The sequence below is a fragment of the Vicia villosa genome, linkage group LG7 (assembly GCF_029867415.1).
Source record: "Vicia villosa cultivar HV-30 ecotype Madison, WI linkage group LG7, Vvil1.0, whole genome shotgun sequence".
NCBI lineage: Eukaryota > Viridiplantae > Streptophyta > Magnoliopsida > Fabales > Fabaceae > Vicia > Vicia villosa.
In genome coordinates, this window is record NC_081186.1 from 78,092,112 (window position 1) to 78,164,200 (window position 72,089).

Consider the following 72,089-nt stretch of genomic DNA (forward strand, 5'->3'; position numbering starts at 1 on the left):
GAAATGCTGAGTTAAAATAATGACTGTTGGAGTTAGTTAGAAAAGAAGTTTGAGTTTATTTCGTGAAGATTTTGACTGACAGAATGGGTAGTTCAATTTTGCTAAGTGTTGGCGAAAAGTCTTATTTTGGTAAGTAGATGACACTTAAGATATGTGCAGCTTCGAAGAGAAATACTTCGACAAGTCATAATGGTTGATTTGGCGCTTCACAAAGAAAGAGTTTTCAAATTTAAAAGATTGGTCTTATCTAAAAGGATGCGTGGAAGTCTGAAAATTCGAAGGACATGCAAACAGTGAACATGGCATTTTGTTAGGAAAAGACCGTTATGGTTGAATTAGAATAAATTAGAATCATAGCGTTAGGATTTAGAGTCTGTTCAAATTGCATACAAACACTCAATATCACTCGAAGTACCAACGTTTACCGAGAAAAGAGTTTACGAGAATGTACGTATGATTCACCAAGTTTTATTCAATTGTTCATTCACCATTACAAAAGCTTTGGCGTCAACAATTTGGGCTGAAATACCCAACCACCAGGACTTGTTGCCCAATTGCCTACACTTGGAACAAATTCTAAAGCAGTTTGGAGGCAAAAAATAGATGTGAGAAATCACGAAATGGTAGGGGTACTTGCTCAACAAGTGAGTGCATTCTTCAACCCTTTGATCCAAAATTCTACCTAGACGAACTTACAAAATGCCCAGGCAAATCAGCAAATGGCAGCGTAGATGGGACGGATTGGAGATTTCTTTAGGGCTCTTAGAGAACAAATTCAACCACCTCGTCGCGAATTTATGAGAGAAAACCAGGGTGTAGCATTCAAAGAGGATCCAACAATCAACCAAGCCTAGCCAGTCATATAAAATGCTAGCAAAAACAATCATGGAATAAGGGCCGAACCACCCATAAATCAACAGGTTGTCCCTAGGGAAGAAGAACCATTAAGAGTTGTGTTGGTTAATTGAAACCAAAATGCTGACAAATTTGTCTAAAGCATTCGACAAGATGATGTTAGGAGAAAATAACCTGGATGCCATGATTGAAAGAATTATGGCACGAAATGGGGTAAATGTTGGCCTTCGAAGGCCAAATTATGCTTCTCCTATATCTGAATATATTTTACAAACTGAACTACCCAGGGGCTGGAAAGTCCCAAAGTTCACAAAATTCTCCTATCTCTGAATATATTTTACAAACAAAATTAACCAGAGTCGAAATACGAGGCGATTCTGAACTGGTGATTAAGCAAATAGCGAAGGAGTACAAGTGCATAAAATAAAATTTGATAATGTACTTCATTGTAGCAGACAGGTTGCTTTGAAAATTTGAGTATGTAAACATCAAGCACATCCCTAGACTGAAGAATGAAGAAGCCAATAACCAGGTCCAAATTTCCTTAGGATACAAAGTATCAAAGGAAAAGTTGAAAGATTTGATAGAAATGCGAGGAAAGGTATTGACTACCAAATTATCTCCATTAAATCTACAGAACTCAAGATTGGGGTATGCAAACAAAGAAAGCTTAAAAGTATTGGCCATCAATAGTCTGGAAGATACAGATTTGAGGAATCCAATGATAGATTATTTAAAAAATCCAACAGTATATGCAGAAAGGAAAATCAAGTATCGTGCACTAAGCTACATGCTAATGTGCAATTAACTATTTAAGAAAAAACCAGAAGGATTCCTACTCAAGTATTTAAGAGAAAGTGAAGCTTACTGGACATTGTTGAATGTACATGATAGGGCATGTGAAACACATCAAGCAGGCCACAGGATGAAGTGGCTCTTGTTTCGATATGGTATCTATTGGCCCACCATATTGAGGGATTGTATAGAATTATCCAAGGGATGCCAAGAGTGACAAATTCTTGCAGGCATTCAACATGTTCCTACAAGTGAACTGCATTCTATAATCAAACCATGGCTCTTAAAATGTTGGATATTGTACTTGGTTGGAGAAATCCGACCAGTCTCATCTAAAGGCCAGAGGTACATCTTGGTGGGAATCAACTATTTTACAAAATGGATTAAGGAAATACCTCTGGTGAATGTTGATCAGGAAGCCATTATCGAATTCATCCAAAGGCATATAATCTATAGGTTTGGAATCCTAGAAACATTTACAGCTGACGAGAGATCAGTCTTCACTAGTCAAAGTATGCAAGAATTTTCTAAAGAAACGGGGTTTAAGTTATTAACTTCTACAACTTATTATGCCCAAGCAAATTGACAAGTCGAGGTTGTGAACAAAGTAATTATTGGCTTAATAAAAAGGAATGTGGGGAGAAAGCCAAATAATTGACATAAGACCTTGGATCAAGCCTTGTGGGCTTGTGGAACATCTCTGAAAGAAGCAGCTAATGCCACGCCATTTCGATTGACCTTTGGGCATGATGTTGTTCTACCAGTAGAAATATATTTGCAATAAGTGAGAATCCAGAGGCAGAACAAAATCCCCTCTAACTATTATTGGGAAATGATGTTGAATGAACTGGTTGAATTGGATGTAAAAAGATCACATGCTTTGGAAGTCCTAAGGAGACAAAAAGAAAGAATAGATTCCTTAATCCTGAGAAATAATCAAACCTTGATGTGATATTTTTATGTATCTGCTGAACAATATATCATTTGCTTCTAGCATTCCTTCCTTTGAGGAATTTTTTCATATGAAGACTTTGAGGAAGTTTTTCATATGAAGCCTTTGATAATAATGAAATCACTATTTGCAGCATTGCATTTAGTATGAATGATGACAATTTGGTATGATTCGATTTTCTGTAGTTAGGTCACTCGATGAACCTGTGACTGTGAACTTTTGTTGTTTGAATATGGATGGTCTTTGTATAGACTATACCTTAATTTTGTCTCAACTTACACATGTTATGGAGGATTTCTAATACTTTTTGGAACACCCTGAATATCTTCTACAACTTCCATGTTTTATGTTTCCTCAATTTCTTCTTGCATCTTAGTGAAAATTGCCCATAAAGTTGGAAGAAAATTAGGTTAAAAACACTTTGAAAATTTTTCTAAGTGTTGAAAGAAACTTCATGAGCCCATATCTCGCCAATGGATCATTTTTAGGGAAAGAGTTGTCATTAGCAATGTTGAAGTTTGGATCAAGATCTACAACTTTCAGGTTGGAAGTTTTTTCTAATTCAGCTTGGATCTTGGTGTAACTAATGCATGAAGTTTGAACCTTTTTTAGCATAAAACACTTAAAATTTCTAAGTGTTTTTGGAATTCTCCAACTTTGACTTTTGTTGACTTTCTTGATTTCCTTGATTTTCTTTGATCAAATGAATTTAATAAACATATATTAATGATCTTGATCTTCAAAAATCTATGGTTGACCAAATTTCTCAAAAGTCAAAGGTGATCTTGAACAATTAACTTTTTCTAGATGAGTTGCATTCTTGTAAGTACCAGTTGAATCATGCTCTTCCAATCAAATGAATAATGTGAGTGGATTATAATGAGGAATTTGAGATCCTTGAATCATGATTTGAGTCATGGAATTCTGCTTTTATTAAAAGTCAAATTTTCAGATGAATTAGGTCAAAAACCATAATTGTGGACCAAATGAATTTGAAAGTTGTTGATATTGAATTGAGCCACACTTGAGCTTGAAATTGATGAGAATCACTTGAGCATATGAGAATGCTTGAGCTCATTTTTGTGCCTCAAAACCTTAATTCCTTGAGCTTCTTGACCATTCACCTATCTTGTAAAACAAGCAACAAGCAAACAACAATATCTTTGTATATTTTGGTTAGAAAATGATGCATGAATACTTATGAATAATGATAATGATGATGATAATCACATTTTTTACAAAATGAGGTGGGATCTCAGGGTGAAAAATTGGGGTACAACTGATGCCCTTATTTAAGTTTTTTCTGCCCAAGGAGGGAAGATTGGAATTTTTGTCTCAGCGTAGTAGGAGGGTCTTAAATATAAAATAGCACCATTTGGACTCTTAGAGCCCACGTATGATATGATATGAATGCGAGACTCCGATTTCTTTGGGGATTAAACAAACGATATTCTTAATCTAGAATAGGAAAAAAGGACCAAATTTACTGGGATAAGTATCAAATTTCATGATGAACTGTCTCTGACGCTGGAGAAACAAATAATTCATCAGAACACATTCTATCATTATGAATTGTCTCTGACGCTGGAAGGGCGAACCATTCATAAGGGGATATTCTTTACCATGAGTTGTCTCTGACGCTAGAGAGACTCACCATTCATGGGAAAAAAAATTATTACGGACTATCTCTGTTGCTGGAGAAACACACCATCCATAAGGAAAATAAACATCGGGCTCTACAACGAATTGCCTTTATCACCTTGAGAAAACAACCCGCTCATTGGGAAAGAAAAAACTTCATTATGAATTGTCTATGTCGCTGGAGAGACAAACCATTCATAAGAGATAAACATCAAATTTCTCAACGAACTGTCTTCATCATCTTGAGAATGCTAACCATCCACTAGAAAGGAGTGAGCTTTATCATGAACTGTCTCTGACACTAGAGAGACAAATTGTTCACATGTTTCTTCACCGGAAATTGGTTGCACCGTAGAGACTGCCATCTTCTTTCAAGAAGGAATTCTGGGACATACAAGTTTCTTAAATGAAGAGATAATCACTTGTTGTCAAGTAGAAAATCTGAAAGTATTTGCAATAAAAAATGTCAGGGATATATCCAACTTTCTGAGGGACCACAAATAAGTTCTTGTTGAGGAGACAAACTCTTCGACTGTACAAAATAAATGCACTTTCAATCCAAGATTCGCTAATATAAATATTCATATCTGATGTAGACAAAGTGTTAGAACATAGTTTGGTTCTAATCATATCTTAGTGTTTTGATGATAACAATTAAATAAATTTTGTATAAGTAAATGTGGTACTCTAATTATATGTTTCTCATTTCAGAAGATGTTCTAATACAAGTACCATCAGAACATGAACATTATGTAAAGCTGAACAAACGCTGAAAGGAAAAACCGCTGAAGTTCTAATGAAGTAACTTCTTAATGCACCAACCACTGTAGATAAGTTCTATTATAAGTTATATTCACAAGTCAGAACATAAGTTATGACTAGATGCAAAGTTCTGAATCAAGATAAGATGCCGTTAAAAAATGATTAAAAGACAGCTGAAGCACTCAAATGGAATATTTCCCAAGGTTGATTGAAGAAGCAACACACATGCAGTTCGTTGAGAGAAACAAAAACAAAAAGCAAACACGCAAGGATTTAATGATCTCTCCAAAGATCAAGACAACAGAAAAATTATTGAAACTATAAATAGAATATCACTTGAAAAAGAAGGAGGGCGTATGAATGGAAATTTATCAAAGCCAACGTGAACTCTTACGCTGAAGAAAAATATTTTCATACTCAGTTCACATTCATTGTACTAAAAACTTAGTGAAAAATCACAGTTGTGATTAAAGCTTATTAGAACCAATCTGAAACACTATTATTTAAAGTCATTTTATAATTGTTCCTTGAGAGACCAGTTGGGTCAAATTTATCAAGAGGGCTAGGACTAGTCTGTCTTAGAGGTGTTAGTCACTTGTTGTTGGCTTGTGCATTGTATCATTAGTCACAACAGTTGGTTGTGCATTTGTAATCAGTTTTGATTATAGTGGATTAAGTCATCGATTGAGAGAGGAAAAATCACCTTGGCGGGTGGACTGAAGTAGTTTGAGTTGCATACTAACCAGGATAAAAATAACTGTGCTTTGTCTATTGTTGTTGCGAACGAAAAAGGAAACACTTATTCAACCCCCCCTTATAAGTGTTTTCTAAACCTTCACAAAGTTCAAACCAAGACAGGGTTAGAGAGAGACAACCAATAAAGACACTTCCCACTGAGGACTGAGCTCAAAATAGGGGTTCACCTTATATGAGATAAGTGAATAAGCTAAAACAAGATCTTCCCACGAGGAACAAACTCATTGGGGAAACACGAGGATATGTGTCTTTCTGCCTAAAGTTGATGCTTAAATGGAAGGAATAAAGACATCACTTGGGGAATAATCACAATATTTCTCATATCAAAGGGGAAATTAATATGCATGTAGAGAAATATGAATGTATGAATGAATGCTATGCATATGCTAATAAAATAAACATATAATAGAGATGACCACATAGGGGATGACAACATCGGGGTATAACCGGGTACTCGGCCAATCGTCATTATCATCTTTTATAGAAGGTGAAAACCTCACTAGGGAGAAAGAACTCTCAAATCAATCTTCAAAATCAAAAGGATTCATTCCGAGAAGAAAACCTATTGAAAAGAAACACATTCCCAGAAGAAAACTTGCACTTAGTCGGAGACACTCATATCAAGACTCAATTGCTTCACGGGGAATATTCATAAATTATTAATTTCACACTTCGAGGATTAACTTCCTTGGGGACAACAGTCAACATTTATTTTCGTATTCACGAGTTTTAAGAAAACGTTTTTTCTTTTTATTATTTGAAAGTGTGATATTAACTTTGTTTCAAATCATTTTAATTTTAAAAGCAATTTTGCAAGTAGAATAAAAGATAAGAATTCCAACAAATTGAGATAAGACTCAAATTTTATTATTGGAATGGTAGTCTGCGAACGACATGACTCCATGGAGTATTAAAAAGTTTAGAAATATGGTAACTTAAAGGAACAGTTACATCAAAATACAATGATCACTATTCTCCTTAACAACTTTGAATATCGAGCCCACGCTGAGATTGGTTAAAAGTCTACAGTAGGCATCTTTAGGACGGTTAGGTCACATCAAATGTGACTACTTGCTGTTGCACCCCAAAATTTGCCCTCTTTATATGTGCCATAAGTTATGATCGACGTTTATTTCGTCGTTCAAAAATCTAGAAAAAAATAATAAAGAGTTTTCGTTGTTCCTAAGACAATTTCGGTGCAAAGGTTTCCTCCATTTTCTTGTCATGCAAGTCAAGATATTAGCCATGGTACAAGATATGGTTCGGTGATTCATTGGGATTAAGGTGTTGTTATGAGTTCAAATATTTGTTGCTCGTATTGCAAGTTGCCTGTGATTTGAGAATTTAACGTGGGGTTTCCGTTAAGAATGTGAATTGGATTTCATTTGAGAATTGAAGATTGATTCGAAAGAATTCCTTTAACTATTTACTTAATCTCATGAATTCAAATACGTGTTCAAATTAATCGATTGAATCGGGATTTAAGTGTGCTTAATGTGAAAAGAAGATTCATGTGGATTGTTGAAATGCAAGAGTAATTGGAATTCAAAATGCCCACATTCAAGTTACATTCAAAAGCCCATTACAAAATATACTATCCATATATTCATTTCAAATCCCTTTATCATGTATCAAATTATAAAAAATCCAAGTCCAATCTTACATATTCAAACTTATCATTCAGACAAAATCAAAAAAGAAATGGGCTTTGTTTCTGATATACCAATTCTGCTCCAATTAACCCAATACAAGATCTTGTATCCAGGAAAAAGCCAAATAAGACCGAAGGAATTTCCCTGCATTTAAAAAACGTCCAAATCGTGAACTTCCAAACTGGCTTCAATGTAAAAATGTGCAGCGCCAATTTGTTCAAAGAACCGAGCTGCACATGCGTAATCGAATAAACCGCAGCACAAAATTTTCTCACAACCGAATCACCAAGCTCCCTTCATGTACAATAAAAGTCGGCATCATCAAGATAACAAGAAAAACGATAACATAAAATTGGGAGAGGAACTCAGTATCAGTGGTAATTAGAGATTGAGAACAGGGAAATTGATAACAAAAAACGTAACAAACTTTTTCTCAGGACCTTCACTCTCTCAATTCCCATTGAATCTTCCCCAAAACTTCATTGCTCATCTTCATCTTCATCAAGAAATCACCAGAAGAAAATTCACACGGAAATCTTTATCACCTTGACCTTCATCCACCACCAAACGCTATCCTCAATCTTCAACAAAAAACCTGCAACAAAACCGCAAATATCAATAACTTCAATCTGCCATAGCTTTAATACCAGCGATTCATCAACCTTCTCTCTCGATTCTTCAACCGTGAATCACCACCATAATCATCTTCAATATCTCTCTCGAATTCACTCTTCAATTTCACCAGAAAAATTCTCAAAAACAAACTTCAAAACAAATCTGTAACAAAGACTCTTCTTTATCCTTATTTTCCATCATCAACATCAATCTTCACCGCGTCTCAACTTCAATCAACATCATCATCAACGCAACAACGTTGTGTAGCAACCTGCCCTAAAAATTAAAGGTTTAGAGTCGCCACATATTCTACCAAGGCGAATAGGAAACCTACGCAGTTAAGAGATCAGGGTAAGATACAATATTCAGGTCGAGGGAAGGTGTTAGGCACCCTCAACCCTTTCCTATGGCTTTGAATCTAAGGTTAACAGTTTTATGGCTAAGAGTATTAAGGTAAGGTTTATGCTTTCGAGGGTTAGTAATTAAGGGAAAACAAATCGGGAAAAAATGAGATTTATGGGGAAGAGGACTCGCCTTGTTGCCAAGTGCCTACGTATCTCCTTATGGAGAATCAGAGTCAACGTAGTTCGGGGCACAGGGTTGTACGCCTTTGAATTTGATATGATATGGTTGGAAGGCTTTTTGAATGGCCTATCGTAGTTTTGAATAAGGATGAAAATTCGTAGTTTGATTTGAAGTGTTTTGAATGTTTTAGATTTGGGCGTACAACCCTGATTTTAATTTGTTACCATTAGTTACGATAATCAATAGGTTTGATTACCACGGCTAACGGATTGAAGGGAGGATTGCTAACCACTATAATCGATAGATTCGATTACCACGAATAGAAAATGTGCGTATTTTAAATTATCGTTACTCCTCATAATCGATAGATTCGATTACAAATAATAACGAATTTGATAAAGAGAAAATGCTAATCATCGTAACCAATAGCTTTGGTTAAAACCATTTAGCAAAATAATGTTATTTTAAATATATTAATTTAATTGATAATTAAATGATCGATTATTACCCATCGCGATCGATTAATACGGTCGAAACGAATAATAAATTAAATCCTAAGATTTCGGCTGAAAAACTAATGGGATTCGGCAAACCCTAATATCTTATATAGCCATTCTAGGGTTTTTGTGATTTATAATTAAGAATTAAAATTAATTAAATAATTTAGTCGAATAATCGGGGGAATAGTCGGAAAATCCTAAATAATCTTAATATGATTATATTAATCTTAATTAAAATAATTTTGTTTAATTAAACCAAAATTAATTCCTATTAAATATAAATAGATAAACAAATAAAATACAAGAATATATATATATATATATATATATATATATATATATATATATATATATATATATATATATATATATATATATATATATATATATATATATATATATATATATATATATATATATATATATATATATATATATATATATATATATATATATATATAACCTGGTTTCGCTTCTATGTGGTGAGCCCTTGAAGTTCCATGGTGTGCCTCCAGTCATGTATGCATTGGATTATCTCTTGCTGAGATCTGATGGCTATGATGATGAAGGTGTATCGTGCCCACGCATATGCTAGACACACTGGATCTGCAGGCTCTGTTAGTGCAAAACAAATAAAGAAAAATAAGGAGTTGTACGCAGGGACCGAACCCCCGTTTGGATTGTCATAGATATATGCCCCTTCCCATTTGCTCCATCTTCGCTTGGTGATAATGAATTGGAGCACGTAATATATAACCCCTTATATGACGCAAATGCTTTTCAAAATAAAAATCAGCGCCATTACTATTCTCCTACTTCGTGAATTTTGGAAACAGCACAGGTTTTTTAGCAACGGTTCCTTTAGGGTGTGTTTGGTTGAGAGAAGAAGTTGAGAAGAGAGAAAGAGGAGAGAGAGAGTGTGAGAAGAGAGAAATAAGTGAGAAATATAGAAGATTTGATGTATTGTTTGGAATAAGAGAAAGAAGTGAGAAATAGAGAAGAGAGATTTACAATAATTTTGTGAAATGACAAAAATGTCCATATTTAAAAACATTTTATATTAATAATAAAATATAAAAATATACTTTTTAATTTTATAATTAATTATATTACTTATATACGGTTGTAGATTTATTTAATTTTAATTATGGAAAATGCTAATTGTTAAGAAAACATAAAACAAGAAAGGCAAGAATAAATCTAAACCATTCATTATCACTACCACCCCATGATTCCTACTAAAAAATAAATTAAATCAAAAATAAATTAAAATTTTTCCTATAATATAGTGACATGTGTCCATTCTTGCATTTCTTCTCCAATTTCATTCGTACTAAATAGCATTACTCTTTAATTATTGTTGTTATTATTACGTCACTTTTTGTTTTAATTTTTAAATAAATTTTTTTATCAACAACATGCTGTTACGTTAGAATCTGGTCTTAACATATTTGAAGTAATTTTATTCTTAAAAAAAATTATTCTTATAAATACTATATATTGGTGTAAAAATCATTGCAATTGGTTTTTAAAAGGTTAACAGGGCTATAATTGGAAAAATAATTAAAGAGCAAGTTTCTATCACATTTCTTCTCATATGAGAGAAGAGTATAAAAAGGTGTGGGTCCCATTAAAATTTAGTCTCTCTATTCTATTTCTCTGCATACCAAACAAGAGAAGTTGGACATCTCTCTCCTATTTCTCTCTTTGCTAACTTTCTCTTCATGATTTCTCTTAAAACAAACACAGCATTAGTGTAGCTATAGCAAGGCCATGATCCAAACTACAAATTAGTGTCAATAAATACACAAAAATAACCCAGATTAACTCTCTTTGTCTCTCTTTTTCTTTGCAGGATTGTCTGCATGTTGTTTCATATTGTTGTTTTGTGTGTACGCATTTTTGGCACATATCTATGGCGTATTCTCTCACGTTAAAGAATCAAGTTATATGAAAATTATGTATCCTATTTTCAGGTGCAAAATCATTTTCAACATTTATATATTTATTTATTAAGTAAAAAATTTCTATTGAACTCTTGGCAAATTATTACAAATTAATTGTTTTTTTGTTAATTGATCAAATTTTACAATTTTAAATCATAAAACTAATTAGTAAACACACTTAATAAACAATAAATATTTCATAATTTTCTTTAAAATTAATTTTTGACATTTTTAATATAAAAGTATTTATATATTAATGTACTCATAGTTTCATTGATTTTGTGTAGTGTGTTCACATTGTTAAGTCTACATCTATTTTTGCATGGATGTAACTTATACATGTGGGAGAGAACGAGAATCAACTTCAAAAATAATAAACAATCAAAAGAATTATATATATATATATATATAGGTCTGTGTGTGTGTCTGTGTCTTTACGCGTGCGCGCGCATTTTTCTTACTAAATACTTTAAATGTTATGATATTTTGCGACCAAATAGTTTGATCCGTTTTCCACTATTTATTTCTGAAAGCTGATATGTTGCAAAGCATTCAATCATGTTTATATGTAGTAGAGATACTTAGTGGTGATGATGTAATGTACATTTTTAATCTCTAAGCTTATCTACCTTCTAAAGTATTCTAGTAACTATTTAACTAAAGAGTGGAATATTTTTGTTAGCAAGCCAAATAAAGAAAAAGAATATTTTTTATTCTTTTTCTCTTTCCCATTCTTTTCTTCAATTTCACTAAAATCAAACATAGCAGCTAAGTAGGCCCCAGGTTAAAAGTAGTTTTTTTTTAAATGCCAAAGGAAGAATCTATATTAAATATGCAAAAGTACAAAATCTGCTAACAAAAAGCAGATTATACACCAATTTCTAGCTGCTAACAAAAAGCTGATTATACACCAATTTTTAGCTGCATACAATCCCACTCCTACTGTTATAAAAAACTAACGTACACCAAAACCAGTATTACTACACATAATTATGCACTGCTCATAACACAACTTTTTAGAAAATAGCACGTTCTCCATTTCTACATTGTCGCAACTCAACGTCTCATTTTTACTACTGTAATAATGGTTAAATCTAGAAATGAGTTAAATGCAACAATGATACAAGAATGGAAGAAGGAGTATATGGATTATTGTAGATTGAAGAGGCTGGTAAAGATGATGAAGAATTCATGTTGTTGTTATTATTGTTTCTTTGATCAACAATTTATTGTTTCTATTGTTAGTTGAAAAAATTGCTATATTCCGAGAAAAAAAATGGTTTGATCTCAAACAAACCACCAAGATATTAAACAATGGGTTTGATCTCAAATAAACCATCAAGATATTAAACAATGTTGCTTAGCTAATAAAAACTAATAAGAGTCAATTGTTATTTTTCTGAATAATTTTATCTATGTTTCATACCTAGTAAAATCCACCATAAGAATCAATTAGTGAAAAAATAGAGAACTATAATATGATACTGTTATAGTATTTGTAGACGGATAATTAGTAGAAACTATTTGAAACCATAGTCAAACATTATGTATGGATGATTAACTGAAACAAGTTTTAAATCTGATTGGATGTGTTTTACTCATATCATCTTGCAATGTGTTTGAAATTGGGGATATAAACTTACATGACAATTGCATTAATGGATTAATATTGAACAACAATTAAAAGTAGTTTATAAATCAGCTTTAGAACAGATTTAAAAGCTAATAGGGAAATGGAATACTTCAATTCATTGTTCAAAAGGTAATTTTCACAATGTTATGTACAAAATGTCTAAGTTGAAAAGGAAGTTAATTTTTTAATTAGTAATAGTAGAGTGCGAGAGAACTGTATTGTCTACTGTTATGACGGAGGCGGAGCTCGGTATACTTGAGGGGTTCAGTTGTACCCCTAAATTTATTAAATCACACTCAATTATTTTATTATATTCATCTTTGAACTTCCTTAATATTTAAGTCTACACCTCTAATCTAGCTTGTGCACCGCTTACTTTTTTTTTTTTGATAAACTAGATTGCGGACCCGTGCTTCGCACGGATATAGTAGAAATAAAATTATAATTTTTAAATTATATAGTTGATATTTAATTTTTATTTGTATATAAAATTATTTTTTTACCATTTAGATTATGCTTTAAAAAATTATAATTTTGAAATTAAAAATATTAAAGAATATCCAAAAAAATATATAAATTAAATAAAATAATAATAACATTATAATGTATTGCATAAATGAGTTAATACATATATGATTAAATATGTCTAAAATTATTAATACATATTTAATATTATGATTAAATATGTGTTAGATGTGATCATGTTTTGGCCAAGGGTGAGGCAACATGCTTTTTAATGTACTTAATTTTTCTTGAGGCCAAGTACTGGTGGCAGGTATTGGTGTGCCTACTTTCACCCAAGACAGTGTGAATAACTTTGTTGTGCCAATGTTTTCTGTACATTAAAACTTTCTGATACAACTATGTAATCTTTTGAAAAACGTTGTTGACTAGTCATATATTGTAAAGCTATAGAGCAACATACCATGAATTACAGAGGTTACAATTGATGACAATAAATAGTTTTGTCGATTCATGAATGGTAGTTATCAACTTCTAAAACCAATAATTGAAGCCCCTTTTTAGCAGGATCCTGATTAAGAATTGTCTATCTAATTTGACAAATGATTTCTTAGTACCAATCTCCAAATCCTTGTTTCCTTCAAAATATTGTCAAATATGTTAATGTCTTCTAAGGTGATCCATATGCATTAAGAGACGTATTTATGTCTAATGAAGCCTATTTGATGTTTGTATATTATTTGAAGAACTCTGGGGGCTATTAATATTATGTCAGTTTGAATTTGTAGTAATTTTAAATCAAAACTTGGTAAGTGCTGAAGGTATGTAGTTTTCTATGGAATCAACACCAGGTTGTTTAGGTTTCTATGGAATTATCTACTATAGATTTTAATCTTCACATATTCTTAATAATATATGATTCTAATATGTTGCTATAATTATATATAAGGCTGTTAAGCTAATGGCATGGATGAAATGGAGTCCAAATTCTCAAAGCACTTCACCAAAATTGACAAGAAAAAAGACAATGAAGTTTTTACAACCGAAGTAACCTAAAGATTCAAATATGATCAATTTTTTTGTTGGTAATATATTGATTCTCTCTTTATCTCTCCTTATTTATAAGCTTATATCTATGTATCATGTGAGACAGTATGTTTGATTTAATGTGTTCAATTTCAAGTAGTCACTATTAAAAATAAATTTGGAACCTAATGAGTCAAATTTGAAATTAATATTTTGTTAAGTTAAAAATTTTATTTGCAAAATAAAGATTATCTTTCACATTTATATCTTATAATTAACTCTCTTTGTCTGTCTTTTTCTTTGCAGGATTGTCTGCATGTTGTTTCATATCGTTGTTTTGTGTGTACGCATTTTTGGCACATATCTATGGCGTATTCTCTCACGTTAAAGAATCAAGTTATATGAAAATTATGTATCCTATTTTCAGGTACAAAATCATTTTCAACATTTATATATTTATTTATTAAGTAAAAAATTTCTATTGAACTCTTGGCAAATTATTACAAATTAATTGGTTTTTTGTTAATTGATCAAATTTTACAATTTTAAATCATAAAACTAATTAGTAAACACTCTTAATAAACAATAAATATTTCATAATTTTCTTTAAAATTAAATTTTGACATTTTTAGTATAAAAGTATTTATATATTAATGTACTCATAGTTTCATTGATTTTGTGTTGTGTGTTCACATTGTTAAGTCTACATCTATTTTTGTATGGATGTAACTTATACATGTGGGAGAGAACGAGAATCAACTACAATTTAATTTTTGATTTCTCTCCAAGAAAATCACTTCATTATAAAGATGTATTTTTGGTATGCTCTACATTGATGACCATTGTGTTTGGAGCAATGGTTATACATCTTATTTTAGGTGCTGCAGGATTCTCTATCTTCAAAAGTGCTGTATTTCCGGGGATTTTACTTCTGGTTAGGATAATGATATATTTCTTCAATTAAGTTAGCTTATTTTTTCTTAGAAATTAATAAAACTTATTTATTATATCACTATATTAAACTTGACATCTTTAGGCTAACAATGAATTTTTTCAGTTTTTGATAGGTCTACTCATTTTTCCCTTGAACATTTTCTATCGCCCTACACGTTACTTCTTCATCTGTGCCATTTGCAAGATTATATGTTCTTTATTTGTTAAGGTGACTTTCAACTTCAAGAAACAAATGAGAACAATTATATTCTTATAATAACAAACATCTAGAAAGCTAAACTTAGTGTTATTAAGTTCATTTTAATTTATGATTTCAACAGGTTACGTTTATTGATGTGTTTATGGCAGATCAACTAACTAGCCAGGTAATTAATTTTTTCTTCTTCTTTTTCATCTCTTCTTATTATGCATCTTAATTATTAACATTAAATAAATTTTATGTTACGTTTATAACACAGATTCCACTGATAAGGTATTTGGGAGCTACTGTTTATAATTTTTTGTTGAAGTTTTGAACATACATCACCGCGAGACCCGCAATTCAAGAATAGTTTATACGGAAATTACCTATTTTTCATCTCATTATTTCCATATTTGTGTCGTGCTTTTCAAGTAAGCTTATATTGATTGCTATTTTTTTATAAGTTATTGACAAATAACATACAAGTTGTTGAATTTTGTTTTCAATGTATTAGACGATGGTACAATGATGGTGATTCGAATAATTTGGTTAATACGGGAAAGTATGTCTCTACCATAGTGGCCGCAGGGTTAGAGTTGCATACAAGAGACAACATGGCCCCCTATGGCTTGCAATTTGTGTGATAACTTCGTTTGTGACATGGATTTTTAATACTTATTGGGACATCGTCAAAAATGGTGATTTTTGTAATTTTCATCCACAAATCGAGGGCTTAGAGATCATTTGATTATAAAGAGTAAAAAGATATACTTTGTGTCAATTGTAAGTTTTTTTTAGCTTTTTGTTAAAGAACATAAAAAGAGTAAAAAAAAATTTGTGAATGATTTTTAATATTAGAAATTGATATTTCATTGCAGGCCTTAAATATCATTTTGAGAATGGCATGGGTGCAGAGTACCATACTTTTTGAAGTCGAGCCTGCTAAAGTGGGATTGTTAGAGTTTTCGATGGCTGCACTAGAAGTTATTCGAAGAGGGCATTGGAATTTTTACCGGTGCATTTTATTATCTTTTAGTTTTTGAAAATTGTTAAATATTGAATTTAAACGAATAAATCAAAAAATTCTTTTCTTTTTAACAGGATCAAAGTTGAACAAGCAAAAATCAATGCCCGACGGTGAAGAAAGATCTAATCATTGAATCATCCTTGGCTTGCTGGTAAATGTCATTAAAATAATGAAGAATATCCGTATTTGTGTTGATTGTCATAACTTCATGAAATTGGTCAAAACTGTTTCATAAGGAGATTGTTGTAAGAGATTCAAATAACTTTCACCATCTGTTTCATAAGGATATTGTTGTAAGAGATTCAAATCACTTTCACCATTTCAAACATGCAACATGCTCTTGTAATGACTATTGGTAACATACCACCTGCATTCCCACATCTTGGAACTTGAGATGGAATTTTTATTCTTATTTCACCATAAAATAGAATCAATGAAATGATAGTTTTACTATTGTGTATTTTTCATCTTATTTCATTTCACTCCATTCCAATTTTAGTTGAGTGTATTAACATGCCTTGGATCAAGTTGCCTTAGTTGAGGAAGCACACAGACTCTTAAATGGCAGATCAAAGACAGATTCAGATTCTCTCACTTTCCATTCTCTAAAGTTTGATGATTTTAAACATATTTTGTGGAGAAAGTGAAGAAAAAAAGAGAGAGAAATCTGATATGAGAGAGTTAATTACTAGAGAGAGATAGGTACAAAGTGGATATAATTTGTATGATTATCTATAATTTTTAGTGAGTAATACCCATTTTTTTAATAAGGATAATGAATTCAAAACATCCATAAATTTAATCTATTATAAATATAATTTTGAGAATCAAACAAAAATAATAAACAATCAAAAGAATTATATATATATATATATATATATATATATATATATATATATATATATATATATATATATATATATATATATATATATGTGTGTGTGTGTGTGTGTGTGTGTGTGTGTGTGTGTGTGTGTGTGTGTGTGTCTGTATCTTTACGCGTGCGCGCACATTTTTCTTACTAAATACTTTAAATGTTATGATATTTTGCGACCATATAGTTTGATCCGTTTTCCATTCTTTATTTCTGAAAGCTGATATGTTGCAAAGCATTCAATCATGTTTATATGTAGTAGAGATACTTAGTGGCGGTGATGTAATGTACATTTTTAATCTCTAAGCTTATCTACCTTCTAAAGTATTCTAGTAACTATTTAACTAAAGAGTGGAATATTTTTGTTAGCAAGCAAAATAAAGAAAAAGAATATTTTTTATTCTTTTTCTCTTTCCCATTCTTTTCTTCAATTTAACTAAAATCAAACATAGCAGCGTAAGTAGGCCCCTGGTTAAAAGTAGTTTTTTTTTTAAATGCCAAAGGAAGAATCTATATTAAATATGCAAAAGTTTAACAAAAAGCAGATTATACACCAATTTCTAACTGCTAACAAAAAGCTGATTATACCCCAATTTCTAGCTGCATACAATCCCACTCCTACTGTTATAAAAAACTAACATACACCAAAACCAGTATTACTACACATAATTATGCAGTGCTCATAACACAACTTTTTAGAAAATAGCAAGTTCTCCATTTCTACATTGTCACAACTCAACGTCTCATTTTTACTACTGTAATAATGGTTAAATCTATAAATGAGTTAAATGTCAACATGATACAAGAATGAAAGAAGGAGTATATGGATTATCGTAGATTGAAGAAGTTGGTAAAGATGATGAAGAAGTCAAGGAAACCTACTAAGGATATTATTCAGGTATATTTTATTCATGTTGTTATTATTGTTTCTTTTATCAACAATTTATTGTTTCTATTGTTAGTTGACAAAATTGCTATATTCAGAGAAAAAAAAAGGGTTTGATCTCAAAAAAACCACCAAGATATTAAACAATGGGTTTGATCTCAAACAAACCATCAAGATATTAAACAATGGTGCTTAGCTAATAAAAACTAATAAGAGTCAATAGTTATTTTTTTGAATAATTGTATCTATGCTTCATACCTAATAAAATCCACCATAAGAATCAATAGGTGAAAAAATAGAGAACTATAATATGATACTGTTATAGTATTTGTAAACTGATAATTAATAGAAACTATTTGAAACCATAGTCAAACATTATGTATGGATGAATAACTGAAACAAGTTTTAAATCTTACTGGATGTGTTTTGCTCATATCATCTTGCAATGTGTTTGAAATTGGGGATATAAACTTACATGACAAATGCATTAATGGATTAATATTGAACAACAATTAAAAGTAGTTTATAAATCAGCTTTAGAACATATTTAAAAGCTGATAGGGAAATGGAATACTTCAATTCATTGTTCAAAAGGTAATTTTCACAAAGTTATGTACAAAATGTCTAAGTTGAAAAGGAAGTTAATTTTTTTATTAGTAATAGTAGAGTGCGAGTGAACTATATTGTCTACTGCTATGACAGAGGCGGAGCTAGGTATACTTGAGGGGTTCAGTTGTACCCCTGAATTTATTAAATCACACTCAATTTTTTTATTATATTCATCTTTGAACCTCCTCATTATTTAAGACCGCACCTCTAATCTAGCTTGTGCACCGCTTACTTTTTTTTTGATAAACTAGATTGCGGACCCGTGCTTCGCACGGATATATTAGAAATAAAATTATAATTTTTAAATTATATAGTAGATATTTAATTTTTATTTGTATATAAAATTATTTTTTTACCATTTAGATTATGCTTTAAAAAATTATAATTTTGAAATTAAAAATATTAAAGAATATCCAAAAAAAATATATAAATTAAATAAAATAATAATAACATTATAATGTATTGCATAGATGAGTTAATACATATGTGTTCAATTACAAAAAGAAAAAGATTAACACTATTAATATTTTTTTGAGAATTTTACATATGATAAGAAATTACAGTATGAAAACAAACTGTAAGAAATTATAGATATGAAAACAAACTATTTAAATAAACAATATAATAAAGTAATTTGAGTCTTTAGTCGAAAGTATAAACCATATAAGAGCTAATATAAAATTAAAAAAAAAAAAGTATATATGTATCATATAAGAGGTGTTAGGAATAAGGTCAAAGGTGAAGAAGACCTATAACAAAATTGTATATTACAACTATCTAAAATTCATGCACCAATTATGTATTTATATATGTGATCATAATTATTAATAGGACAATAATAACTCCTACTAAAAATTGTAACTCATAATTTTAGTAATTAAAAATTGTTATTAATTGATATTATTTGTATTGAGTGATAAAATAGTTAAGAAATAGAAAAAAATAATAAATTGTGTAATAAAGCATAATAAATAATTGTTATAAATTGTTTTTAAATAATGATATTAAAATATAATAGAGAGATTATATATTTAATATATATATTTTTTAACTTGATTAATTGAGGCTTAGGTTGGACGTAAATATTTTAAGTTATATAAGTAATTGAAGAAAATATTGATGTATGTTCATGAATTTAAAATATAGCTCATGTAGAAAAATATAGTTGGAGATAGTGTTTTTGTAAAATAATAAGTCATGACTTTTATAATAATGGTATCATTACATTTTTAGACACTACGTATCATGAATAACAGTACTAATGATTTTTTTTAAACATATGTTTAAAAAAGAATATAGATCAGAGTTAAAATTTAAATAAAATAAAATTATACCATATATTTTAAAATAACTTTACTATAGGCCAAATATATATACTTTTCCTCATTTTTCTTATTGGAGACAAAAATAGAACCAATATTTCTTCGTACAAATTTTAAATAGTTTAAACATACCTGATTTTTTTATTTAAGTTTATAATATTTTGACAATTAGTTGTCATAGTAAAAAATTCACATGATTTCCTATAAGTAAAATCACTTGTTTTGAAATAGTGAATGATTGAAATGTATGAAGTTATTTGTAACATAAATGTACTATATTACACTTGGAACGATTAATAAGTTGGACGAATCTCAAACATCAAAGTATACAAAATTACCTAAGACATAGAAGTTTTATGTTAAACTTGGATCAACATGTTTGAGATATGAGAAAAGCAACAATTATGTATAACTAAGATCTCATTACGTATAGAAATTTTATTTTTTATGACTCTATAATTCATAAATCTAACAATAAAAAAAATCAGAAACTTACAATTTGGGTGATAGGAGGATCTCCTAAACTCCATATTCTACGATTTATTAGATGGAATAGTGCAATTAAAAGAATCTATTTGTTGAAAGAAGGGGGATATGACCATGAAAAATAATATCTTCATGACATTTTGTGTTTACTCATGCTTGATTGGTAGTATAAGTAAGTTATTTAAGTGTAAAGGAATATTTAAAAGAAAATTGGAATGGGCAAGTGAAAGAGTTTCTGTTACAAATTGTCAAATATTTAGTATAATAATTAAGAATCAAATCATAACATTTTATGAAGAAATTTCGGTTATAAAGTGAACTGTTAAAGAATGAATTTATGAGCATGCTTGGTGAAAAAGTTTCTGTTACAATAACTAAAAAAAATTAAAATACTTATATTTTATTATATACAAATAGAATAAATATAATTGTATTTTTTTATTCATATTAAAAAATTATTACTATTTTTTATTTTTTCAAAGTTAGCGTTGTCGTTAACTAAGTTAACTAAGAAGGGTCAAGCGTTCATCTGGGATTCGAAATGTGAAGAAGGATTCCAAGAGCTGAAGAGGAGGCTGACTAGTGCACCGATCTTGATTATGCCAAATCCGGCGGAATCTTTTGTTGTGTATTGTGATGCTTCATTGATGGGATTAGGAGGTGTGCTAATGCAGAATCAATAGGTAGTCGCTTATGCGTCGAGACAACTCAAAGTGCATGAGAAGAATTATCCGACTCACGACTTAGAGTTGGCAGCAGTTGTATTCGTGTTGAAGCTGTGGAGGCATTATTTGTATGGTTCAAGGTTTGAAGTATTTAGTGATCACAAGAGTCTGAAGTATCTCTTTGATCAAAAATAGCTAAATATGAGACAAAGAAGATGGTTAGAATTTCTCAAGGATTATAATTTTGGGCTGAATTACCATCCGGGTAAAGCAAACGTTGTTGTCGATGCTTTGAGTAGGAAGTCCTTTCATATGTCTATGTTAATGGTGAAGGAGTTGGACTTAATTGAACAATTCAGAGATTTGAGTTTAGTATGCGAAGATATTCCTAACAGTGTTAGATTGGGTATGCTGAAGCTGACTAGTGGTATTCTAGAAGAAATCCGAGAGGGTCAGAAGACTAATGTAGAGTTGGTTGATAAGTTGACTCTGATTAACCAAGGTAAAAGGGGTGAATTCAGAATCAACTAGAATGGTATCATGAGATTTGGAAATCGTGTTTGTGTTTCTGATGTTGCCCAATTGAGAATAAGTATTCTTGAGAAAGAACATCAGAGTGGATTGAGTATTCATCCTGGTGCTACCAAGATGTATCATGACTTAGAGAAGCTGTTCTAGTGGCCTGGAATGAAAAAGGAAATAGCTGAATTTGTCTATGCTTGTTTGACTTGCCAGAAGTCGAAGATTGAGCATCAAAAGCCGTATGGAGCTATGCAACCTTTATTTATTCCTGAATGGGAGTGGGATAGTATATCTATGGATTTTGTTTCTGGATTGCCGAAAACAATGAAGAATCGTGAAGCTATTTGGGTTATTGTGTACAGATTGACGAAGTCTGCTCACTTTACTTTATACCAATAAGAATGGATTATTCGATGGAGAGGTTAGCTCAATTGTATATTGAGAAGATAGTAAGTCTGCATGGTATTCCTTCGAGTATCGTGTCAGATAGAGATCCAAGGTTTACATCTCGATTCTGGGAAGGTTTGCAGAAGGCTTTGGGTACTAAATTGAGATTGAGTTCTGCTTATCATCTGCTTATCATTGGAAGATTTGTTACGTGCTTGTGTATTTGAAAAAGGTGGTGCATGGGATAGCTATTTGTCGTTGATCGAATTTACCTACAACAATAGTTTTCATTCGAGCATTGGTATGGCTCCATTTGAAGCTTTGTATGGTAGGAGGTGTAGAACACCTTTGTGTTGGTATGAATCTGGTGAGAGTATGGTGATTGGACCAGAACTTGTACAAGAGACCACGGAGAAGATTAAATTGATTCAGGAGAAGATGAAGGCTTCTCAGAGTCGCCAGAAAAGCTACCATGATAAGAGACGAAGGACACTTGAATTTCAAGAGGGAGATCATGTGTTATTGAGGGTGACTCCTACGACTGGTGTTGGTAGAGCACTGAAATCACAGAAGTTGACTCCGCATTTCATCGGTCCGTATCAGATTACATAGAGGGTTGGAGAGGTGGCTTACCGTATTGCGTTGCCACCAACGCTTGCGAATTTGCACAATGTATTCCTCGTATCATAGTTGAGGAAATACATTGCGGATCCATCTCATATGATCCATGTAGATGATATACAGGTAAAGGATAACATGATAGTTGAAGCTTTTCCTATGAGAATTGAAGATCGGAAGCTGAAACAGTTGTGTGGCAAAGAGATAGCACTGGTCAAAGTAGCTTGGGGAGGACCAACAGGTGGGAATGTGACTTGGGAACTGGAAAGTCAGATGAAGGATTCCTATCCAGAGTTATTTGCCTAAGGTATGTTTTCAAGGACGAAAACTCTTTTAGTGGGGGAGAGTTGTAACACTCCATATTTTCATAACTTAATTTAATTTAATTAATTTAATTTAATTATGGGGAATTATTTGGAATTATTGAGGATTATGAGGAATTAAGCAATTGGGCTTGAGTTGTGATTAGTAAAGAGGGGGTGCATTGGTAGGCCCTATTACTAATTAAAATAATTTTTATTTCATTTTTTTAATAAAATAGAAGGAGTTGTGGAATAGAGAAGGTTACAACATTTGGAAAAGAGAAACACGTGAAATGAGAAGATGAGCAGAGAAGTGCGACAGAGGAAGAGCGAAGAATCAACCTTCAGGTAAGGGGAGACTCTTCCATTTATCTTCTATTATAGGTTTATAGGTAGTAGAATGGAATTGAACATGTTTCTCATGCTAATTGAGTTATGCTTAGGTTGTAGAGATATTAGGTTTTGGGAGAATTGATTAATAATGTTGTATTGATCATGTGTGGTGTGAATTGGACGATTGACATGTGTTATAAATGTGTTAATTGTGTTTGTGGTTGCTGTTTGGTGTTATAATACATTTGGGTGCGAATTGGTGTGGATTCGGGTCAATACGATGCTGAAAAGAATGGTATTTTTCTGATACAGCATCGTAGGAACCGGTTCCCAGGTGGGAGGAACCGAGTTCCAGTAGTAGAAACCAGAAGCGAAGGAATTATGTTCAGCAGGAACCAGTTCTCATGTAGGTACAACCCGGTTCCTAGTAGTAAAAATCAGAGAGGAGTTTCTGAAGGATTTCAGGAACCGGTTCCCACGTAGGGAGGAACCGGATTTTGTGTTACTTTTTCTAAAACTTTCTTAACTTTTAAACCGTAAATCCGATTTTGGTGCCGTTTTGAGCATAGAAAAGCTAATCAAATGATTTACATAATAAAATGGTGTTTTGAATCGTGACTCGAAATTATTTTGAAACACTCGAATTTAATTGGTTGTGGTGGTTTATGCGTACAGGTATATTAATGAATATTTCACCTGTATGATGTTGTGGTTGTAATCGGTGTTTGTTATACATGTATTGTTGGTATAAAATATGTGTTTTACTATGGTGGAGAAATAGCATGATTGTGTGTGGCTATTGATTATTGTAGTTGATGATTATGACATTTGGTTGATTTATGTGGGTGATGAGCATGTTATGGTTGATACATGCATTTCATAATCATTGTGTGGCTGATCCTTGATGATGGTGGATCAGTGGTAGCTAATTCCCATCGTGTGGAATTAGTGAGTGGGTGTTGTCGTATCCTTGACGATGGCGGATCGGTGAGATGGGTTATCCCAGATTTTTGGTACCACATGCATGTAGTTGCATTGCATTAGGCTACTTGTGTTATTATAACATGAATGGAAGATTGTCCAATGTCATAATATGTGTTGATTGTATGTTTGTTGTACTGATTGTATGGTTAAGAATCTGATTGTAATTGTAATTGGGTGAATAGCATTTAATTGATATTTTATCATCTATATCCTATAACATTGGTTAAATGCGAATGAGACTCACCCTTACTGTTTTTATTTTTCAGATTGAGGAGTAGCTTCTGTACTTGGTGAGGAATAGCTCGTCAAGTAGTTCGTTAGAGTTAGTTGGTTCCGTGTCATGATCTGGTCGTGTAACACTGGGAACGTTGTTTAGAGATAATTGTTAAACTCTTTTTATTTGGGTGTTTTATTATGGTGGTGTTTTAATTCTATGACTTTGGATGTTGCATTGTTCAAATGTTAAGAATATTTCCGCTGTGTTAACATGATGATCTGAATAATTTTGGTTTAATGTTCCTTTTATGGCATGACATGAGTATTTTTTTTGATTATATGGAAGTTGTAACGGCCTTTTCATGTTTTACTCTGATTATTGTTTATTTATGCGGGGTATTAGAAGGGTGTTACAGCATGCCCTAGTCTAGAATGCCAAAGAGAAAATTCATTGAAACCTGAGTCTTGAGACTTGCTATTTGAATTATCGATTGAGACACTAGAAGAATTGACTATAGGTTGTGAGGAAGACTCCATCAGTGGATTGTATTAGCAATACAGTCCATTAGTGTCAAGAAATCCCTATAGGAGCTCCAGTTTAGATGCCTGAGATTTGACATAACATTTGTTTGCATGGAACTCAAAAAATACATTGTTGTCTTTGGAAATTTTGGATACAGAGATAAGATTACGAGAAATGCTAGGTACATGAAGCATATTATTCAAGGATATCACAGTGTAAGGTAAAATATTAGACTTATTCTTTGCTGAGCCTATGGACTTAATGGAGAGTCATTGATCATTTCCAATCAAAACTCCATTCGAACTTACATAAGGATGATGACTATGAAAATAAGAGTTATGAGAGGTAATGTGGTAGGAAGCACCTGAATCTGCAAACCAAGCTTGTGATTCAAGGTTTGCAGGTATGGTTAGGTCATCTTGATGAGCTAGAAAAGTTGAGGCTTGAGCAGGTGTTGTAGCCTGTTTCTTTTTATCTTCATTAGCCTGAGTTCCTTGGATATTTCCTCGAGTTCTAGCTTGAGCTGGTTCAAAATTTTCATCATACATGTGCCAACAATCAGTAACTGCATTCCCATACTTACCACACAACTGACATGTTGGTCGATTTCCTGAAGTGTAGGAGCCTCTAGCTATGCTACGACCCCTACCTCTGGTGGTATTCCCACGACCTCTTGCAGATTGTGGATTTCCTTTAGTGTTATTGGCATTTTGATTTTCACTTGTGTGCTACATTGGCTGTAGCAGTTGTTAGTGATAGTTCTTGACGATACTTGTCAAGTTGTGCTTCTTGCACATAGAGCAGGGCTTCGACATCATATAGAGTTGGTGGTTCAATCTTTCCATACACCATCATAACAAATGGATTGTACTTTTCTGGTAAACCCTGTAGTATAACATCTATTTTGTCACGTTCAGAGATAGGGTCTCCAATAGCTAGAAGAGAATCCGCTATAACACGAATTCGCATCACATATTCAGAGATGGATCGATTGGCATTCTTGGTGATCTTTAATTCAGCACGAAGTTTATGAACCCTAGCTCACATCAGCGCATTGAAGTGTTTGTGAATCTGATCCCAAATTTGATAGGAGTGTTTGCAAGAAAGAACCCTAGGAAGAACTGTTTTTGAAATTGTCGATAGAAGCCATGTGAAGAGAGCTTGATCTTGCACGATCCAAGCTTCATATTCTTCAGATTTGGTATTTGTAATCCTGTCCTAATCGGTCTTGAACATTTGAGGAATCTGAGGATTCACCGCGAATTTGTGAAGTTTGTGAGAAAGAATCACACCTTCCACATGTTGATTCCATAAGAGGAAGTTTGTTTCTTGAAGTTTGATGGAGAGTTTAGGTCCAAACACACTGTGATTCATGGCTCTTGCGAATTGTGACGACTACATCTGTGATGAAGTGTTGGTGCGCGGTGAATTTGGAGTGGATTCAGCCATGGTTGACGCTTCTTAGAAAGGAACAAGGCACGAGTTTCTCTGAAACTTAAGAACAATGGTGAGCGGAAGTGAGAGGTAGATAAAGGATCTAGGCGTCTGATACCATATTAAAGATGAAAGTGCTCTGCACTTTTCTACACAGTGTGTTTGTATTATGTGAATTGATTACAATGTACAATGTGATAGCACGCTATATATGAATAGCTCACAATTCAGTCAAAATCCAGCTCAACATAACTACTTGTAACTACCAATAACAAACTCTAATAGCCTGTTATACAAAAGAGAGAGTTGACTAAGTCAATTACATACAAAAGGCTATAATACTTCTAATACTTCTAATAGTATAGGACAAAATGAAACAAATTTGACAAATTGAAAAAGTAAATATTAATTTATATCTACCAAAATGAATGGATGATTTGATTACTCACTTCTCTTGATTGATTCTTTGTTTTTGTTCAAATATTTAACAATTTTTTAAGAACTAATCCTTAACATGATAAATTGAACGTCTAGAAACTCTAATGACATATTCGAATAGCTTCAACCGCAGGCAACAAAAACTCAATTAGTCTCAATTTAGCATACTCGACTTTCAAATGCATAATAATCTCCCTCCATTTCAGAATCAAAATAGTATTAAAAATTTATTATTCTTTTTATGTGCATCATATATCAGCGATAAAAAAATCTTACAATTGGCCTGTGATATATATTTTTAGGGTAAAGGTAAGACGTGCCTTAAGGGCACATGTTAAGAAACACAGTAATAAAAAATTTGTATTGAAACAAAACAATTAAAATATTAATTATAAATTTTTAATAAAAGTATTACACAATTTTCAATAATTTTTTTTTTATATTTAACTCTTAATCTGTGCCCTTAGGACACATGTCACCATTACCCATATTTTTATTCTTTAAAATCAAACCATCAATAAGTCATTTATATATGGATCGAGAATTTCAAAATCCACAATCCTCTACAATATCCCAATACATCTGATAATATATTATCAAAAAAAAAATGATTGAGATAATTGCACTTCATAGGTTGTGATCAGTGCATTTTTATGCACGTTCTTCCATGTTTGTACGTAGGCATTTCTATGGTTTGGTTTGTTTATTTTTCAATTTTATTATGTTTTTATATTTTATTTTATTTTTCCACTTATTTGATTTTCGTACTTAATTTTCAGCTTTAGCAGCTTTCACGAATAAATTCATAACTGGAGCTTGGAGTATCGGATTAAAGCGTTCTACCAGTCGTTGGAAAGCTAAGAAAAAGATCTACGATTTTTGTTCAGAAGTCAGAAGCAAATTCGGACTCCAACAAGGCCAGAAAACTCGTACAAGCTGCTGCATTATTTTTTGTATTTTGTTTGGGTTAGTTGTATTGGGCCTGGATCACACATTTGACCCAGTTAAGTTGTGAAACGGGTCGTGCTATTGTTCCTTAGGTTAGGTAGCCACGAAAATACTGTTGATCATCACTATTCACGAAATTCTTGAAGCTTGTACGAATTGATCCATGGCGAACTAATCACTTTTGGTTGATCTACCGAATTCAGGTTCCTAAACTATGAGATTATTATAAGTTTTGCAATAAAATTCCTTTTCCTTCAATAATATATTTTGTTTATCTTTTGCTTAATTTGATATTCGTAATATATGTTGTTTGGTTCGATTGAATTATGTTTTCCAATTTATTTGCGGCTTATCGTTGCTTAATCGTTAATTCGCTGTATGCCTAACCGAATGCTTAATTCGGCAAACGGAAAGCATCATTCGTATGATATTGTTACGCTTGTTGATTATATTTTAATCGAACGGGAAAGGAATCCGCTTAGGATAGTGAGATTTTAATAATCGATGATTGGTAGGAACTGAGTCGGTAGATTGACTTATTTCCATAATCACTTATTTCAAAACAGCTTAATTTCATAATCACTTTTGATAATCATTTTTTCGACCAAACCAACCCCCCCCCCCCCCCCCCCCCCCGCCCCCTTAATCGATTTAGCATATAGTTAATAAAAATCAAGAGTCCTTGAGAGACGATACACGAGTTACCGTTACCGTTGTTACTACAGTTTGCAATTTTACTCGTTTTTGACCCGCGTGCGACAGCGGATCAGGTTGTTACTTTGTTTGCTTTAGATTATTCTAGCCCTTCAAATCATTGTCATTAAACCATTATCTCTTACATTTGTAATAAAATTTTAGTAACATGTGTGTTATTTGTCAATAATAAAAAAAATTAATAACAGTATAGCTTTGATTTCATCTTAAATAGGCTTCCTTACATAACACGCCAATAATATAAAAAAATTTAGATGAAAATGATTTATTTCATTTTTTTTCTTCATATTATTTGCGTGCTATGTCAACAAACTTATTTAAGATTAAAAACATTACATTTCTATTTTAAAAAAATTTATGTTATTGGAAAATAGCACACATATTTGTTGAATTATGTTCCAAGTATACATGATTGGGGTTTAGTGATTGTGACGTGAACATATGTTTTTATTGATAGTGGTTGTAACCGTTAGAGTAAAATAAAACAGACAAAGTAACTATTTGGAAATATCTTAATCACGTCTTTTGGAATAACATCTTATTAGAGGTAATGGATATCGTCTAAGATTGTGGAATTTTAAATTCTCAGTCTAGATATTCTAGCTTACAGATAATTTGATTTTAAAAAATAAGAAAATATCCTATATGTCAATGGTAAGTTTTCTTTACCGCCATGTTATATATGAATGGACATATTGGGTCATCTAAACTGCTAGAATTTTTATGGTTTTCTTCGATGTTATTCTAAGAGATCATTGGATGACCCAATTTTAGCATCTAAACTATAAGTAACAGTTTGGAGTCTTAAAGCATTACCATATAAATAATCCTGGCCGAATTTTCCATGATGTAAGTCCGGGATTTCTTTGAAGATGAATTGTTGAGGAGGTATGTTTTTGTAAAATCAATCTTAGAAACCGTGGTTCCACTGTTGAAAAATAGCTTTAGTTTGTGTTAACAAACCTCCAATGGAATATCATCGTCTTGAGGTTCACCATTGTACAATGTATGGGTTAGTGTTACAGATGTAGAAAACATGTTCATACACTAGTACAAAAATGTTAATTTACACCCGTTTTTTATTAAATTTATACCCATTATTTTTAATAAAAATCGGGTGTATATCCACAGGGTGAGAAATGTCTAACGATTTTACACCCGTTTTATTTTAAAATTATCGGGTGTAATTGGGCGTAATTACATTTTTAATTACACCCTGTTTTAATAAAAATCGGGTGTAATTGGGCGTAATTAGGTTTTTAATTACACCCTATTTTAAAAAAAATAGGGTGTAATTGGGCGTAATTACGTTTTTAATTACACCCTATTTTAATAAAAATCGGGTGTAATTTGGCGTAATTACGTTTTAATTACACCCTGTTTTAATAAAAATCGGGTGTAATTTGGCGTAATTACGTTTTAATTACACCCATTTTAATAAAAATCGGGTGTAATTGGGCGTAATTACATTTTAATTACACCCTATTTTAATAAAAATCGGGTGTAAATATGTTCTTAATTACACCCTATTTTAATAAAAATCGGGTGTAAATACGCCATTTATGAATGAACAATTATATCTATTTACACCCTATTTCATATACACCATTTAGTCATATTTCATTTTCAGTCATAATATTGCAAATACTAAAAAAATCATACACATAAAAATCATATTTTAACTAAGTCAAAATATTTTTCATATTAACCAAAAAAATATACAAAATCATGTACAGTCATAATATTTCAAGTATTATAAAATCATACACATAAAAATTATATTTTAACTAAGTCATAACACTTTCTTCATATATAATTTTACGCCATGCTTGACGGTTAATTTCGGTGTTCTCTAGTTCAATTGAATCCAACCGCTTTCCACATGTAACATTGGATTCATCCATGGCCAAAATACCACGCCTTGGAGATGCAATTGTTTTCTGTATGCAAAAAAACAAGACACAAAAAATTATTACAAGAAAGTGTTATTACAATAAAGAGTCACATGTATCAATGGTATATAGCTCAGATGTGCATTTTAACACGCTAATGCTTTGCAACAAATATGAAGGTTTATTCATTTTTTTCAAATTATTACTGATGTTAGCATGTCAGTGTCGGTGTCATGTCCGGTGTCGGTATATGTGTATGTGCTTCATAGTCTAAATATGCTTATGCATACAGTTAGAGAAAGATACATACCAAGAGTTTGATTGATCCTTCTATTGTAAGCAACACGATACATCTTAAGAAGCAAAAAATGAAGTTCATCAGACACTTCTATAACCGGTGGAGAAGATACCGAGATATTAAAATTCATGTCATCATTTGGATATTGTTTGTATAGTTGAGGAATGATGAGTTTCCATTCAGCAGTGTTCAAAAGGGACTGATTAGGTAGCTCATCAAGTATCCAATGCAAAGCATCTGCCTAAGGCAAGAACAACATAAACTATCAAAACTATACTTGAGTGTATGATAATGCAAATTTATCTTCAGAATTCAGAAACTTACTGCAAAGTAAACTTCGGAGGCCGATTTGAAAACATTTTTGTGTATTGAAATGTTAATCATCTTTGGTAAATCACCATTTGAAAGAGATATAGAATCAGAACCTTTATGGTAACCTGGTAAATTACCTGGTAATCAACAGAAATGAACATATAGAAATGGTAAAGAATTAACAACTTTATTTAATTCATAACAACCATTAAACATCATATCCAAGAATAGTATCTCAATATCTACAATTCCTTTTCCTTCTTTTCTTCCATCCAAATGCAATCAATTAAATATATGTCTAACATTGCAGCTAGTGGCAAACAAGTTTGGGTTTGTTGTTTTCTTATATTTATACATAACAAAGTGGCCCACTGCTGACAGATTTGGATTGAATTTTCCATATATAGCATACATCGGTAGGTAAAGAGGTTGTCAGTTATTTTAAGATTAGTCTTTCTTAATTCTTAATTTTTTTATCTATTGATTATCATTAATATTATTATCATATTTTTTATAAAAATCAAGTATCATCACCTAAAAATAGTTTCAAAATCATGTGATAATAATAATCCATAGATATATCAAAAAAGATGGGAAAGAATAATCTAATTACTCAACAGTTACATCGAACACTCTTACACAATTATCAGCTCCACAAGAAGCAAGTTGCAAACTCTTGTTATCTTCCTCATTTTCTCTCCATGCCAGACGGTTGGTTTACGGTAGAGGCATGGCATTTAAAAGGATCAACACGAACAAGAAGAGCGGCGGCGGAACCCGGTGCATTGTCTTGTCTGTTATAGGACAGATTCCATAATTCTATTTGTCCGTTTTCCATTCCAACGGCTAGAACTCCATTGTTTCTTCGATGAGGGAGACCAGCCCAAGATAATGCTGTCACACTACTTGTCAATTGAGGTAAAGTCATCAGCTGCTTTACTGATGATGATTCCTTTTCTACGGCCCAGATTTTCACTATTTTGTCACGTGAACCTGTTGCAAATTCATGGCCGTGTGGGTTCCAAGAACATGACCAGATAATCCGCTTGTGTCCTTCCTGCCTTGTGAGAAGACTATAACTGATTTCACCGCTTCCTACAAACCACAATTGAGCGATTAGTATTTTATTGAATCGCAAAAAGACAGATAATAATTGTAATGCAGATGCATATGCTTGCATCCTGAGAAAAATGATAACTATCTACCTGTTCTTGTGATTGTAAAAATGGAGAACTGACGATCCCTTGAGACAGTCAAAAGAAAGTGGTCATCGTGTGAGAATTCCATCTGTGTTACTGTTAAACTGTGAGATTGCAAGCGACCAACTGCTTTCCATGAACCAACCTGCCAAAGCCATACCTCTGCCACAGCAGTAGATTGGGCCTGCAATGCATAAATTATTCATTTCATAATTGCCAAATAATGTAGAAATATCTGCGATATAGCAGTAAAGTGTATAACAGCAGTGATACTGGCAACCAAAACGATCTAACCCAAGTTGCTTGAAGTTAATAATGTATATCCAATGTTGGAAAAAGAAGCATTCAAAATTGGAATGAAGAAAGAAGAAATAAGACAAACAGCAGCAAGTCATGATGAGATTTTTAAGACACCTTCTCTCTAACTATACAGGTGAATAGTTAGATTAACAGTGCATACCTTACATGAAGAAGCAACAAGCTCGCCCTTAAAAGTAGAAATTCACTAATTCTTTTCAAACTTTAAGGCACAAAAAAACTAGAACCAAGAAAACAATTATCTTATCTAAGCTTTGGCCAGTTTGATAGGAGAGATAACCATTCAAGTTTGCCTTATGACGTCACCACCGTATCACATTATCAATTAATCTAATAATAATGACTGGGTCTTCAATTACCTGGTAAAATCAACAGAAATGAGTAAAGTACAAAAAACTCACATTTTAAAATAGGATAGAACAAAAAAAACAACAGCAATGTAGAAAAAACAGCTTGATGATTTGAAAATTCCCACTTTCACAATGATGGGAAGTTGGGTATCATGGCATTTCTTTGTGCCGCATCGAGTAGTATGAGATGCTCAGTAAAGTAGCTAAGTGGTTTGATTCTTCCCCATTAATAGTGACCTTTGTAGGCTTTGTTTGGAAGTTGAGGAAAAGGGAAGGATTTGCCAAAAAGGAGGAAGGAAAAGGGATATAGCCCCCTTAAAGACTTTTTGAAGTAATTAAACATGAAGATGCAATGTCCAATGAGAGAGCCAGGGGTGGCAAACAACTGAACAAACATAGTTTGGTTTTTAAAGACAAAATGAAAACAACAGCAGTTAAAATTTCATACCGTAGCATGTCCAGGGCCAAGTTGTGGAGGTGGTCCATACTGAACAACCTGAGTATCAATACCAGCATGAGAAATTCCATTTCCAGATATAGGCTGCAACTGTGATTCTGACTGCTCCTGTCCATCGGCCTCGTTATCTGGACAACAATTTGTTTGATAACTCCAGGCTTCAGATATTACATTTTGCACTCTTTTGGGGCCAGAGAATAGATCAAAGTCATCGGTTTAAGAAAAAATATATCAGAGGTATAACCTGGAGACACTGATAGATATATGAAGAAACATCTTGACCATAAAGAAGAAGGTTAAAAGAAACATAAAGTTTCCAAAGAAGACATCCATCATCACCTGCCAATGAAAACCATAAAACATTAATCAAAGTTAGCATAAAATTCAGAACCAAGTAATTAACGAAAAGGTGATTTTAACGTTCAGATAACTTAACTTTGCAACACATTGACACTAGTGAGGAGTAGCTCATTGATGAACTCGATTTACTTTTTCTACTTTCCAAGATCAAATATCTGTCTTCAACAAATTGTAAGGCCCTCATATTTGATTTTGGGATAGAATTTAAGCTCTAAGGCATTGAAAAATAATAAAATTCCATAAGATGATAAGAATGGATACATGCATCAAAAAGAAGAAAAATGGCAGCCAATTTCCAAACAGTCCCTGCAAAATTATCAAAAAGAAGCATTCGTGAGATTAATGATACAGTATGAATGAGCACAACAAATCACGAAAAAATTGATATTCATATACCTGAAACTTCAAGGTTTCTTGATTAATGACATTGTAAAGGAGATGTCTATAGGCCTTGGGTTTGTGAAGTATTAAATCGATTATAATAATCTGCAAAAGAGAACCGGAAAATGATTTCAACTTTGAAGTAAGCCAATGACACGAATAAAGAGCTACACACCGTGATTTCACATTCTACGTATTCATCTGCCACGGCCTTGCAATTCTCATATCATTACAAAAACGTCTAAAAATCAATTCACTATTTGAAAATTCAAGACAAAAATGAAAAGAATAATATGATTGATATGACTTACACATTGAATACATCTATAACCACATTGAAACATTAGTCAGGTTCAGAAAAAATCCTTCTGCTCTTGAAACTCCGTGAGCTCTTGAGACTAAATCTAACTGAATCGCAACGTCACTTGCAGACATTCTAAACCTCCCTGGTCGGTTGTTTATCCATTCAAATATCTGCAAAATATGCTCAGAAGTTAGTACCTGAACTTAAAAAGTTGTAATTAGGTCCTCAAATAAATAAATTTTTTGTTCAGATCCTTTCGCTACACTAAAATTGCAAAAGCTGAAATCAAATTGCAATGCTTTTTCATGACTATTTCCATTCAGATGCAATCAGAAGCTACTTGACACTAATGCACATGAAGAACACATCATATTATATAAACACAACAATAATAGTAGAATCATATTCACATCACAGTAAATTAATCAAAATGCGCACAATTTCAATTCAACCTCGAGGAAAATCAAGTTTATCAATACAAACCCAAACCCTAACATCCAACACAAAACCAAATTCCACAGCTAACATACCTCAATTCAATTCAACAAAACAATTGATTTTTCTGACCTAATTACGATAACAAATTGATTTATCATTACCTGAAGAGCTTTGTCATGTCTTATATACTTTCTCAACTCCTTGGCAATTCTACAAAGATCCTATTTTGTAAGAGGTTTACCTTCATTCTCCCACTGATTCAACACAGGACAGAAGCAGAACCCAATTCAGGGTTTTTCATCATCGAGATTCTCTTGTAAAGAACACCCCATTTACTAGAAGGTCTTCGCTCAAAATCAACTGTACCATAGTTGTGGACTTTTGAAATGGAACAAGTCAACGAGAGTCTTCCTCTTCTCTGGTAAATGTAGCGGACAAAGTTCTCAACATGCTAATAGTACAAGCATTAGCTTCGTGAAAGGAACTGAGAGCTTCGTTGTCGTCACCATTGCTGAGTTTCGTTGGGTTTCGTTGATTGTTCAGAGAGTGGATTGAAAAATGGGTTTCGCTGGGTTTCGCTGAGTTCCGTGAAATACATGCATAATGGGTTTCGTTGGGTTTGGTTAATATTTTGTTCAGAGAGAAAAATGGTTGATAAATTATTGAACATAATTCTTTAACGGGTGGATTGAAACAATAGGAATAATCAATAACTCCACCGAAAAATGGTTGATAAATTATTGAACATTAATACTTTAACGGGTGGATTGAAACAATAGGAATAAAACATATTAAATTCAAAAAAAAATAATGTTTAATTAAAATATTTTTTGGCATTTTTTATATAAAAAGAAAATCCAATTAATCTAAAATATATTTTTAAGTCTATTTAAATTTACGCCCGATTTTTAATTTAACGGGAGTAATAGATATTTAAATATAATAATATTTTTAATTTACACCCATTTTTAAAAAATAGGGTGTATATTTCCACACGATCAATCATAAACTAACACTTTATTTACAAAAGTGCCACCGTGTTTCTTATTTACACCCGTTTTTATTATATCGGGTGTAAATTTTAAAATTATATTGTTTATTTTGCACTAGTGATACTGAGTTAAACCATGGTTTTAAACTGCGGTTGCGGCTGCGGATGCGGTTGCGTTTGCGGATGTTGCAATTGCGGTCTTTGCGCTTGTTGCGATGCGTATTGCGGCCGTTGCGGCATGAATTTTTAAAAGGGAGTGTTTGAAATATTATATTGAAAAACACTTAATGTTAAATTTTTTCATTATATTAAAAGTAAATTGAGTTTTAGAATTCTAATATATTGATTTTTGATAAAAATATTTGAAAAAACATGATTAAAATTGTCCGATGAAGTTTCTAATACATCCGGAGACGAGATTTCAAAATCACACCGCAATTGCGGTCCGATGGGGTTGCAAAAATTATATAAGATATTATTTTAAGTGATACGTGTAGTATCGTGACATTAAATGAGTAAAATATTTTGATATAGAAACATTTTTTTAGACGAGTTTTCTTTTTCCTTTTTATTATATAGCATTATTCAAATTTATAGTTTTTTTTTTTTAAAAAATTACATTATTCTATAAAAAATAAAATAATATAGAAACGACACATCACCATAAACATTGTAATTTTTTTATTTAAATACTATTTTTAGAATAAATTATAATGCTCTTTTTAGAGTAAATCGTTACCCTCTTGTATCACTCATGTGTTGGGGACTCCATATAGCTTAGCTCTTGTGGGATGGTCGTGGGATGGTCTGGATTTCGAGTCCACTCTTTTAGGGGGGCCCTGAGTGGTCATTGTCGCGCGAGTGATGTAGGAGTTATACTGTTGAAATTTTTTTGCTCGCTCACTAGAGTTATAGTGAGTGTTGTGTGTAAGCGCTTGAGTTAAGGTTTACGCATAGCCACAAAGATTGCAACTCTTAACAATGTCCAATTGCCACCAGCAATTGAAATCGTAATAAGATTGGTATGAATCATCTTGTGAAGCTTGCGTGCAAACGTTATGTCCTTCTATTTCGACGTGTGTTATCTTAGTTCTTTGGTTGGTGAACCATGCAAAGATAGGTGTATTCTTGGTGGGTCATCGTGCGAGGTCAAGTGGCGATTTCCATGGGTTTTCGTGAAGAATCAAGATAATGCTCTCTTAGGAAAGTTGAATGTGAACCCTTCTGTCATGAAGTAAGCAATGTTATATTAAGGTCATGCTAAAAAAGTGACATGTCATATGTATGCGTTTGGTTGAGCAAGCAACAAATGAATTTAGGGTTAAATATATTAAGCCCCCCTGCCATTATAGCGTGTTTTGTTTTTGGCCCCTGAAGTTTTTTTTTTACTAAAAGCCCCTTATAAAACATAAATCTTGGATTTACCACACCCTTTTACCCACTTTACTGACTGGGCTTGACTTAATTGATGACGTGGCAAAATAATAATAATTGTAGAATAATAATAATTGTAAAATAGATTTACCACACCATTTCAACTAAAATAGATTAATTACTCCTAATAAAAAGGACTAAAAGTGTCAGTTTCACTACTATTCATTCATTCCTTTTCCAATTCAGCTGAGAAAGGAAAAGAACAGAAAGAAGCGCAAATGGGAACCACAACAACACTGCGCCTCTTTTACTTTCCAAACTGCTTCATCATGCATCCATCATCATGCATCCATGTGGAAGCATCAGCAACCACTGCATGATCTCTTCAATGCAAAACCATTAAACCACTATCTCTCTCCCTCTCAGTTCCTCCACCCACTTCCATCTCCTCGCTTCGCAAACCAACAACACCGCAACCACAACCACACGGTTAACCTAACCTTCTTTCTTCGCATTGAAGTTCCAACCATCCTCACTGATCAATTCCTTAACAACTTGTTTAATAGAGATTTTCTTTCCGTGTCCTACCACCTGCGGCGCAAACCATTTAGTCAGAAAAATCAGGAATCGATTGATGCGCTAAAATAATTATCTAAGGCAATACATGTTTTACTGTCTTTGCATTCATGATATCTAAGGCTACAAAGAAAATAGGTATCAAATAAATCATTTTTCAGAATGAAGAAAAAGGCGCAAAACAGATAACATGACACTTGGATTCAATGGTTACATTGTCATCACTAATCGTAAGAGAAAGAAACATTGTCAACAAGGCAATGAATACCTGTAGCCGTGTCTTGATTGTATCCAGAGGAGTTGTAATGCACGATGCAGTTGCACCAGCAATGACACCCCCTCCTGCCTGAACTAAAACAATCTTTGGCATACTAGGAGTAGCTTCCTCAGATTTGACATCATCTTCCAAGAATCTGTCAAAGCAACCAGCGCACATGATTATTTTCCTTAATATTGATGGGTTGGTTAATTATGCTGAAATAAAATCTTTGTATGCATGTGATGAAGTGAAATTTTAGTGCTCTGTTAATGATAAAATCAACCATTTAAAAAGATTCAACTCAGGCAAAACTGGTTCAAGCTCTTGATAAGTTTTCTCTTTTTTTTCCCCCAACTTTCCTCAGTTCAACACAGATACAAATTCATGAATGAATATCAAAACAGTGTAACTATATCCTTTGAGGATGAATAATAATACATAACATGATCTGGGGCCTGGCTAAACTTCATAACTTGTATCATATTTTTGGCTGTTTTGGAACTATGCTATAATGAGATTTACATATATCATGCATAATACAATTTACATATATCCTGAATATCATTATCATGCACATTACTTGATTAACCTTAGTGGTTAATGGAGTACAAATACAACACCTCGTGACAAATGCTGAGATATACTATTTGCAATCTTCTAGTAACAGAATAAATATCAAGGAGGGTTTATAACTGGCAAGTGAGGTGTGAGTGTGGAGCACAGGATGATGATGGTGAGAGAATGGTTTCTTGTGATATTTGTGAGGTGTGGCAGCATACAAGATGTTGTGGAATAAATGATACTGGACTTTGGCATATTTTATCATGTTTCTTTTTTTTTAATTAATTAAATGGTTATTTTATTGCCACCTAAGCCAATAGGTCAAAGCCCAGTCAGCATCTGGAGTAAAAGGGTGTGGTAAAAGTTGATTAAAACTTTTATAAGGGTGTCTTTGTAAAAAAATAACTTCAAGGGGGCAAAACTGAATCTCGCTCTAATGGCAAGGGGGTGTCGTATATTTAACCCATGAATTTAATAATGGTAAAATTTTCTGGGACCGAATTATAAGCCATATTGCAATGTTAGAAGATTTGGTAAAGGATATAATATCGATTATGCAGATAAGCGAAAATTGTTATTTGTAACACAACGAAGTGTTAGAGCAATGGTGGTCTAACCAAGACAAAGTGTGTTTGGTTAATGGATGCCTTGCAGTCCCAGTGTAAGATATAATAGATGTAGATTCTGAAGTAATTGGTGACTGAGTAGATCACAGTGGCACATCGAAAGATGTAGGTTTTATAGGAGGGTTAAGGACGGAACCAAGTTGTCGATTGAATCGTAGTGGTTGTCATTCAAGTGTTGAAATAATATCATGTGAAAGATGGTAACAGAGGAATTCTTAGACCATGAATGATTTGATAAATTTTGAAGAAAGTTTTAAAGCTCATGTGTGTTGGGAGAGTTGTCCAAATAAATAGAGAACACTTTAGAATCTAGTGGAAGTGTTACAGTCGAGCGAGGTCGCGACTAGATAGAATAAAGATGCGAGAAGTGTAAAAACACTTTTGCTCGGAAAAAATTTTAAGGACAAATTTCAATTTAAGGGGGAACGATGTGACATCCCTTGTCCACTTTAGTATGGTTAATTAGTGAGAATAGTAAGAAGAAGTTTCATATTAAACTAATCTAAATTTCCTCAACCTAAGCTAGTAGTGGCACTATTAGTAAATAAAACCATATGACGATGGGAAAATGGTAACTTCCACCATTGTATATATAAACCAAAATTGAAAAGAAACCTATCTTTCTCATTCATTCTTCTCACATCAAAACCCGAAAGTTAAGAAACATCAAGAGAAAAGGAAGAGAGGGGGGAGCTAGGGTATGGTAGTAGAAGAAAGGGGCGGTCAAATTTTTGCATGTGTGGCTTTGAACACCTTGAAGAAGAATCGAGGCTAAGTTGAACAAAACTTCAAGAATTCATCATCATCTTTAAGTTGAACAAAATCAGGTCTTTCTTTGAAAGGTGAGGTTCTATCCTTCTAGGTATTGTGCCTCATTTTTAAGTTGAGTTTTTTATTAAAATTAATAAATAAAAAAATTTATCTTTTTTTGTTATTCTTTCTTTTTCTTGTATTTTATTATTGTTTTTTTTAGGTATAGTGCAAGATTAGTAAAGGAGCCCAATTCAAGTCAAATGCCTATCTCACTATTTTTTATCCAAGCCAAGATCATGGAGCCAAGAGATAGAGCCATATTTTATCAAGTTTTTGTGAGCCATCTAAGCCACATTCTTTCATAAGCCATGAGATGAAAAATGGGTCCACATGCATGAAGTTTACGTTTGAATGTATCAGTTTCACCAAAATTCCAGATTTCTCAAATTTACAAATTACACCGAAACCAAAAATTCCAAAATTCACAATTCAAATTCATTTCACTTTCATTACATTTCAACAACTCATTAACAAAAATTACACAATCCAAGATCTCTACCATTCAACTGAATTAATCAATGGTCCACGTTGCTCACAAACCTTTCACACAGATTGAACAAACCTTTCTGCAGATCCATATCTTCTTCAACCGATCCGCTCACAACATTCTTCCTTCAACTCATTGATCTGCACGTTCATCAACAACAACGATTCATCCATCAACCTGGAGAATCACAACAGATCCGGAATCTTCATCGCACAGAGTTTCATCAGCAACCAGCGCAACCAAAGCCACTCGCAAGTCTGCTCATGCCGTCGGAGGAGTGAATAAGCCACGTCGTTTCATGCCAGGAACCGTCTTGTTCGTGAGATCGCTCGGTATTTCAAGATTGATTTATGTTTCCAGAGCTCCACCGTAACTCTTCTTTTTATTCATTTGATCATTTTGTTGTTGTTGTATGAACTTTGCCTTGTTTTAATTTTTGTTGAGCAAGAGAGATTAGATAAGAGCGGATGGAGGAGAAGTATTGAATGTGAGAGAAAGGTTGAGAGTGTTAGAATCGGTTTTGTTGTTGTTATTTCCAGAAATCATAAAAAATATTGACAAAAATGATGAAAAACATATCAGAAAATGGAGAAGAGATCGCCAGAGAGTGAGTAAAAGGGGTGGACTACATCGTTTACGTTCTAGTCTTTTCAGATTTTTTTTTTATTGGGCTTAAGTGTTTTTTTCAACCTAGTCCGGATTCTATGCGGGAATTTTTCATTGCACCCATATACATACTCGCAGATTCGTAGTGAAAATCCCAAAACATTCCTATATTTCGAAAATACATATACGAAGACACTTATTTTTAATTATAAGGGGTGTTTTCGGAGATACATATTCGAAGATACCTTAATCTCTGAAAACACCATTTTTTTTAAAAATAATTTCGGAGATACATCTCCGAAATATTTTGGAGTTTATCAACAAATGCAAACAGTCGCCCCCTTCAATCTTCAGAATACACAAAAATCAACTTCAAACTTATTTTCAAGTGTTCCATTTGACGCATTTCATAGCCTACAACTTCAACTCAACTTTCATTCAAGTCTTAAAGCTCAATTATCTTTACACTAAAAGCTTTAATAAATTGTAAGTTTCAACAATCTCCAACTATAGATTCAAAATATTGTTTTTCTTGTTAGAAATTAGGATATTAGTGTAGGTTGAATGATGTTGTAGTTTAATTATATGTTTTACATGCAAAAAATGAGATTTTTGTTGAGTTAGGGCAAGAAATGGAACTCAGTCAAAAATGGTTGTTCGCATGAAATTTCGGAAGTGCATTTTCGAAATCACCTCTGACCAGTTTCAGATATGCACTTCTGAAATTTGATCTGAGTTGTTTTTTTTTTAAGTTTCAATTTTGTTTTCTTCATACTCTTACGAGTGGCATTTTTCAGAAAAATGACAGATAACCAAGTACCAACCGCACGACTTAGACAGAGGAGGCACACATAAACAACATCGACTTGGCGCGAGAGAGCCACGCATCAAGGAATGACTACAGGACGGAGACGGGGTCGAGTCCAAGTCCAAGTCCAAATGGATGAGCCGCTTAAAGGACCATCATCTACACCGAGGAGTCGGCTGTCTCGAGCGTCTTCCTCTCGTGAGGTTAGTTGGGAGAAGGAGGAAGATGAGGAGGTTGCCGAGGAGGAGGAGGAGGTACTTGAAGTGCAGAGCAACTAATGGGGCGCATATCTGGTTCTCCAGCCTAAAAGAGCTTTAAGAGAACCACTTGGTGGCGGCAGCGGAGTGTGAGAAGGACGGTGATGGGCTTTTTGTTGAGTATCACCATGGTTGCGCTCTATGGTGTTGGTTCATGTTCTTGGTAGGCACTACCCTCTTTGTGGACAAAAGTGCAACCTACGTGGACATGACTTATCTCTGATTCTTTATTAATTTGACTACAGTTCACGAGTGGAACTAAGGAGTCGGCATTCTCGTATACCTATACCAGAAGCTGGATGAAGCCTCCAACTAGAGGACCAGACAACAGACTGATTCTTGCACACTCCTCATATTACATTTCTTTTTAATTATATCACATTTTATTATATCATATTTCTTTTTAAAATTTTATCGTATTTGTGTTTCAGAGTTTGATCATCTCATACTTCCACCGCATCCACGGCTACGATCTTGATCCCTTTTATACTGACGTCATCCCCAGGGCTGCACGATATGTCCTCAAAAGGGGGAATCAGAAAGTGGGGCCATATCGTGTATACCTTGATCGTACTGCTTACGATGACATCCAGTGGACGCCCTTCAGTGATTACGATGATGTTGTCCCATTCGACCGCATTGTATTATATTCTAGATGGTTAGCATGTGGTCATAGCACCATGGTCTCTATTTAAGGCTGCTCCCGACACCGTTACCCACCAAGATCTCACTGCTATATTTTGGGATTGGGCGCATCATCTAGTACCATAGTAGTATCGGCGTATGCGGGCCACCCAGAGCTGGCACTGTGTAGATGGGTATGTGACATGATTTTATCAGGTGACGCATCATATCATGACACCCGATGCTCTGGGATGTCCATCTAGGCCAGCACACGAGGAGCTCTTAGAGAACCAGTAGGATGAGGATGACCATGCCACCGATCTCCTGTCGATATGCCAACAAATACACTCGATTGGGCATGAGGCATTGGAGAGAGGGATCATTAAGCAGGGCGGTTCTAAGGCAGTTTCCATAGTACAGAGGATGGTCAGTGAGGCGTCTAGTGCGGCGGCGTAAAGGAGGCGGAGGAGGTCACAGGAAGTTCGCATTAGGCATACTCAGTAGTATTGGCCTATTTTTGTATTGTTTGTGACTTTTTTACGGTATTGTAATATTTTGACGGTTTGCACTTATCCGAACAACTATTTATATATATTATGATATCGTTTTTTTACTATAATCTACGTCATTTTTATTTTCATTAAATATTTGTCGGATAATAGAAGGTATTAATTTTAGTTGCTACAGTGCTCCGATTCTAACAATGTAATGTTGTTGTTTTTAAAAATGAAGAATCAGAGAATATTTCAGATATGCATATCTGAAACTGCTTTATGGCATTTTCGGACATGCATATCTGAAATATTTATTTGTAGTTCAAATATGGGTGTTTTCAGATATGCATATCCAAAATATTTGAAAATGAGAAAAGGGTGCCTTCGGAAATACATATTCGAAGGGTATTTTGGGGTTTTCATGGGTGTTTTCCACCCAATATGAGTGCAATGAGAAATTCCCTTCTATGCTACCTGCACCCCTACAAAGCCCAGTCCAGATTTCATTGCTAGCTGCACCCCAACTCAGCACAACACCCCTTTTGCAACGCGAACTCCACCCCCTATAGGGCTGATGCAAATTCTATTGGACCACTGTATTCTGGGCCAGCAGATTTCCTACTCGCCCCCTATCTTTTTACTTTTTTAAGCCAATTATTATTATTTTTTAATTATTTTATATTTTCTTTAATATTTTGTTTGTTTCTTTTCTTATTTCATGATATTAGAACATAATACAAAAATATTTTTAGATTAATCATTTTAAATGTTTTTATTTAATTTAATTAATCATTTCTTTTGATTGATTTTATTAAATAATTTTATTTAATTTAGTTAATCATTTTTATATATTTTATTTGATTCGGATTTGTAATATTGTGTGATTAATATTTTCATTTTATGCAATTTTTTCCATTTTATTTTATTCATCCCCATTTGGTAAAAATCTATCCCACTCCCCATTGTGATATAATAATTTTACTGATTTCCTTTACTATTCTCTTTATCATATCAACTATTTCATACATTAAACCTTTCCAAAGAACTAATACTCAATCGCAAGCCTTTTTTCTACCATAAATTGGTCTCTTTTAAGTGTTGTGTCATACCTCAAAATTTGTCCATCATATTTTAAAACAAACAGTCTCCTTACACTCAAAGATCTCCAATTACTCAAAGTTACACATGCATATCTTCCCATAAACAAGTACAACTGAATTAGGGTTTTGTCTCTCTCCAAGTAAAATCAGGTTCTGACACCTCAAGTGGGCCTCAGGGTTTCTCATATTCCTCAAAGAATCCTCACGCCAAGTTTCAAGCTCTGATTCACAAGATTGCTCAGTCAACTGCTTAAATAATCAACAGTCGACTGATTTGACCTAAAAGTCAACTGTGGTCAAAATACAGCCAAAATTCCTGATTTTTGGTCAACATCCTTATTTTGAAGTAATATTCATCATTTGATCAAGGGTTGATCATGATTCATCAAGGAAAGTTCAGAAATCAACAAAACTTAAAGTTTCTAAATTAGGGTTTTTGACCTAAAAGTCAACTGAACTTTGACCAGCCATAACTTGCACATGGAACATCATAAATTTCCCAACCAAAGCTCATCTTGAAGGAAATTGAATTCTATACAACTTTTCCTCGCTAAATCCAAGGCAAAAAATGCTTCATTTGGGAGATATGAGCCAAAACATTACAGGTCCTTCTAGAAGCTCGCAAAAAGCTGTTTTTTGTCAGGAACCATATCTTCAAAGTAAAATCTCCAAATGCAAAATATGTTCCAAAATGGCTTGTAGAGGACATCTTGGGCTTTCCAAAAAGTCCTAGATCATCTCCATATGATAAATATTGATGGAGTTATGACTGGTGCAAGTTGGGCAAAAGTTTAAAATTGTGTGAAACCCTAATTGACAAAAATCCAAAATTTTGACTAATGGGCCAAAATTTCTTGATTTAAAACATGCCCATGGTATTTTCAGAAGCCCACCACGCCATTCCTTCATTCTTATCATTATTATTTATTTTATTTTTGAATTATATTCATTATAATTCAAAGTTTAATAAAAGAAATCATGGTAATTATGAAAGATATGATGTTGGTTAATTTTCCAATCAAATATTGAGCAAATATTGATCTATAAGTCTTATGAGATTGATTGGGAAGGATTGAATCAAATGGGAACCAAAAATAGAAAGAATGGTATCATATTTTTCCAAACTTTCAAGTGACTCAAAACACAAAGGTCCAAGCCCAAGTCTGGCCTAAATCTCTTCACCTATATAAGCACATCCAATCAATGGGACTACCTACCCTGAATGGTAAGGATAGACCTATCTTTCTTAGGAGAGTAAAAAGCATATAAAAAGACCAAACATAGGGTAGTGTTCATAATTTGCTTGCTCAATTAAAAAAGCTTTTCGCATCTCTCTTTTCAAAGACTAAGGCTACGCTTTTAAGCTAAAGTCCTTAAACCTTTTTAAACAAACAAACAAACATGAGCTAGGAAAATTAAGAGCCCGTAGATAACTACGGATGAAAAAGATGCTAACACCTTCCCTTTTTCATAATTTACCCCCCGAGCCCGTTTTTCTTAAAAGATCTTTTTTTGTTCTTTTTGCCCTTCCAAGATTTTGGACAAAATAAAAGTCGGTGGTGACTCTTGCTCACCGCAACATTTTGCTTGCGAAAATAATAAAGTCAGTTCTCCCACCGAGTTACATGTTGCAATTTACCACACTTTTACAAATATGGCTTGATCCTGAGCTTTCTTATAGTGAGACATATTTGATTAATTGTTTCAATTACTCATTTAGAATACTAGTCCAATTTTCTAGTAGACTTGCAATTGAATACAGTCATTTTCATGTTTAATCTTTTTATGCTTGTTTGTATGAACTTGTATTACTTTCATCGCCATTTGGCAAGTTGTATTCCTCATCCCCGAAGTGTTGTAATAATTTTTACCATTTTTTTTTATCTTTAGCTTTCTTATTTGCTTGCTTGCTTTTATGCTTGAATAAATTGTGAATCCACGTATTCTTGGTCCATATACCAAGCCATGCCTCAAGTTTTGTAAATCGATTACCTTGTGCATCGCCATCAACCTTGCTTTTCAAACCTCAAAACTTCTTCACAAAAAACTTTAACTTTCTCAAGTGATCCGAAAAAAAATCTCAAATAAATGCTAACACGCTTAAGCATATTCAAATACTTTCAAAAACTCTAAAAACAACTTCAAACTCATTCAAACAAACACTTTCAGAAGAAGACTAGTCAAAAGAGGAAGATAAATTAGCTCTTGGAAATTCCAAAGCCTTGAATCCTCTATCCAATGGAGTGATAGGAGTGTTTTCAATTTAATTAATATTTATAGTGTTGCTAAAGATACTTGAGAAATCTTGTATTTATTGAAAGATTTGTTTGGTGTCTTATGCAAAGCCCAATATTGAGGCTGACACAACTGGGATACAAATTTTAAAAATGATTTATTTTCTATCTTGTATGAAGCTCGAGATTGAGGATGACTCTGAGAGGGAATGGTTTACTGAGTTTGAATTTTACTGTCTTGTACAAAGCCCATGATTTAGGCTGACTCTCTGAGGAAAAAGTTCTGAAAGGGTGACCTTTGGGAGTTTTGAGACTATGAATGACTCTATTTTCTATCTTTTACGAAGCCCAAGATTGAGGCTAAATCCACTGGGGATAACTGAGAATTGAGAGTTGAGACTTTCCATATATCTTTCTCTGAAGGGGAAAGACTCAACGCAGAGATTGAGTGAACACTTGAATGATTGTGATTGAGTGTTCTAAGAATCCTCACAGGTGTTGGATAAAGGGAGTTATGTCACGTCCTATGCTTTTAGGAAGCCTGAGGGTCTTGTATAAAAGCTCAAGAGGAAGCTGAGGGGAAAGCTTTTAAGAAGTCTACGGGTCCTTGTATTGTGAGCCTAAGAGGAAGCTAATCGAGGGTCATCGAGGGACATCGAGGGTCCTTGTTATATCACAAGAGAAAGCTATGTTGGTTTACCTGATTTGGCTCTAAGAAAGAGGGTAAGAGGTTTCACCGAGAAATAACCCTCTTCAGGTGGATGTACCCTATTGTTTGATTTAAGGGTTTCAAGATTGTTTCACCGAGAATAATTCATCTTGTGGGGTGATAAACTATGTTCTATAATATACATACAATTCTTTATCTTAGGGTTTCCTTTGACGGGGATCTAAACAGTATATATACATAGTTTATATTTGACATATATATAACAAGTATAACATATATGATGAAATATAACAATTATAACAAGTATAAATGACAAGATATAATATATGCAACAGGTATAACATATATGATGAAATATGACAGTTATAACAAGTATACAGTGAATAAATGATGAACAATTATTTAATTATATATGAATGTAAATAAATGTTTTTGATATTTTTTAGTGTTTTTTTGTGAATTATGAATTATGAAAGAAAAGAAAAAGTGTTGGGTCTTACACTCTGACCGAGGCCTAAGAATAACTGTTTATGAGAAAACAATTGAAGGATGTTTTGAAAGAAGTTTTGAAAAAAAAAATGAAAATATTTACAGAAAAGGTTTGAGACTTACAACTCAAGGAGAGGCCCATTATGAACTGTTTATGAAAAACAAATGAAAGATAATTCAAAGAAAGTTGAATGTTTTATTGACAGAAAGAAAATGGATGGGACTTACAACTCAAGGAGATGCCCATTAAAATTTATTTGAATGAAAGAAGGGTTTTATTGAATGAAAATCCTAAGCATCTGTTTAATCGAGAGTTTTGTAAAACAATTTTGAATGACAAAGATAGACTAAATAAGATAATAAATATTATATACACTTAATTAAGACTTAGGAAATTATGTTTTATTCACAAGATTATTTGGAATTGATTAGGTTTTTGAAAATCAAAGGAAAACTTATTTTTTAAGTATTAAAAATACTAAAAAGTATCACTTTTAAACCTAATAAAATATTGTCAAAATAATACTTTTTTTGTGATTTTTTTGCATGATCATAAAATATACTCCCTCTGTCCCAAATTATAAGAGAAATTCTATTTTTTGATTCATTGAATAATTAATGTATCTGGTCTATATACAGACCAGATACATTAATTATTCAATGAATCTAAAAAGTGAATTTCTCTTATAATTTGGGACGGAGGGAGTATGTGATAAATAAATAGTGTGTGAAAAATCACTTGAAAATAATTAGTGTTGATAGGTTAATTAATTATGTGAAGTTTGTGAAAGAAAATAGTGGTAAAAAAATAGGTTTGGTCTTGTACGGGCTTGAGCCCACGCCCTTGCACTCACCCCTCAAAACTCATATCAACTGAGCTACGCATTTGGAATGTTAAACACACGCATCCAATTAATAATATATGAAAATGAATATTTTCCCAGAATTTTGAAAACCTTCGCGCCACCATCTTCATCTTCAACATCAAGCTTTTGAATTTTCAAACTTCTAACTTCCTCATTTCTCAACCAAATGGAATGATCCAAACATGAATTTCACTTGTTTTTTCACAAGGAACAACACAATGGTGATCTTTAATTTCATTCATTTTAAGTGTTTTTTTAAGATTATGCGCATGAACATGAAGAACCCTAAACTGAAATTTTGATATGAAATCGTGTATGTGTATGGTTTCATTCAATTGATTGAGGGTAAACATTCCTTATGAGTGCAAAAACATGATGATAGCTTATTTGAACATTTAAATTGCATGGATCATAGAATTCGAGTTCGAGCTACTAACCTTCAAAGTAGAAATCTGAAATCTTGATATGGATGTTCCAGTTGCAAGATTATGATTTGGGTAGCTCATGTGATGATATTAGAAGGTGTTTGAATGCTCAAATTTGTTTGAAACTTCCTGAATCGCTATGCTCAACCACAACTGCATAAGCTCCAAGTTTAAGATGGAGATGGTGATTCTGATGTTACAAAACCCCAATCACTTCGACATGATGTGTATGAAGTCTAGGAATGCTCACTTTTAAGGGATTTTCTCTGGTTTGAATAACTCACTTCTTCATGCCATGAGAAACTTGAAAATATGAGAAAAGAGGGAGAGCTTGAGAAAGTAAGAATTAGAGTTGCTTTGGTGTAATTTTGAATGAAGATGAGCTCTCTATTTATAGGCAAATGAAGTGAAGAAGTATTGAGAGTAAATGAGCTTGATGTTGAATAACTTAGTGAATAAGTTATGGAATCTTCCATTTATGCAATGATGGATTTTTTTGCCATGGTTGGAATCCAATCCTCTACCTCCCCATTTCTCTAAATATGAGTTTGATTATGATTTTATGATGCAATCAATTGGTGATTTGGAGATAAACTTGATGATTCATCATTTGCTAATGATTTCAAAAAAGTAATCATTACTTTTTCACATGGCATGTGAAAAATATGGTACTTTGATATTCTCTTGAAATGATTCAAATTCATACCACTTGCTCTTGGTTGATGATAATGCATTAAAATGTGCTTATTTGATGAAGAACTTGTAAAAAATTGGTCATGGGCAAACTTAGTTATGCATAAAACTAGTTTTATGGAGCCTTCTTTGGAAAATCATAACTTCTTGCTCAAGTAAGATCCAATCATGTTATAAGACTTTTTGGAAAGCTTAGATGATGTACTTCAAATCCCTTGTTGATGGCTTGAAAGAAATCGTTTTCAATCAATGTGAAAAATGGCTTGGAAGTTGGTGAAAAAGTTGATAAAAAAGACTTAATAAATTTTTCCAAGTGTTGGAAGAAACTTCATGCGTCCATATCTCTCAAATGATTGATTTTTGGGAAAGAGTTATATGTGGAAAAAGTTGTAGATCTTGATTTTCTCTTTAAAATGAGCTTTGGTTGAGAAATTTTGGTCCAGGGATGAGAAAGTAATGACTTTTCAAAGTTTGAATGTGATTTATTTACTTAAAAAGTCAAAGCCCTAATGATTGACTTTTTGAATCTTGATTGATTTTATTTATTTCTCTTTATCAAATTGATTCAATAAACATATGTTAATGATTTTGATCCTTAGAAGTCCATAGTTGATCAAATTTCTCAAAAGTCAAAGGTGATCTCAAACAGTTGACTTTTTCCAAATGAATTGTAATCTTCTGGGTTTCAAATGAGGCAATATATCCTAACCAAATGAGTGATATGGTTGACTCATAATGGATTATTAGATATTGTTGAACCATGATTTGAGCCATGGAATCATGTCCTGACCAAAAGTCAACCTCCCAAGTGAATTAGGTCAAAAAGCCCTAATTGTGGACCAGATGAAAATGGGAGTTATTAAACTTGAATTTAAGCACATATTAGTTTAGATATTGATGGGGGATCATATGAAGACACTAAAGCTCTTTGAATTATGTTTTTAAGCTTGAAGTTCTTCATAGGTGAAAACCTTGATTTCAGTCCCTGATGAATCCAAAACCCTAATCTGGTGCACTTAAGGCTTGATGCCTTAATATTGGAGATCATATGTAGATGAATGAATCATGTTTGACTTCTATGATTGTGTTAAGGATCATTTCAATCATTGATTGATCCTTTGCCTGAATTTCCTAGCTTGAAACCCTAATCTCAGTACTTGGTGAACAAGTGACTGCTATGGGTATCTGTTTTTAGTGGATGGAATTTGTGAGATTCCATATGATGTGACATATTAGGAGGGTCAAAATTAGGGTATGACACCAGGCTCTCCAAGCGAGCTCTACTGAACAACAAAACTTTAGTAATACTAAAATTTGCATAACTCGAGTTTGGTAACTCGAAATGGGGTACAATCAGAAGTTTTGGAAAGCTTACCCAATGACATATATATTAATGGATAATTATCATGCTTTTATGACTATTTGGAATATGTGTTAATTTTATGATTAAGTACTTGTTAAATGCTAAACCTAGAGTTGCTCTGCTGACCTCCCTATTAGACATTGTATTTGTGATAACCTCATGAATTGATGTAAGGATGTTGTTGTATGCATGAATATGGATTTATGGGCATGATTTATAAATTCCTGATGCAATTTCAAGGTTTTAACTTTTAGAAGTCTTGCATGCCTCGCCCGACGAGCACTGTCTTCGCATGGCGAACAAGCACACTTTTCTTCGCCCAATGAAAATGCCAATTTTCTGTAATGTTTTTCTTCTACAGACCTCGGTTGGAGCTTTCCTTAGACTCTCCTATTAAGGGAGACCTCTCTTGGAGCTCACTCTGTCTTCTCCTAGCGAGCATTTATTAGTAGAACTTTATCTCCTTTTTCCCTGAGTGCAATTTTCGTTCCTTGATGGGAATGGGAAACATCTTTTATATTGTAAGACTAACATTATGCATTATGGCTTTATGTATAATGTGATGTCGGTTTACATTTTTCTAGTTTCCATTCGTTCCGGTTGAAAGTTCGGATGTGGTTGTCATGTATCACTATAACGAATAACACTTTTTATGATGAAGCTTTCATCTCCAACATGCTAAACATCAAGAGGATATATCCTGGGAGCGCAATATTTTATTTTTTTAATAAAATAAATAACATGTTACGCTGGTGTTATAAAAAATCGAGGTAACCCATCTATAAGTTAACGCCTTTATTTATCCATAAAAAAAATTAATAAACCTATTATCTCAGTTTTCTTGAGAACCGAGGTAATATAGCTATAAGAACCTCGCTTCGAATCCCTGTTTCCGCATTTAAAACTTTGTTATCAATAAACAAGGAAACACAACGAAGAAAAATACTCAACAAATTCAAACTTCTCAGTCCACTCAACTTCAACATTACCCTAACTATCCCTAACTTATGGAAAAGTTCATAAAGAACTTTTCCATATGGTATGAGAAAAGTTGTTTCCTCCTGAGAAGTATTTATCAATATCTTCAAGAAGTTGAAAATGTTAAGAGGAAGATTAACTCTCATGTTGTAGGTGAGGAATAACAAGAGATACTTGTCATACCAAGTAAGTGTTTCCAATTCATTCTCTCTCGGGCGGAGATTTTCCACTAGAATTTGAAACCAAATTTTGCAATAGGGAGTAGAGAAGGAAATGAGAGCCATTGATATAGGACTAAATGATGGAGTAATAAGGAAATGAGAGCCATTGATATAGGACTAAATGACTTTATTATGTCCAGCTGACACATCTGAGGCATGCATTCAAAACTGTTTAACGAGATTAGTGTATATGGGGCCATGAAGAATGTGAAAGTAACCATTCAGACTCTGTTTGTTAACATGTTTCCTTAGTTTAAAACAACCAAAATCATTGAAGTATACATACTTTTCATTGGTAACGAACAACATATTTGAATATATTTTTGAAAAAATAGAACTTTGAAACAAGGAAACAAGAAACAGAAAGTTGGTAATGACATGTTGAAAATAGGAAAAGACTTTGAAACAATGTTTGAAGACACAACTAGACGTTTAAATAGCTTAAAAGCCTCCTTCATAATCCAAAAGAGACGTTACGACTTGAATAGAGATGATCATTGTTATTCTAATGATATGTTTTCAATCCATGTGCACCACGTTGGTGTTCTAACATCTCTTTTAATTATATTTTTTATTTGTAAGTAAATGTTCAAACTCATCAGTTTTACAAAAAAACGAGGGAACATTGTAACATATTTTTTAATTGTATTTTTTATTTGTAAATAAATGTTGTAACGCGTCGATTTTCTAAAAACCCGAGGAAACATTAGAACTTCTATTTTAATTGTATTTTTACTTTGTAGATAAAATTTCTAACCCGTCCTTAATCAAATTCTTGCCGTCTATTTCATGACTATCAATGCTCAAGACATTACCATTAGTGATCCACGTGAAACATAAAAAACTTCCATTATAAAAGTATTTTAAAACATCATAAAGCCCTTGAATCTTCTCCACTTGAAGATTTGCAATAGTCTTTAAGAGAAACTTCTCCATTTATTTATGTAACCCTTTTTTTGTTCCCCAGAATTATCAAGGATTTGAAGATCCAACATCATGAAGAGTTTAAGTTTTGTAAGAGTGTTTGCAATGAATAGTTAGTTCTCTACAATGAATTGCAAGAGCAGAAGAATATTTGGGTATAAGGTTTGTGTTCTTAAGTATTTATTTGAGCAGGATCTTTTTTATTTATCTACCCCTTTTTTTGTCTAACCCTTTTTTTCTTCATATCATAAACAAATGCAAGTAAAATCCATAGAGAATACCCTTTTTTTGTTTGGAGAATATCAAAGGATTGAAGATCTAACATATGATCTTCATGGACAATTAATTTTTTTCTGTGTAAAAAATGCAATATTCTGGATAAACAATGTAGTTTGTAAATAAAGTTTTATTAATGTTCTGTGTAAATAATGTAATGAGTTTTATTATAAAAAAATTAATAACCCCTCGGTTTTCTTAATAAAAAGAGATAAAAAGGCGCAACATTTTGTAAATAATAAAAGTGCAGAAGTTGGGGTTCAAAAAACTAGACCTCGGTGTTTTAATCACCGAGGTGATAAGTCTTTACTTTTTATGACGACCTTGTTTACATCGCTTCTAATGCCGAGGTAAAATGAATTTTGTGACTAACGTTAGAAGCGTTATTTGTAATAGTGTATGCTTGAATCGAAGTAGGCCTAAGCTACTAAGTGGTAAATAACTTGGGATATCAGACCTAGTTCGTATGTACACACCTGAGCTATCGATAAGGTGGGCTTGTCGGGCGTGATGAGGCATATACTCGTTTAAGGACTCACCTCGTTATCAGTATGGTGGGGTCGTGATTCCATGTAGGCAATATCACTTCGTTATTCACCACTAGCAGGCTTGTGTAGCCATATAGACGTAAATCACTTGGTACCAGACTTGATTCTGATGTACTGATTAGCGCTTTCATCTGGTGGGCTTGTGGAATCATGTAGACGTGTTTTGCACTTGCGGTTAACACACTAGCGTATTGATTATTGACGGGCTTTTGTCGCCATTTAGGCAATGACACTTGGTATCAAACTTGAGTTTGATGTACTCGTCACGGATGGGCTTGTGTAGCTATATAGACGTAAATCACTTGGTACAAGATTAAGTTATGATGTACTCATCTGATTCATCGTGTAGTGTGCTTTTGCAAGTCTCTTGACGATAAGCACTTAATTACTCATCAAGGGCAGACATATACTACTTTTGGATCGCTTGTACGCGGGTACGAGTCTGAATACTTGATTGTACTAACCTGTTTGTCTTATTGATGATTCTAAATTAGATAGTCAGGGACTCTCAACTGATGTTGTATGATTGGGTGATCGCGGATTTTGGTAGTCTATGAACTTCCAATCCGAGGCTATGTGATGATGTGTTCTCCTAAACTTGATAGTGAGGAAAATATTGATCAATGGTGGATCAGTGTTTGATTCATGTGCCCTATAAAAGCAAGTGGACCCATATTATAGGAGGGCTCATTGAGCTTTAGTAATCTCACTCCAATCCTATTATCATTTTTCAAATACAATGGAGAAGCAAAGGAATTGCTAAAAGGTCTGGATTAAAGACTTGGATGAGTAAATGACATGAAGACCATATCAAATTTTATCTCGCCACTTTGCATTGTTGTAGACAAATGTATTGTATACATTTTTGGCTGTAGAGTTGGATTGTATACAAATTATTTTATCATTTCCATGTTTTGTATGTTTCCATGTATCATTTTATAACATCACTACATATTATTCTAGACGTATATGTATGAAGTGATACAGGGACACTTGTTGCCAAACCTGATGCTGCATAAAGTATCTTTGCTTCAGAATTTCCTTTAGAATCCATGAGCATGCTGCATAAAGTCTATTTGCTTCAGAATTTTCTTGAGAATCCATGAGCATGAGCTTCTTATAGGGACCAGACAAATGTTAGCATTCTTTATGTAGTAGCAATCCACCCACTTAATCCAAAGACTATCTCTTTTGCCACTTAAATTCCACAAGACTTTGATGAGGCAAGCTTTGTTCCACTCCTTAATGGATATAATATTCAACTCTTCTTGAAATTTGGAAGATGCCAAGCTACAGAGGACTTTCTAATAATAACCTCATCTCCACTCCATCAGAAGCACCTACAAATTACTTCAATTTTATTACTTACTTGTTTGGAAAGAAGGATGCGTTGCATCATGTATTTAGCTATAGAAACAAAAAAAATCTTAATCAATTGAACTGTTTTTCATTTTTATTATATGGCATTATAAAAATTGATGGAAAAACGTTTTGGAAAATGACATTATATCCAAACATAAAAGTTTTTAAAATAACACATAAGCATAAGTGTAGATTAATTTTTTAAAATAATCTTTTAAGTAAATAATAATAACTATACATAAATTTAAACAGATGGATTGATAGCTTAACATTTATATATTAAATCGGCTAGTTTATGATGAATTTTTTGACCGTAATATTTATTTATATTTTAGGTATAAATTAATTGTTGATATTTATAAATCAACAATTAAAAACATAAAATATATAAAAAAGACAAAATATTCTCAAAAGATACATTGAAATATTTATATTTGTAAAACAAATAATAATAACAGAAAAATAATATCAAATATTAAACTTGAATAAGTTGAATAAATACACAATGTAATTAGAATTTAATGGGAATACACAGACGGTGTAAAGTAGTTTTACACCGTCAATAAATTGTAACTGTCAGATTTTAAGTTATATTTTACTTTTATTTTAATTATATATAAAATAATAATTATGAATGGTTATGATGCACTAACCGTGTAAAACTTTTTACACTGAAAGTGTATAACCAATAATCCCATGTAATTATTATCATTTTTTAATCATTTAGAAATTAAAAGATCACTATTAATTTTAGAAAAATACCAATATTTAGTAATGAGACAATTTTATCTTTATCTTTATTATATAAAATGGAATAATAAATGCAGCTCCTAATCTAACTCTAATTCCCTCTTTTTTTTTTTCTCTGCATTTAATGAATGAATGATTTTGTTTTATTTAATTTTTTTTAAAAATCTCCCAATTAAAAAAATTATTATTATGTTAATATTAATAATCATTAATTCATTATTATATTATAGTCATGAGAAAAGGGAATCAATTAAACTTTGACCAAAGGTCTAGCCTGATTAGTCCTGTCAGTGATAAAGAGATATTTGAAGCCTTTAAAGAGATAAATGACTTTTTTACCCCTGGTTATGATGGTTATGATTCCTATTCTTTCAAATGTATTTGGGAAATCATTAAACATGATTTGACTAACGCTGTTCATGAATTTTTTTTACAGTACCTGTTTGCTCATAGACTTCAAATACACAGTTGTCTCTCTTGTTCCTAAAAACTCTTCTGCCAAGAATATAAAGAACTATCGCCCTATTTTTGTATGTTGTATTGTCTTCAAAATAATATCAAAGATCATGACTAAAAGGCTGGGTAAGGTTATTAGTAGCATTGTCATTCCTAATCAAGCAGCTTTCATATCTGGCCAACAGATCCAGAACCGTGTTCTTCTTGCTTATGAGTTAGTTAAGGGATACTATAGATAGAGCTGTCAATTAAGCCCCTTAACTTAAAGCCCTAATTATTGGGCCCCATTAAAGCCCCAATATATTAAGCCCCTAATTATTGAGATTTATTTTGGGGCCTAAAATTTTAGGCCCTTTACATAATGCATTCTTTTTTGGCCCCATTGAGGGGGCCTTATTTTATTAAAAAAAACACAAAGACTTCATAATGAATCTCATTTCCTCTAAGAGTGATTATATGTCTAATGATGCAGTGATAATAATGTTAAATTTTCTACCCATAGATTCACAATTGAAATGGATTTTTTAATTGTTTCGTTACTTTTATAAAGTCACTGTATATAAAAGTCATGTTCTTTGACTTGATTGTAAAATTGAAATACGATATTCAAGAAAAGGTCAATATATATATACCAAACCAAGATGAGCATCCCAGTTTATTGAGCATCCCAGTTTATTTAACTAAAAGCATCACCCAATAGCCTTAGACATACAAAACCAAACAATAGCCTTAGACAATTAACGTGTTTCATTTTCTTGCCATTTTACATAAAACTTGTAGATTCAAAGAGAAACTATTTCAGCCCTCTATCTTATAGAAGTGAGCTCTATATCTCCATAAAATTATATATATATATATATATATATATATATATATATATATATATATATATATATATATATATATATATATATATATATATATATATATATATATATATATATATATACACACACACACTAACAAGTCACATAAGAATTCAATTTGAAATATTTAATACTTTTTAATATATTTTTTTACTTTTTAATATAATTTTATTTTTTTTTTTACTTTTAATATAATTTTTAATATATATATATATATATATTTTTTTACTTTTTTTACTATAGACATAATGGTACTCTTAGATGCATGATTCAACTTGATTTACAAAGAGCTTATGATATGGTTGACTGGTTTTCTCTAGAGAATATTATGCAGGAAATGAGTTTCTCAAAAGATTCATTGATTGGATTATGGTATACTGAAGTCTGTCACTTATAGATTCAACATAAATGGTATTAGGCAAGGGGACCCAATCTCCCCTTGCTTATTCACTATTTTCATGGAATACATTGATAGATGTCTTCATCAGATGCAACTTGATCCTAACTTCAACCACCATGCCAAATGTAAAAAAATGTCAGTAACCAACTTAGTATTTGCTAGTGACATTCTCCTTTTCTCTAGAGGTGATGTGGGATCAGTGGCTCTCATGCTCCAGGCTTTTAATAACTTTTCCTCCTCTATTGTTATGTCCATTAATAAAAACAAAAGTGAGATCTTCTTTGGTGTTGTTGATAAGGAGACCAAAGACAACATCCTGCAGATGTCTTCCTTTATTGAAGGGGCCCTTCCTTTTCGATATATAGACGTTCCCCTTACTTGTAAGAAGTTAACTGTCAACCATTATATGCAATTAATTGAGAAATTGTATCTAGAACGAAACATTGGGCGACTCATCTTCTAAGCTTTGTTTGGTCGGTTGCAACTTATCAAAAGCATTGTGTTTGCAATTAGGGTCGGTCCTTTGAATTTGGGTGCCTTGGGCGAATCAAAAGAGTGGTGCCCCTATAATTATTTTTAACAATAAATACACAGAAAAAGGAAATAATAATTGGATAAAAAATACATTTTCATTTGACATTGTACAAAAAGAATACAGATATGGATCTTTGAATCAATGTATACTACATCAAAACATAAACCACTATAAAGAGACTTATTCTTCTTCTTCTTATTGATTCGATCTTTTTTTCCTATAAAGAAATTGACCAAACCTTTAAAATTATTTAAATATCATCCTCTTAGCATTTTTTGTTGCAAAATCATTAATAATTCGTTCATAATCAAGGTTCTTCAAAAAATTATTTTCAATTGAAATCAACTCAAGACTATTTAATCTATCTTGTGACATAGTAGTTCTCAAATGAGAATTTAATAATTTTAATTTAGAAAAACTTCTTTCAGTAGATGCAACACTGATACGAATAGTCAATATTATTCTATAAGTTATGCATGCATTAAGAAAATAATAAAAAATCTTTAAAGAACTCAGTATCATATATCTTGATTTTGATTCAACTATTAAAACTTCTCTAATAACATTCAATTCTTCAAACAAAATTTTACCATCAAGATCAAGAGAACCGTCGTGTTTTAAATAAGTTTCAAGATGTTTACAACGTGCTTTCAAGTCCCTTTCAGGTAATGATCTAAGCCTTTCAATACTAAACAAGAATCTAAAAATATTTTCATATCTGCTATACTGCTCAAATCTTCTATCAAGTGAGCCAATTGATTGATCTACAATATATAAGAAATAATAATTCCGAAAAAGACTCTTCAGCAGACTCAAGATTCAATTGTGTGGGTTAAGATGGATTTTCATCATAATATTTTTTTTCTATGAAATTGATGTTTTTGACTAAACACACATTTAATCTCCATTTCATTCTCAATCTTTTCAGCACTAGACTTAGCATTTATAAATCCAGATTCTCTATATTTTTTTCAAATACTTGTTCAAACCTTTTACTCGTTCTATAGTCACATCAATACACGTCTTTTTTTACAAACTTTTGCTAGTTTCATTAACAGCAGTTATTAATTCAAACCAAATAATCATAGCTACTAAAAATTCTAAGTTTCCAATTCCATTAGTTGTTAAAGATATGACTTCACTCTTAATTTTGGGATAATTATCTTGTTCAATCTGAAGTTTGAAATTTAATTGCATATACACTATTCACATGATTTTCCTAACGTGTTTGCGACAATGGTTTAGTAGTTAAACCTTTCACATTGCCTCTAAGAATTAGAAAGAACACAAATTCATAAACTAGGGTAACCTTATGTGACTTTTAAGTCTTAATAAAGAGTTAGAAATCAGACTTTTCAATGATTCATATTCCCTGTATCATTATTTTAATTTTATTGCCCCAATTAGACTCTCTAGTTGCTAAAATTATAGATATATTAATTTTATTTTAGGGGAATTAATCTATTTTATTCTACTATATATTTTACTTAAGAAAAATTATACTTATTTATTAATTTTCACTTTGTAGTGCTCCTATAATTCTGTTAGCTAGTGTTTTTAAAAAAAAAAACATTCTAGCAAGTATTTTTATAATAGAAATTCTCTATTAATATATGTATATAAGTAAGAAAAAAATTTGGTGCCCCTAAAACTTTGGGGCCCTGGACTGCCGCCCATGCGAGCCCGTGCTCAAGGCTACCCCTAAATTTGCTACCATGAATTACTAGATGTCGTGCTTTCCACTGCCGATAATGGTGATCAAGAAAATCGAGGCTATCTGTAGATCTTTTCTCTGGATTGGAAAAGACAGAATTAGCAAGAAAAGCCCATTTGCTTGGAAGAAATTTTGTAGACCTAAGAAACATGGTGGTTTAGGAATTATTGATCTGGCTATTTGGAACATGATTTCCTTGTTGAAACTATTGTGGAATCTTTGTAGGAAAAAGGACAGTATGTGGGTGAAGTGGATCCACATTTACTATTTTAAAAATAAGAACTTAATGGAGGTTGATGTGAAAAAGGAACATGGATTATGAAGCAAATTATGTTGCAAAGAGATACTGTTAGCCAAATACACAACTTTGGGATACCATGAACCTTCAAGGGAAATTTAAGATTAAGCTTATGTATAATCATCTTGTTAAAAGTACTGCATCTGACTGGCATAACATCATGATTAATAACCCCGCGAGGCCTCCTGCTATCTTGGTCATGTGGTTGGTGTGTCATAGGAAATTAGCAACAAAGGAAAGATTTAATAGATTTGGTATGCTGCATAATTCTATGTGCTGCTTCTGCTCTAAGGTGGAAACGATAGACCACCTTTTTTATGAGTGTAGCGAACTGAAGATGATCTGGCTTGAAGTCCTCAAATGGATTCACCTTAGCCATATACCTAAGATTTGGAAAGAGGATTTAGATTGGATTCTTGACCATAGCTAAGGGAAAGGCTGAAAAGCTTCTCTTTTGAAGTTGGCTGCTACCGAGACATTTGTATGGTGTTTGGAGATATAAGAACGGTTGGTGTTTTGGAAACAATGTTGATAAGAAGCTTATAACACAACAAATTATTGACATTATTGTATATAGGGGCTGGTTTCACACTAGGCTTGGGAAACACATAGTTAAGTTTATGATGTAATTGTGTGTTTGGTCTTTGTTCCTTTGAGGGCTGGATCGTTTGCAATCGCCTTGTACTTACCGTAATTTTTGAATATATTTCTCCTTTATTATATATATATATATTATATATATATATATATATATATATATATATATATATATATATATATATATATATATATATAACTTCAAGTTTAAATTATAAATATTTAAAATTTAAAAAATAATATACTTTTAATAGAATTTTTATCTAATAAATTAAATATCCTTACAAAGATTAGAAAAAAGTTTCTCTCTTCTATAAATTATTTTAGATTATATTTTAAATAAAATATTACCTATGTATTAAATATCTCTACAAGAATGAAAAAATTTTAAAAAGTCTCACGAAGAATAACATTGAATTAAATATCCCTACAAAGAATAACAAAATAATTGAAATAATAAATTAAAAAATTAATATTTAAGACTTTTTAATTGTATTTGAATCGGTTACGGTTGATAAGTTTTAGAATATAAATCCATTAAAACTAGTTACATGTTGTAGAATAAGAGTAACAGTTCTACATATTGTAGAATAAGAATTATTTTTCAAACTTTAGTAATTTTATCGTAAGTTATATTTTCTTCGACTACCGCGGTGAGACTATTTAATGATATTTTTGTATATTTTATAATGTGCATTATATGTATTGATTATACACATTTTGAATAAATGCATATGGAAGGATGGTTTATACACATTTTAAATAAATGCCAATAGAAAAGTATATGAAAAAGTATAATATTTGGACATAGATATTTTGTTTATTTTAATGATATTTTAATGATAATAATTGACATTTATAAACATTAAACAAAAAAAATTAAAATAGTGGTTGTTAATGATTAAATTCTCTAAATATATATAATTGTCTTTTATTAAACTAAGTTTTGAATATATTTTTTCTTATTATTTTTTTATTTATGAAAATATTTGAAAATTTCTTTACCCACCTTCCTATGGGGGGTCACCTCCAGCGAAAATCCCACTTTACCCCTGCTTCGGAAATGCATTTCCGAAGTTTTTTTTTTTTTAATTTTCTCAGACTTCAGAAGTGCATCTCCGAAAACACCAAATGGGGGGGTGTTTTCGGAGATGCACTTCCGAAAACACATTTTTTCAGATTTTGGGGGGTTTCGGAAATGCACTTCCGAATTATGCAGAAACTGTGTTTTTTTTTATGTTTTTCGAAACAGTCTCGTATTTTTAATTAAAGGAAAACGCCAAATAAAATAAGCGACATATAAACAGAAAATACTAATATGATAAATCAAATCCAAATAATATATATAAGCCTATCCAAATAGTAATAGTGCGCGAGAGATACAATCCGAAAACAAAAAAAATAATAAACCCGGACCCCTACTGGGTATGCCTAACCCTTTCTCCCTGGGACCTCCTTTGCCGCCTGTATGCCGCCGCACGGCCCGCATTAGTGACGATCATCTCCATCAGCAACTGCCTCTGGACCGCCCTGATGAACGACACCTCGATCCAACGCATCCCGCCCAAGCATCTCTATCCGCTGGAAGATCGGCAGGAGATCAATGGCGTGGTCATCCTCGGCCTGCTGGTTCTCCAGGATCTCCTCGTGTGCTAGCCTAGGAGCGCCGGGAGCGTTGGGTCTCAGCAGAGGATGTGACACCCGATAGAACCATGTGACATACCCCTCCACACTGTGCCAGTCCTGGGTGACCCGAATGCGACGATACTCCTCCGGTACCACATGACGCTCCCAATCCTCAAATATGTCAGTGAGCTGCACTCGGGTCACCGTGTCGGGAGCAGCCTCAAAAGGTGACCTAGATATCATCTGCACATATCAAACTGTCGCATGCACCGCTCAGGGAGATACCGCACCATGGTGCTGGTCCCGCATGCCAACCAGTCAGAATATAAAGATATGTCGTCAAAGGGGACAACATGAGTGTAGTCGCTAAATGGCCTCCAAGTGACGTCATCGTGCATCGTGCGGTCGAGGTACCCACGGTAGGGTCCCACTGCATTGTTCCCCATCTAGAGAACGTATCTGGCGGCCCTGGGCATGGCGTCATCATACTCATGATCAATGTGGAAGCCGTGGATGCGGGAGAAGTAAGAGATGGTCTAGCTCTGAAACACAAACACGATAATGTATTAAAAATAAATACGAAACATAAATAAATACGAAACAATTAAAATGAAACGTATCGTAAGTAGTGTGCGGGATCTAGTTGGAGGCCTCATTCAGCTTCTGGTATAGGTATGCCAGAGTAGTTGCCCCCCAGTTCCACTGGTGAACGGTAGTCAAGTCCATGAAGTAGCGGAGGTAGGTCACGTCGACGTGCCTTGCTCTCTTGTCCACAAAGATTGCAGCGCCTACCACAAACATGTACCAGCACCGGAGAGCGCAGCCACGGTGATAATGTGTAAATAGGTCGTCACCCGTATCCTCGGCTTCGGCCGCCACCACCAGGTGGTGCTCGAAATAAATGCTCAGTGTGGTGAACCGGACATGAGGCTCAGATGTCGTGATGCACTCATAGTCAGCAACTTCGGGCTCCATACCCAAATAGAGCGTCATCCACTCACTGGCTTCGATCCTCTGGATCCGGGAGTGGTGCAACAGCGACCCCCTGATCGGCAGGTGGAGAAGACACTGCACATCATGCAAGGTGATCGTCATCTCCCCAACCGGTAAGTTGAAAGAAGACGTCTCCCTGTGCCACCGCTCCACAAAGGCCCCCTGCATGTCATGGCTGATGGTGGTATACCCCGTCATGCAGAGCCCACTAATCCCTGAAGCTCTCACCGCATCGTTAAACCACTCAGCAGTTGATCTCCCATTGTTATATCTATCATAACTAAACTCATCAATGATCACCAATAGTGATACAACTAAATGACATAGATCCATCATGAAATGTGCAGCATGAAAATCACATAAAGTTGGTTTATATATGTCGATTTTCAATTGATCCAACTTTACTTTAGTGAGATCATTCAATAACTTTATTGTACAAAATGTAAGCTGTTGAATCTCAAATTGTATTAATTTGAAAAATATCAAAAATCATAATATGCATACATAATACCCAAACATAGAACATAAAATTCATAATTGACTAACTCCCACTAAACCAAAGACTCCTCAAACAGTAAAATACCCATGCGAGCAGTGTGCTCATGAAATATCTTGGATGGAAGATCTTTTGTAAGGGGATTTGCTATCATGAAGCTTGGCCCCCAAGTGTTCTATGGAAATCTGTCCACTTTGTACCCTTTCCTTAACAACTAGAAACTTGATGTCAATATGTTTTAACTTGGTCGAGCTCCTATTATTGTTGGAATATGTGAAGGCTGATTTATTGTCATAGTATATTTTAAGTGGCCTTTCAATTCCTTCCATAATTCGCAATTCAAAGACATGATTCCTTATTCCATGTGCAAATCCATGATTGTGGCTTGATCACTAATTAGGAAGTCATTCAAGCGTCGCATTTCACTCTCCCATTGTAGGATCTGATTCTTCAACATTTCATAATTTTCCCTCAAGTGGTGTTCACGTGCTCCGAGGATTTCCAAATCCCGACGTGTCTTCCTTCAATCAACATGATTTCCTTGAGATGATCTTTCAACTTCCTCTCTAAGGCAAAACTCATGTGATAAGTTCTTGAGACTCTTTAAGAAAATATGTGAGTTCTTGAATTCGATCCTCGAGCCCCTCTCTCACTTCTTTCTTCTCTTTTAGAGTGTGTTCCTAAATATTTATCCAATCATGGTTCCCCTTCTGACATTCCCTTAATTGTTGATGAAGAGAGTCCAAATCAAAGTCATCTTCTATTATGCAATCTTTCACTCGCTTCCTCTTGTCTCTTTTCATTTTAACCATATCTTATTTTTCTTTGAGTTGATCCTCATTTTGGTTAAGGTTGAATTTTACTCATTCCTTTCAATAGTGACCAAGGTTGTCAGAATCGAGTTTTTACATTGACTCGTTTTACCTAGGTAAAATCGAAACGTAAAATCATAGAGTTTACCTCATATTAAAATTATATTAAATTTGTATATACGACATATGTATACTTATATAATATTATAAATGCATTAATTATTTAAAATTTTAACTTAATTATAAAGTAAAAATATACTATATAATCATAATAAAGTGTAATCTTCACGAACTTGTATCAAACTACATAAATTTTCCACCAAATCATAAAATGTAACATCTAAAAAGATTATAAAAAAATAATAGTTTCATAAGTTTTTCGAGTTCAAAAAAACAAATATTTTCATCTTCATCTTCAACTTAATCAAAAGTTCAATGCTTCTACAACATCATCTTGATTGGAGCATTCATATTCGACTTGATTAAATCTATCTCCAAATGTTAAAGATTCTTCAATATGATAACCAAGATATGAATGTGAATAAAATAAAAAATCCATAGGAAAAATTTTATGGACCAAAAATATAAAATTTGATTTATAAATTTTGACTAAAAAGTAAAATCAGGTCAAAGAGTAAAATCCAATGATTTTACACGATTTCACTGATTTCAGGACGATTTAAATCACGTAAAATCGTTGCGGGATACGATTTTACCTAAAAAGGTTTTTACCTGCGATTTTACACGAAATGCTAACCTAGAAACGTGAAATCTATAGATTTTAGGTTTTAAATCGAGATTTTAACAACCTTGATAGTGACTATATTGATATTTAATTGTAACCCTTGATTCTCCTTTTCGAGCCTCAAGATGATTTCCTTGAGCTCATTACCTTCCTCTACGGGGACATCAGTTGGCTCAGCGTTCTTGGTTGGTAAGATCTCTAATAAAGGGTAGCTTGACCTGAAGAACTCTCTCTCTCTCTCTCTCTCTCTCTCTCTCTCTCTCTCTATATCTATCTATCTATCTATCTATCTATCTATCTCCCTCTTACCCACTACCTATAGGGCTCTCTAGTGACAAAGTTCTTTTTTCCAAGCTCATTCTTCTCTTTTTTGTGGATTCTTTTCCAAGCTCATTCTTCTCTTTTCTACTCCAGGCTCTTCTTATCTTCTTTGCCAACCTTTGATTTTCAGACCCTTCATTTATGACGAAACCCTCCAATAACCTGTCCTCAGGTTTGTCTATCATTGAGTATCCGAGTTTTTGAAGATCAAGAATCTGGCTATATCTAATGCAACCTCAGGACCCCATGAGCGGTACATAGGAAAATTCCCTATAGCTAAATATAATCTCAATCCCATCATAGTCACAAGAGTACTATGTGATATCACATTTGGTATAAGACGTTATCCGTTGAGGCCACTTGAGTTTATTCTGATTCTTGGCAAAAGTTTCTTTTTTAGATAGTGTTGCACCCCAAAATTTGCCCATCTAATTTTACTTTTAACTGGCTTATTACTTTTAGAATCATTTGCTTATAATAGGTCATTTATGCATATATCATGCATTCATTCAACAAGGCATTTTGGTTCAAAAGGATTAACGGTCAAGAAGAGCTAGGGTTTTACCTATTTAGGGTTTCCATGACTATGGGGACTAGCTTCAATTGAGAACCCCATTATCTTGGATCAAGGCTTATGTCCTAATCAAATCTGAATATGACCATGGTGTGAATTATCTCAACAGTAGGGATCATTTGGTTCCGTTCATCAATGGAGGATTAGTCATGTTCATACCAGTGTGATAAGTCATGGTTTTGGGATTTTATTTAAAGGATTTGAACATGGAGTAGGTATCATAAGTAGCATTGATCATTGTTGGGATCGAATAATGGAAGAATATTGGGTGACATCTCAAGCGTCATTTCAAGGGGGGTTCAAGATACATTAACAAGAACTTTGACTTATTGGTCATAGTCAACCTTGGAAAGTTGACTCTTTTACTAAAATTCATCTTTTTACGACCGATGATGTTACATTTTAAAGGCAAACCATACAAATACCATTATCAAATTTAATCATACTTTCTAGACCTGATTGAGTTATATCACATGGTGAGAGGCATCAAATGCCATTTCAACTCTCATTACATAACCAACTGTAATGTGTTTCCATACATTAGACAGTGCACCGCATTACAATACATACAGGGTTTCATATAATTAAAAGAAAAATACATTCTACCATCTATCCTATCCTATATGTTGTTCTTCATTTTTCTCTTGCATTTTTAGTTTATATCTTGAGCTTGACTCTAAATTTATTTCTAAGTCGATCCGCTTCCGAGTTCTTCGTGACTATTCCTTCAAAGTTCTTTTCGTGACCCTGCTGCACCATATATCCAGAGTCTGCATACCATTCATTCATACCAAAAAGCAGCCCTGCAAACCTCCACAAAAACCATGCCCTGCATTCATACATACATGAAACACAATCAAATCAAAACAGCCCCTGCTCATTCAATACACAAGGCTAAACCAAAATAATTTTACAACAACACCAAACAATCTTACACAAGGCCAAAAATACACCAAACAATAGTTTAAATTATTACACATTCATACCCAAGACTCTATATTCCTCTCAACCCAAACCAAAGCCTGCCATATGCAATTACCATAACTAATCCCATTAACTGTTTTCTTAACTTCCAATTTATCCAGTTCATAAATGACTTTTTCTAACCAACCAATCAGTTACAAACAACAGTAACTAACTTCTAAACACAACTAACAGTTATACCTAACCCATTTCTAACCACCTAAACTAACTTTCCTAATAGTTTGTTACAAATCCAACTACTTTTCCTAACTGTCACTGACCTAGTACTAGCATAACAGATTAACAGAAGTTATAACCTGCCCTAACAACTAACTGAATAACATATTCTTAACCATCTTCCAACTATCCTAACAGATCTATAACCAACTTCCAACAGCAGTTCTAACTACCGATAACAGAATTGTAATTAAAAAAAGGGGAAGAGTTAACTGAAATCAAGAGTTGAACTAACCTGCAGTTCTATATAACAGAGGCTCACTCTCTCGATCCAAGTACCAGAGAGAATCACCACTTCACATTTGATCCATTCTCCCCCATCTTTCTCTCATCTTCACCATTTTTCAATCATTTTCTTCACATTCATCCTTCACTTCTCTCTCTACACCATTCTCCCACTTCACCATTCACAATCTCTTTTCATCATCTTCTTCACCTCTTCTCAATCATCATCACCATTTCCCACTCACCATTCCCCCTCTCCATTGACCTTTATGACACTTTCATTCAATCACCACAATCATCTTTAACCTCTCCCTCTTTGAACTCTTCATCTGTCTCCATCTCAATTCTATAGAAAAAGAAATAAAAACTTCAATTAACCAAGAAAACTTCAATCATCAGAAAATATCAATTCTTCACCATCTTCAACCTCACTTAGCCATCATCTTTATCACTTTCTAGCTTGTAGTTCGTTCATTCGCGATCTTCATACCAGGTAACCCCTTTGAACTTCCTCTTTACGCCATTTTCTTCTACTTTTCTTTATGACGCAATAAAGAACGAGCATTTCCGGTTCATAACCCTAATGTATTGAACTCTACTTCACCACCTTTATCTTATAATCGGATTGCAAGGGTTTTAGGGTTTGCTCTCCGTTGAGTTAGCCTTAGGGAAGACAACACTAGAGGAATTCGAGAGCGAGAGAGTAAGAGGATTCGGAGAAGATATCGACGTTGTTTCGTTGGTGAGGAAAAGATGAGAGTGAACGAAAGACGAGGGTCTCGATGAAGCTGAAACATCACAATACAAACCCTAGTTCCCAATTCCATTTTTCCTTTTTTTTTTAATTCTATTAATCATTTGTTTTTGTTTTATTTTAATTTTGAATAAGTAAAATCTAATGGATCAATAAGCAATCTTGGGCCTGAAACTACGCTATACATCCCCTCTGGCCCATTGTCATGTTTTGGCAACAAAAATCTTTACAAGGAAGACAATCTATTATGGGCCAGGTCATGACTAAGCCCACACACTCCTTTTTTCACCATACAAAATTCTGACATACAAAAACTGTCTTGGGCCTAAACTACTATTCGTACACCCCCACTGGCCCAAGTTCCTTTTGACATACCAAAAATCTGAACAACAAAAATAGTTTGTTGGGCCAACACCTTTGGGCCCATCGTTTTGCTAATCACACCATTTGATTCAATGTGCACCCCCTGACCTTTTTTAATTAATGAATTTAGGTTTTTCTTAGATTTATTTTCATATCTTCTTAGGTAACAAAAATACTAATTTTCCTCCTTTTATTTTTAGACTTTAATATGATTTTTGACATATAAAAATATACACAAAAATATTAGTTTTTAGGTTAATCATTTTAATTTCTTTTGTTCAAATTAGAATTCCTTTTGACACATAAAATCATAAAAAATAAATAGTCCTTAATTCAATTTTGTACTATATTTTGCATCTTTATTTTCATGTTTAGATGCTATGTTTCAAGCCTTTTTTAATTCAATTTTTGTACTAATATTGTATCATGTTTACATTGATTTTTACCTATAATTTTGATCTCATTTGTACGTTCCCTTTAGTTCTTAGGACCTATAATATTCACATAACCTTTAGGTTAGTCTTTTCTCTCAAAAATCCTATAATTTTAGGTAGAATCTTAATTTGACAATTTAGGACTTAGACACTTCTCTTAGTTCATATAAGACTAGATTCCCTTATTTTCCCTTTTCAACTTTAAAACATTTAATAAAGGACGACGCGAATCATGCTACTACTTCTTTTTATAATGGGAAAGAAATGATTGGGGCGTAGGCCCCAGTGTATTTATTTTCTACTTAGTGGGAGAAATGATTGAGGTGTAGGCCTCAATGTATTTCTTAACCGTTATTTAGAGAAATGATTGAGGTGTATGCCTTGGTGTATGCCTTGGTGTATTTCTCTAAACACTTAAACTTTTGGGGTATGATTCAAGTCACAAATAAATTCCCTTTAAAAGACACCTAACCAAAAACACTTAAAACATCTAATAAATGTTCAAATTAAAACAAAGTAATGAAGTGGTGCGAAGCCTAGTAGTGGGTTTTGTTCATCATGGAATTACACCTAAAAAATACAAACCAATTTTCTCTCTTCTCTCTTGCCTCCGAGGCATTCTTTCTCTTGCCCCTAGGGCTTTCTTTCCCATTAATCGGACATGTTGCTTCCTTTCGATCACAGACAGGTAACGCATAAGACTCCACTCAACGAGCTGTTGTTCTAATGCTAGATTGTGAATGTAACTTCGTCCACTAAGAAACACAAAAAAAACAAAAACTATTGAGCCGAACTACGGCACTCTGATTCCCGAAAAGGATACGTATGCATTAGGTCGTTGGGCCTAAGCGAGCACAACTATTTATAAACCTTATTTCCCCGTGTTTCCTTTTTTTTGCATGAATTCCCTTAGCATTAAGATTTAGATTTATAGTAAACACCCTTGCGTAACCGACTGCTTACCCGATCTTTGGTCGCAAGAGCTTTTATTATCCTTTTTTTTATTCCAGGTTTTTTGATATTCCTTTCCCTCGATGGGATAAATATATTAGTGGCGACTCTGTTGTTCTATTTTTGCGAGCGTGCGACAGATAAATGAGTTAAAAACCAATTATAAAGTAGGGGAGTGAAACATAGAATCATCCCTAATTTCTTATCATGTCTAAAATGGAGGTAATAATAGACATTAACAAGGTAGGAACCGATGTCTGGGACAAGAAAATACCAATAGCGGTCATATGAACGAAATATTCTATATTAAGAAATAAGAGGATCCCATAGATGAGAAGAGTTAGGACAACGTTGAAAGCTTTCTGATTTTCTATTTTGGCAAATGTCGAAACTCTCTATTCTAAGTATTTTTTTTAGAAACCTAGAGTATTTCCTTTAGTTTCAAGGCTAGGAGAAGCATCATTGTTTTCCATGTATGTAATATTGGCTATCATCTAATAACATGGAAGTTACCATAAATTAGTGAAGGAGCATTGATCCTTCACATAAAGGCCTATCATATATTGATAAGTGCCAAAGTGCAGTTATTTTTGTATATAGTTACAACACTTATCGTCTCTTTTTCCTCAACTTGAGCGTGAATGCATACATTTTTGTTATATTTATACATATTAGGTATTATTCTATTTTTCGATTCATTTATGTACCGTTTAATAGTTTTCTATTCATTTTGTAGGTACTGATGAATATTTGGAGCATGAGCAATAAAGTGTCAAACACACCGCTTCAAACGCACGATTTTGAGCAATTCATCAACAAATAAGGCTCAAAACAAATATGAGAAAAAATATAAATTTTGTATATATTAAGTCATTTTTAGATAGAATATTTAATAGGCTTTCCAACGCTTCGAATCGGGCACAAATCAGAGTTACTGCTCTCAAGTTATGGCAAAAATAATATTGCTGATTTTTTTCATGATAGCACAGAGCGCCTTCTGAGTGCGCAAAGCGCTTCCTGCAACTTTGAAATTCAATAAATAGGGAAAATATGATTTTTTTAGGTATGGGTTGGGTATTTTTGAGTCCCAACACCATGACAACCATTTTTTTAATAGAGAGGGCTTGAAAACAACAATGGAGCTTTCATTTTGATGATCCAGAATCGAATTGCTCATCAATCGGAGTTGACAACCCGGGAGATTTGTGATTCTTCTTCTCTTATCTCTATGTATTCTTTATTTTTTGGTTTTTTTTGTAATTTTACTCTAAACCTATGTATATTTGTTACTCTATTATTGTATAAAGTTTGCTTTACAAATCTTTGTGGTGTTTCTTTGTTTTTTTTGCTTAATTGCTTTCGATTTGTGATGTCATACACATATATCTCATGAATCTTGATTAGGGAGATATCTGTTAGCTTTAGATTCTAGAGATAGATTTGGGGTTAACATCTATATAATATCAGAGTTTAATGTCTCAGTGTTATTCGACCGGTTGAGA

The 72,089-nt window shown here is 33.0% G+C and overlaps 3 protein-coding genes and 1 pseudogene across 6 annotated transcripts in view; 1 reads left to right on the forward strand and 3 right to left on the reverse strand.

The window, feature by feature from the left end:
- Positions 1 to 14,060: 14,060 nt before the first annotated feature.
- LOC131619417 (phosphate transporter PHO1-like) lies at positions 14,061 to 16,396 on the forward strand (annotated as a pseudogene).
- A 15,179-nt stretch (positions 16,397 to 31,575) lies between these two features.
- LOC131620921 (elongator complex protein 2-like) lies at positions 31,576 to 35,534 on the reverse strand. Of its 4 annotated transcripts, none has more exons than XR_009289349.1 (10): positions 35,094 to 35,534; positions 34,422 to 34,584; positions 34,126 to 34,215; positions 33,991 to 34,035; positions 33,806 to 33,888; positions 33,614 to 33,708; positions 33,361 to 33,497; positions 32,705 to 32,921; positions 32,251 to 32,428; positions 31,576 to 32,140 (listed from the first exon to the last, which is right to left on the reverse strand). XR_009289349.1 is itself a non-coding variant. In XM_058892108.1 (4 exons), exons 3-4 carry the CDS (start codon positions 32,330 to 32,332, stop codon positions 31,734 to 31,736), a joined length of 489 nt encoding a protein of 162 aa, XP_058748091.1. In that variant the 5' UTR covers positions 32,333 to 32,428; positions 32,705 to 32,921; positions 33,361 to 33,590; the 3' UTR covers positions 31,576 to 31,733. The 4 variants fall into 4 exon arrangements, 1 of the variants encoding a protein (XP_058748091.1); XR_009289348.1 differs by having other exon boundaries at positions 33,806 to 33,884; positions 35,014 to 35,533; XR_009289347.1 differs by having other exon boundaries at positions 35,014 to 35,533.
- Positions 35,535 to 37,565: 2,031 nt separating this feature from the next.
- LOC131617538 (mitochondrial glycine transporter-like) lies at positions 37,566 to 38,473 on the reverse strand. The gene is made up of 2 exons (XM_058888812.1): positions 38,062 to 38,473; positions 37,566 to 37,808 (listed from the first exon to the last, which is right to left on the reverse strand). Exons 1-2 carry the CDS (start codon positions 38,227 to 38,229, stop codon positions 37,713 to 37,715), a joined length of 264 nt encoding a protein of 87 aa, XP_058744795.1. The 5' UTR covers positions 38,230 to 38,473; the 3' UTR covers positions 37,566 to 37,712.
- A 28,968-nt stretch (positions 38,474 to 67,441) lies between these two features.
- The window catches only part of LOC131619418 (uncharacterized), an 8,651-nt gene continuing 4,003 nt past the window's right edge, over positions 67,442 to 72,089 (reverse strand). Inside the window, exons 3-5 of the mRNA XM_058890515.1 lie at positions 68,376 to 68,431; positions 67,647 to 67,762; positions 67,442 to 67,489 (exon numbers count right to left, since the gene is read on the reverse strand). Of these exons, the coding sequence (XP_058746498.1) occupies positions 67,442 to 67,489; positions 67,647 to 67,762; positions 68,376 to 68,431 (220 nt within the window). The remainder of the gene's footprint in view (positions 67,490 to 67,646; positions 67,763 to 68,375; positions 68,432 to 72,089) is intronic.

What these genes read in the sequence shown, in the direction of transcription:
- LOC131620921 (XM_058892108.1), bottom strand. Translation starts at nt 32,332, where the DNA reads ATGGAATTCTCACACGATGACCACTTTCTTTTGACTGTCTCAAGGGAT. An exon ending in TTTTACAATCACAAGAACAG is followed by an intron (nt 32,141 to 32,250) that starts GTAGATAGTTAT and finishes TGTGGTTTGTAG; the next exon opens with GAAGCGGTGAAATCAGTTAT.
- LOC131617538 (XM_058888812.1), bottom strand. Translation starts at nt 38,229, where the DNA reads ATGTGCGCTGGTTGCTTTGACAGATTCTTGGAAGATGATGTCAAATCT. An exon ending in CAATCAAGACACGGCTACAG is followed by an intron (nt 37,809 to 38,061) that starts GTATTCATTGCC and finishes TTTGCGCCGCAG; the next exon opens with GTGGTAGGACACGGAAAGAA.